General features: G+C 40.4%; 9 protein-coding genes across 14 annotated transcripts in view; 5 read left to right on the top strand and 4 right to left on the bottom strand.

Moving 5' to 3' along the window:
* Positions 1–679: 679 nt before the first annotated feature.
* On the top strand, positions 680–3,743 carry LOC111667679 (protein FAM107B-like). 2 transcript variants are annotated; one of them, XM_023423430.2, is made up of 5 exons: positions 680–739; positions 1,465–1,498; positions 1,648–1,804; positions 3,023–3,167; positions 3,336–3,743. In XM_023423430.2, exons 1-5 carry the CDS (start codon positions 716–718, stop codon positions 3,435–3,437), a joined length of 462 nt encoding a protein of 153 aa, XP_023279198.1. In that variant the 5' UTR covers positions 680–715; the 3' UTR covers positions 3,438–3,743. The 2 variants fall into 2 exon arrangements, with proteins under 2 accessions (XP_023279198.1, XP_087034747.1); XM_087178621.1 differs by having other exon boundaries at positions 1,465–1,495.
* A 110-nt stretch (positions 3,744–3,853) lies between these two features.
* Positions 3,854–7,516, bottom strand: b3galt6 (UDP-Gal:betaGal beta 1,3-galactosyltransferase polypeptide 6). Of its 2 annotated transcripts, none has more exons than XM_023423427.2 (2): positions 7,208–7,516; positions 3,854–6,581 (listed from the first exon to the last, which is right to left on the bottom strand). In XM_023423427.2, exon 2 carries the CDS (start codon positions 6,569–6,571, stop codon positions 5,552–5,554), a length of 1,020 nt encoding a protein of 339 aa, XP_023279195.1. In that variant the 5' UTR covers positions 6,572–6,581; positions 7,208–7,516; the 3' UTR covers positions 3,854–5,551. The 2 variants fall into 2 exon arrangements, with proteins under 2 accessions (XP_023279195.1, XP_023279194.1); XM_023423426.2 differs by having other exon boundaries at positions 7,188–7,515.
* A 1,071-nt stretch (positions 7,517–8,587) lies between these two features.
* Positions 8,588–18,354, top strand: LOC111667672 (dnaJ homolog subfamily C member 16-like). Its single transcript, XM_023423420.2, has 15 exons — positions 8,588–9,026; positions 9,224–9,290; positions 9,470–9,615; positions 10,379–10,554; positions 11,402–11,586; positions 11,863–11,967; positions 12,557–12,715; positions 13,028–13,158; positions 13,399–13,576; positions 13,771–13,953; positions 14,088–14,164; positions 14,452–14,532; positions 14,815–14,904; positions 15,815–15,985; positions 16,290–18,354. The coding sequence occupies exons 1-15, from the start codon at positions 8,839–8,841 to the stop codon at positions 16,780–16,782; spliced, it is 2,430 nt and encodes an 809-aa protein (XP_023279188.1). The 5' UTR covers positions 8,588–8,838; the 3' UTR covers positions 16,783–18,354.
* LOC111667680 (cytidine deaminase) lies at positions 17,689–21,774 on the bottom strand. The gene is made up of 4 exons (XM_023423431.2): positions 21,514–21,774; positions 19,459–19,570; positions 18,906–18,963; positions 17,689–18,728 (listed from the first exon to the last, which is right to left on the bottom strand). Exons 1-4 carry the CDS (start codon positions 21,635–21,637, stop codon positions 18,603–18,605), a joined length of 420 nt encoding a protein of 139 aa, XP_023279199.1. The 5' UTR covers positions 21,638–21,774; the 3' UTR covers positions 17,689–18,602.
* A 323-nt stretch (positions 21,775–22,097) lies between these two features.
* Positions 22,098–28,818, bottom strand: LOC111667676 (trypsin-like). Of its 2 annotated transcripts, none has more exons than XM_023423428.2 (6): positions 28,751–28,818; positions 28,122–28,193; positions 27,759–27,909; positions 27,373–27,514; positions 24,442–24,699; positions 22,098–22,540 (listed from the first exon to the last, which is right to left on the bottom strand). In XM_023423428.2, exons 2-6 carry the CDS (start codon positions 28,180–28,182, stop codon positions 22,391–22,393), a joined length of 762 nt encoding a protein of 253 aa, XP_023279196.1. In that variant the 5' UTR covers positions 28,183–28,193; positions 28,751–28,818; the 3' UTR covers positions 22,098–22,390. The 2 variants fall into 2 exon arrangements, with proteins under 2 accessions (XP_023279196.1, XP_023279197.1); XM_023423429.2 differs by having other exon boundaries at positions 28,122–28,190; positions 28,751–28,816.
* A 2,796-nt stretch (positions 28,819–31,614) lies between these two features.
* LOC111667656 (trypsin) lies at positions 31,615–38,139 on the top strand. Its single transcript, XM_023423396.2, has 5 exons — positions 31,615–31,727; positions 33,327–33,486; positions 34,687–34,828; positions 36,046–36,312; positions 37,672–38,139. Exons 1-5 carry the CDS (start codon positions 31,673–31,675, stop codon positions 37,840–37,842), a joined length of 795 nt encoding a protein of 264 aa, XP_023279164.1. The 5' UTR covers positions 31,615–31,672; the 3' UTR covers positions 37,843–38,139.
* Positions 38,140–41,271: 3,132 nt separating this feature from the next.
* camk2n1a (calcium/calmodulin dependent protein kinase II inhibitor 1a) lies at positions 41,272–44,113 on the top strand. Its single transcript, XM_023423440.1, has 2 exons — positions 41,272–41,975; positions 42,809–44,113. The coding sequence occupies exons 1-2, from the start codon at positions 41,807–41,809 to the stop codon at positions 42,880–42,882; spliced, it is 243 nt and encodes an 80-aa protein (XP_023279208.1). The 5' UTR covers positions 41,272–41,806; the 3' UTR covers positions 42,883–44,113.
* Positions 44,114–56,874: 12,761 nt separating this feature from the next.
* LOC111667741 (ATP-dependent RNA helicase DDX19A) lies at positions 56,875–63,945 on the top strand. The gene is made up of 12 exons (XM_023423511.2): positions 56,875–57,084; positions 57,544–57,583; positions 57,705–57,794; positions 57,957–58,092; positions 58,726–58,818; positions 58,999–59,101; positions 59,324–59,438; positions 59,575–59,752; positions 60,032–60,269; positions 60,445–60,607; positions 61,251–61,442; positions 61,709–63,945. The coding sequence occupies exons 1-12, from the start codon at positions 57,028–57,030 to the stop codon at positions 61,768–61,770; spliced, it is 1,467 nt and encodes a 488-aa protein (XP_023279279.1). The 5' UTR covers positions 56,875–57,027; the 3' UTR covers positions 61,771–63,945.
* A 100-nt stretch (positions 63,946–64,045) lies between these two features.
* Positions 64,046–69,194, bottom strand: part of pusl1 (pseudouridine synthase like 1) — a 14,249-nt gene continuing 9,100 nt past the window's right edge. For all 3 annotated transcript variants that reach the window (XM_023423514.2, XM_023423513.2, XM_023423512.2), the window contains exons 6-9: positions 69,031–69,194; positions 64,708–64,762; positions 64,297–64,459; positions 64,046–64,186 (exon numbers count right to left, since the gene is read on the bottom strand). The exon at positions 69,031–69,194 is cut by the window's right edge and continues 7 nt beyond it. In XM_023423514.2, the coding sequence (XP_023279282.1) occupies positions 64,122–64,186; positions 64,297–64,459; positions 64,708–64,762; positions 69,031–69,194 (447 nt within the window). In that variant the 3' untranslated portion in view covers positions 64,046–64,121. The remainder of the gene's footprint in view (positions 64,187–64,296; positions 64,460–64,707; positions 64,763–69,030) is intronic.

Below are 69,194 nucleotides of genomic sequence, written 5' to 3' on the forward strand. Positions count from 1 at the left end.
GCATTGATATGCATATTTTCAGTTCTGCACATTTTTGGCAACACAATCAAATTCACTGTTGATATTTGAAGCATCCACATTTTCACTTCATTCATATATATCTCTTCATTTCAATTCAATATGTTGCTGCAGGACTGAAATTGTCTGGTCAATGTTTTCATATAATTCAGATTTGTTGTGTTCATTTACATTTGCTTCACTGACCTGACTTCACTTCAGGACCATGAAAATGTTACTTATCCTCTGTTTCTGTCAATTCTTCCTACTGAAATATAATTTGAAGACAGCTGGACAGTAGTATGTAACTGTAACATAGATTTAACACAAAAGTAGAATTTGATGTGAATGTGGACTGTACCTTTCTCCCCTCTGTGACTGTGATAACAACTGGATTCACAAAGCAGAGATACAAAAGCAATATTTGTTTTGTTTTTTTCTTTCTATATTGCATTATCCTAATCTTCACATTACATGATCCTAATCCCTCCATATGTTGTTCCTGCATCTGAGACAACAGAAGTTTCACCTGCTCAAGGGAACAAAGGGTCGTAAGACAGTTAATAAGATTTGATCACAGGACAGAGTGGCACACCTGTTCAGATCAGCCTTGCTATAACTGCAGCTTGCTGTGCACCTGACAGCAGCAGTGAGCTCTTCTTCTCCTCCTGCCCTTGTTTCTGCAAACACCGACTTTAACACATCTCTCTACTCAACAATGCGTCTCTACCACTGCACACAGGTAAGATTGTTTTATTATCACTTTTATGTGTGAATGAATAAAATGATGATTTGTTTAATCACAAATAGGCTACATAAGAAAAAACATTATTCTTACTGACCAGGTTTGAGTTGCCTGTGCCTCTGCTCTGACTCAGATTTCAAAGGATAGAAGATTTCAAAAATTCCTTGCCTATAATCATAATTTTTGATCCTACTAGTAAACGCTAAGTTAAAACAATCTTAAAAAGTTTTTTTCAATTCATACCTTAATACCTATAATTTATATGTGCCCATTACAATCTTACTGACTATTTGAGAAACTAACTAAACTGCAGCAGTTTCTCACTGAGCCAAAAGACACACATCAAAAGACATAATTTGAGGTTTCAAAACCCATGGTCAGTTTAGATTTTTATGGAGAGTTTATTTTGTAATTTCCTTGATGAGGCTAAAAGAAATACAATCAAAAACCTTCTTTTCATCCATGGAAAATAGTAGAGTCCTGTTTTTGAAAAGATTATTTAGTAATTGTATCCTTTAATATAATTTACAACTCTTTATAGGTATTTTGAAAACTGTGACGAGTATTTCAAGATTCAAAATTCCAAGTTGAGATTTTTTAACAAAATGTTTCATTTGATTGTTGGTGGGTCGGCAGAATAGTCTGTGTGGTCTGTCTGTCATTTAAATTTTCAAAACTCATTTTGCAAATGGAGAACACTTACCTGCCTTCTGTTTATTCAGGTGTCACAAAAAATGGCTCTTCGAAAGAGAAGTGGTAAGATAAAATCAAACAGTAGAAGTTAATCTTGCTTTGGTGAATAAAAGCCACTATTATGAACATTTTCCTACCAACAGCAGTTCTACCCACATAACACTGACAGTGATATGTGACTACGTGAGCTGGCCTTTCTTTATGTGTGTCAGACAGACATCACTGCTGGATGGTCCAACCTTGCCAGGTGATTGAGACTCAACAACAGGAGGGTGGTGACCTCATCAAACCCAAGAAGCTGCCAAATCCTGTCCTGGCTTCTCACCAACACAGAGCCCTTCACCAAGAACTGCTCTTCTGCCACAGATGGTGAGAAAACACTGAGCTCTGTACCTGCTGCTATATGATCAGGTCACATAGGCTGCAGCTGCACGGTGATCCATGTACACGTTAATGTAATACCAGTCAAGGGACCTTAATACCTTGACTCTACGTATAAAACTTTGTTTTCTAGTGTGACCGTATTTTAGTAATCTGAGATTTCCAAGTTTTTCCATGTGACATCTTCTCGGACTGGTGTGTAGTTAAAGGCAAGTTGAAACTGCCAGCAGAAAGTTCTCCAGATCAGCGTTTTATTTGTCTCCTGTCTCAGTCAGAGAATCCTCTTGGGCTTCCCCAGTCCTGCTGACCGGGGCTGCGGCCGGAGATAAGCAACATGCTTAGATGGTATTTAACACTGTTTGAGTCAAAGGTGCAACACTTCTCTAGAGATCACTGCTAATCTCTCAACATGGGGAAAGTATTTTCACTCTTGTGTCTGAGAAAGACAAAATAATGCATGTAAGTACAATAAAATCCAGACGGTTTGGTTTGTGGTGCTTGAAGCAGTGAACAAGCCCAAGTTTCTATTAATATACACCTGACTACTGAATACTGACTATATAATATATTTAAATTTACATTTAAGTTTGTGAATTATAATGAGCAACTGTGTCATTTTAAGGTTACCTTCACTGATAGATAAATAATACTCGAGAGGATAGTATTTTTGGTTGCTTATCTTGAACAAAAATATTAGCACAATGCTTCTGTTTTTACTCTCATTTTCCATGAGCTGAAATAAAAGATGTAATATTTTTTCTATACAAACAGAGGGCATATTCCTCCCAAATTTTGTTCATAAAAGTGTTTAAATCCATGGTAATTAGGACTTCTTCTTTGCCAAGATAATCCATTCACCTGACAGGTGCAGCATAACCAAACGCTGATACCACAGCCAAGGGAACAGGCTTGGCAGAACCAGCGGGGAAAGAAGACCCTGTTTAGCTTGACTCTACTCTGGCACTGTGTAATCAACATCTTGATATGCCACGCCTGTCAAGTGGACGGATTATCTTGGCAAAGGAGAGCTGCGCACTAACATGTCATTGTGAAAAACATTTGACAGAAAGAAGCCTTGTGTGTGCTTTGTAAAAGTAAACTAAAAAACTAATGAAGAATGGGAGCAAATACAAAAGTGTTGCAATTTTATTTGTGCTCAGTGTAGATATCCATCCTTCTATTAGTATTTTTGTTATGTGTCCTCAGTGGTCTCCTGCCAAGAATAAAGCCCGAGCTGCAGCGTGTGCTGGAAAACAAACAGAGAGAGAGGCACAAGCAGGCCGAGCTGGCCCTCCATCCTCCCTCAGACTTGGAAGCAAAGCTTCGCACAAGACAGCAGAGGATACAAGTCGTACGTATGAGCAAATGATAGAAAACCACACAAACGGCATTTGTAATGATCTATTTACCATTTGGGTATGTGTGAGCATGCAGAGCTGCAGATATTTGTGAATAAAGAGTCTTGTTAAGGAGGATGTCCAAACTAGAGCTAGATTGACAGATGTTTCCTCTCTTACAGTGTGAGCTGGAGGAAAGAAAAAGGAACGAGTGGCTACAGAACGCGCCGGAGTTCGTCCGAGTGAGAAAAACCTTGAAGCACGTGCAGGCTTTTTCATCATGACAACCAGAGCTACAGGAACACAGGTTCCTGTGCTAATGTTAGTCATCAGGTGAATCATCTTCATTTGGCAACTGCAGCTCTCACAGATACTGATAACAAATTTACCAAATCTGTCAGAAAATGTTTTACAGTATGAGATTTGAATTTCAGGAAGGAAAAATATAAATTAATTAATCCTATTTTGAGAGAACTTTTCAACACCACCAATCAAGCATGATGGATCGTTTGAATTGAGAAAGGAGTGGACTTGAGAGCGTCTCTTGTAAAGTTGTGAAAGGCTTCAAATATTTTCTTGCTGTGGAGATGCGTGCACTTGAAACATTCTTTAATTGTCTTGCCATAGAAGGTTAGGTTGCTGTATTTTGTAATATTGTTAAAATGTAGAATGAGAAAATAAGCACCAGGAATACATTTAAAAAAAAAAATTTAATAAAACATCCAGGGAGGCCGACAATGTACGTAAAAACAAACACTGAAACTTAAGCTGGATCTGCTAGTGACAACAGTGAGAAAACAGTCACATAATGACATGAGAGGCAGTCACAGGAGTGAACATGGATGTCGCTCTTTTTGCAGGATTGCTCAGCCGTTTACACTTCAGTCTGTCGTACCCTTTGATCAAAGCTGCTGTTCGTATTTCACAAGTTTTGGGACTCAGCTAGTGACATCACAGATGGCAAGAGCCTAAGATAAAAAAAGGTAATCATTGAATAATGATTCATGGACTTATGTTTCTTGTTTAAAAAGTGAGCAAGTGCCAGCTGGTAGTTTATATCAGGTTACTCAGTCTGAATATGTGGTGTGCTGTAAACAAACATTCATAAATAACTTTACCTCTGCAAAGTAAATGTACTGACCAAACTTTAAAGTGTGACTGTTGCCTTGGAAGTGTAAATATCGTCACAGACTCCTCACATAGGCTCCAGTAAAAGAAGGCCTGCTGAATAAATCACATTCAACCATTTTCTCTTACGCATTCTGTGCAATTCCAAACACCTTACACCTCGTGTGTCGTCCACCGTAAACAAAAGGTTTTACATTTAAAAGTGAACTTTTCATCTCCATTAATTTTGTGAAATACATGTGATTTCCCCCAACTGTGTTTATAAATACAAATTCTATTCACAAGCAGCAACCACATCCACTGTGCTTTTGTCACAACCCAGCTCCAGTGTGTTGTGTTCGCTATAGAATAAATTAATAATAAATAAAATACAAAAAAAAAAAAAAAAATGCTTTCACAAAAAAATGTAGACATAATGGCAGGGTAAGAAACTCTTGTCTGTGTTTCCTGGTGCTACCTACTACACTTACAACTTCTCATAGTGTTTGAACATATTTAGCAAGACGTACAGTAGAAGAAGCACAGACAGAGAGAAGTAGGCCACCCATGTGGTAAACTGGCGGTAAGGAGGGCACTGACATTATCATGGGTCCAAAAAACAAGGCCAAAAGAGTTTGTGGGTCATAAAGGACATAAGGTGGAAGTTGGCTCCTAATTTGAAATTGAAAGGACAATATTTCTCAACCAATTCTCCGTTGGCGATGGTACATCATTTGAATTTGTAAAATTTGTACTCGACTTCACAATAAAAGCTGTAGCACTGTTTAAAATCCCATTCTACTTGTGAAAACAGAAAAAGGGTGACTTGACTAATTCCGTAACCCACATAAAACCAGGTATAGATAGAAAAAAAAATGTCAAACCTCGACAAGATTAACATGGAGACTCTACAGACTGTTAAAGATTTATAAAACCAAACTGCGCAAAATCTAGCTCAAAAACCACTTCATAATTTACTACTACTAGAATTTGCCGGACCTGGTTGATTTCACATGGACACTATTAAAACCCAGTTTCAAATATGTGGAAATTCCATCTAGATCCTCTGGTCTGGGTGGAAAAAAAACAATCTGTGAAGCTGCCACTTTTTGTTTTTTTTAAATGAGGTTTTTTAACAACATTTAGGCTTTCACAATAATTTCTAGTAGCTGTTACATTGCTTTAAATCATGTAACAATGGAGAATTGGTCAAAACACATTATTCCTTAATTTCCCAGACTCAAACAATAAAAATCAAAAGCCAATTCCAACCATGTAAAAAAGACAAAAATTAAGGAATGCCATCCTTCCTTTGGCAACACTGTGAGGGTGGCACGCTCCAGTCATACACATAGGACAGTCGCAGCTTGACTTCCTCCTTGCAGAGCCTGCCGTCACGCTGCAGAGTCTGGTGTTTTTCCAACATGTCCTCCAAGCTCTGCTTATGTGTAACCAAATATTTGTTGTTGCAACCACGCGATTTATACTCTGTGTCAAAGCGTGGGTCATGCGTCCGCCGAACATCCACAGGTGCCAGCCAGGCACCCAGTGACACATCCTCACTCTGCCATGTCTTGAAGTAACCTGCATTCAGATGTACATAACGTACCAGGTCGGATGAGAGGATGTAGCCCCCACCCAATGCATAGGGCAGGTAGTAGTCACAGAGCTCCCATGAGCTTTCCCTCCACTTGCCGGCTGTTTTCACTCGGCCTCTCCCTGAGAAGAAGCCCCAGTACAACCGGCTGGGCTCTTTCCCCTTCAGCTCCTCTTTAAGGAGGTCCAAACGAGCAAATGTGTCATCATCTGCTTTGAGGACGAACTTGAACTCCACATTCTGGTCCAGCCAGGAGTACATGTGGAGCAGTTTGAGTGTTAAGTTCTCATAAGAATCTCGCAACTCAGGCAGTAAGAGCAGGTCTTTGTGCCGCCCTTGCTCTGTGTTAAGGTTCTGAAGGTCCTCACTGGAAAGCCCCTGAGTTCCTACCACAAACATGGCCAGAACATCTGAGTCCCGCTTGGCAAGCCAGGTGCTGCGGATGATACTCCTCCTCTCTGTGTACTTAGGTCCCGTTGTGATGAGGACCACCAAGAATGCTGACAAGTCTTTAGATGTGGAAGGAAGATTATGCTGCTCTGGACGTGATTGCAAGGCATTGGCTTGGGGGGCTAAGCCTGGAGGATCCGGATGGGCCTGTTTCAAGGTTTCTGAGGTACATCGGGCCAAGAAGACAAGAACTACAGCAAAGCTGCAAACAGTGCCAATGACCAGGGCTGTCTTGTGACGACACACTAGACGCAACAGATTCATGGTGCTGAGCCTGTGGTGAAAAAACACAATAGATTGTTAGTGTTAATGTAATTCATCAAGTTTATCATCACCTAAATTACATTTTGCACCCACACATTTTATGCAAGCATTTTCACAAAACTCGCATCAGGTGGCTGAAAGGGAACAAGTAAAGAGTTTGACTTATAAAAGAAACATTTGCATTTTGAGTGTTTCTCATCTTATGAAAAGTGAATATATTCCTGAATCAAGGTGCAGTTAGCAATCACACAGCACTACATATCTGCTGCAGCTTGTTTCAATGCTGTGTTTACAGACATTACAGATGTAAACAAACATATCTGAGCATCAGAAAGGATTATGTCAGACTAGTACCCCATGGCATTAAATTGGTGGCAGCAGCGACAGTACTTATGTTTCCAGATTTGGCATTAAAGTTATCATTTGAGCATGTGGATCACAGGTTTTGCCTTGGATAACGGTAGCTACCGTGTAAGATAGCAAAGTAACCTCGCATCAGCAACACACCTGTGAGTTTGTAGCACCACCTGCTTGCTAAGCTTAGCCGTTGAACTTTACACTGTCCATTGTAACAATACTGCACGCAGTGGTTAATTCAAGAGGATTTGTTAGGTACCTTAGCTGAGTGAAAAGTACCTGTCCCGTAGATACAGCCAGAACGGGCCACACACAGCAGCTTTGCGGAGCTAACGTTAGCTACCAAGATAAGACCCTCTGCGCACTTAGTGAGCTCACTGCACTGACTGTAAACACACACACACTGCTCATATTGATCCAAACCGGAGATGGAAACCACAAGGTTTAGCGGCGTCGGCCCGGCAGGTTACAATAAGCAGGTTAAATGGTAGGCAGGGTGAGCTGAGCCAGGTATCGCTGTATTCATTTCTTGTCTAGTGGAGCTCACTGTGGCCGTGACGAAAAGGAAACGGAAGTGAAGCCCCTGAAAGAGGGGGGACAAAATAACACATAATAAAGATGTGTGTGGACAATCATTTTGTCCAAATGCGTAATTTGTATAGCCGTTATTATTAGTAGAAAAGTGCATAGAACCTGAACAAGAGGAAATAGATTAACTCCACGCCTAACTTTGGATGTGTTTGCCAGGAAGCGAAACGACAGCATGATTACATGTAACAGCTGTGAAAAGCTCTTTTTTTTTTTTTTGCTATTTTTTGCATGTGCGATCAGGAAAGGACAATAAAACCAAGGGGGGGGGGGGGGGGGGGGGGGGGGCAGTTTGAAGACAGCTGTTGACTGGTGCATGCTTGTTAGTCAATGTGTCTAGTGTTAGCATTTATGGGTTGGGAGATCAAGATCGGATGTTATATCTGTTTGCTTCAAAATAAAAGCACAGGCATAACCTTTGGGAATTCTGTAAATAATGGATCTAAATAGATAATCACAACCCTGCTATGTTGTTGCATGTATGTGGTTGTGTGAGGGTGGATTTCCTAGGGGGCCAAACAATGAAGCTGAAATGATTACTTGAATAAATGATCACTCAACTAACAGAAAATGTATTGCCTACAGTAACTGATTGTTTTTTAAGCAAAGAATCCCAAAAAATAAATTTCCCTTCCAATTTGCTAGGTCTCTATGATAGTAAATTCATCATCTTTGAGTTTTTGAAAGTTAGTCCGACATACAATGCAATTTGAATAATCAATCATAAATCAAGCATATAATGCATCAAGTTGTATTTATTAATGAACAGATCAAATCAACAATTCAAGAAATATTACCGATGTCAGGTTACCAATATCACTATTAATTGTTTTCCCATATGATCATGATTTCCAACTGTAAATTTAGATCTGCATTCACAATCTGTCAAAGACAGTCAATAACCTATACAAATCCACTATTATGTTCCATAATGTGTGTCTTTCAACAGTGTGTATAATGTCTAACATAGGCCGATATATTATGACAATTTAATATGATTAATTGCAAATTGTATTCTTCAAGGGTTAATGGGGAATTTTATCTTGAAATCTGCAACCGGAAGCTTGATGTTTCATTGCGGGAATGACACTGACGGTTTGCAAATGTCCAGCTTTAGCTTGGAAAAAATGGCCTCATCGTAGTGGAATACTAGTATGTCGTCTGTAGGTAAACTTAACGTTCAGGAAGTCAGCAGACCCGATAATGTAAGCGCTTTGCATGATACATTTGTCCGTTACAGAAAAGCTTTGGAGCATTACTTTTCCGAGCAGCTCGGTTGCTAGTTAACTGACGATAACGTTAGACGAGGACAGCGGCGAGCGATGACGGTTAGGAGAACCAGTCGACATCCTGGGACATGCCCGGTCTTACTCGCCATCTTTCTGCTAATTTTGTGTGTGCAGTCGGTTAAAACAGCCTCTGACTATGACCCTTATAAAATCCTGGGGGTCAGCAGGAGTGCCAGTCAAGCAGAAATTAAAAGGGCGTACAAGAACCTTGCCAGAGAATGGTGAGTGATTGACAGCACCATCACATCTTGGCTGTAGCAGATCAGCCCTACGCGCATCTGACACCCGCACTGGCGTCTGTTGTCATTTAACTCGTTATAATCTGGTCCAATTTAAAATGACAAACAGTGAACCGTCGTCTAACTCTGCATGAATCTAGCAGTTATTTATGGTGTCACGTATGGGCTGTTTCTTGTAGGCATCCAGACAAGAATAAGGACCCTAAAGCTGAGGATATGTTCATCAAGATCTCCAAGTCATATGAGGTGGGTGAAAATGCATCACAATTTCTCACATACATAATTTCATACAAACTGCAGCTGACACCTCCAAGTATTCACTCACTCAGTCCGTTTCACTTTCTGTATCAGGGTCGCTCTCTCATTTTAATAACAACAGTAACACTGTCCTCTCACTTCTGCCTTTCATTCTCCATGGCACACAGATTTTGTCTAATGAGGAGCGAAGGTCCAACTTTGACCGCTATGGGCAGATGGATGAAAACCAGCCCTTTGGCCAGTCACAGCATCACGGTTTCCGCAGCTTCCACAACAGCTTCTACTTTGATGAGTCTTTTTTCCATTTCCCCAGGTACACCATTCACAGTTTTGTGTCACTGTAATTTAGTGGGAATCAGAAAAGCACTGCAAGACATATTTTATTCAGATTCCCTTGGTTAAACATGTCCCATGTGAAATGTTTATGAAGACCCCATTGGTAAAGGTGTACATGAGCAGCTGCGGATATATAACTAAATTCTTTCTCCATGTTTCATTAACTGTGTTCATTATATCCTAGTAAGCAGCCAGTGTAGAGAGTGGTGTTGGTTCGGCTCCTCCTTAGGCTTGTGTTTGGTTATTGATAATCATGGTAATAAAAAACTGTTCTAGTCCTGGTGCCAAGATTTTTAGGTGCAGTAGTTATTGTCCCATTCGTAGGTTTTGGAAAGTTTTGTTAACTTATATGATGAAGTCCTGTTGTGCAGACCCATCAAGTTAATCAATCAGTCAGTCAGTTAATGACAAATATGATGATTTGCTGGCTTTAGCTTCTCAGACATGAGGATTTGCTTGTCTTTCTCCATTTTGAACCATCGTAAACTGAATAAATTCTTTATGCTTGTCAGTCTAACAAAATAAGCAATTTAAAGACATCTCATTGAACTATGCTAACCTGATATTTGATTAGTTGTTTTAAAGAAGGATCTCTGACTCTACTCAGCATTTGCACCAAGATTTAGAATGAGTGAACTAATTGGAATTATAGACAGTTTTCTCTGAGGTCATGCGCTGACAGCACCCTGAAGGCTAAGTCTAAAAAAAGACTCACTGTCTTGCTTCGGATACTTCTCCAGGTCCAGGGACTTTGCAGACAGCAAGTACCTGCTTCACCACGCACAGTTTAACAGCGACGTCCTTCCAGACAGCCACAAGAGGCCATACCTAATCAAAGTGACCTCTGAGTGGTGCTTTGCATGCATCCACATTGAGCCTGTGTGGAAGGAGACGGTGCAGGAGCTGGAGCCGCTGGGTAAGTCTGCTGTTACAACACTCCCACCAGTCTTCCCCCTGCCACGCCCTAAAGATTGAGATTGGTTTTCCTAAAAGCGTCATAACACAAGGGTGATGCTTGCTCAGTTGCCGGCCTTTAGGACAAATGTGATTTGGGTGGCCATTTCTTTAATTATTCATTAGAGTGTAAGGGAGAAATTCAGCCCTATGTAAAATTTGTCTGGCCCTGGAGATGAATTTTAAGTTGTTGCGTTAATGCTGCCAATTAGAAGTACAGTGTTCCCAGTGCCCTTTAGATCAAGTCTGATGCTTAGTCTTTAACTGTACAGTGGCCTGCCCTGGGAATACAGTATATCCTGCATGTTAATGTGAGCCGTTGCTCTTTACTGTGCTAAAGACACCAGTTATAAACTGTGCAGTTTGCATTCATTATGGATAAACACGGATGTTACAAGATTTTAACTAGATGTAGACTAAAATTTGGTCAGTACATGAAACCATCTTTAACTTTGTTACATATAAACTGTTGAAATGTGCTCATTGAAATCTTACCTTCTGCTTTAAAGCAGTGGGAGTCCCTTTTTTTTTCCACTCTGGGGCAGAACTCCTCAACAAGCTGTGTATCACACACATTTGACACATAAATTTGTTGGCAATAAAATCAAAAACAGTAAGCTAAAAGATGCGAGAAAGCGCAGAGTAGGGTGATAATTCTTGACCCTTTGTTCATATAACAATACTGTGCAGCTTTAAGTGTAATATCTTGCTTCTCTCATGCAGTGCTGTTTACCAAAATAGCACAGAGAACTAGTGTTTGGCTCGACTGTATTAGGTACAATAACAGTCTGTTTTTGCTTTCACACCAGGTGTGGGCATTGGCGTTGTAGACCTGGGTTATGAGCGTCGACTGGCAAACCAGCTGGGAGCACACCGTGCTCCCTCCATCATTGCGCTGGTGAACGGCAGGGTGACTTTCTTCCATCAGGCTGTGGTACGGGAACACCTGCGACAGTTCATTGAAGACCTGCTGCCCCACAAACTGGTTGAAAAGGTAACTGCAACTGACACAAATGTGCCACTACTGCTACTTTTTATGGAATTTATCGGCCTAATCAGTAGTTACCTATAGAGCTTTCATATATATAAAATGTATATATGAAAATAAAGGCCTGATAGTTAATATATATTTATAGGTACAGCTCATCAGGTGTAGTTTCACCTGTGGTCGTGATAAATAATACTGGTTTTCAGTTATGCTACAGTAGACTGTTATTTAATTTAGCAAGGACATACATTTTTTTAAAACTGATTTCCATTGTTTCTCCAGATCACAGATAACAACTACCTGACTTTTCTGGATAACTGGCATGTGGAGAATAAGCCCACTGTAATCTTGTTTGACCAAGTCCCCGTCGTTCCCCTGCTCTACAAAGTAAGCATTGTATTTACACCCTCTCACACACACACACACACACACACACACACACACACACACACACACACACACACACACACACACATACACATACACACACACAAGTGGGACACTAATTAGACTAAATATTATTGTCGAAAACAGTCTACTTCTTCAAGTTGCTTAATATTCTGAGATTTGGTGCTGAGGAGTTGTTTGCTCTAATACACAAGAGAGCAGATCAACTACAGAGGCATCTGTCTGAGCAGCTGTTTCTGCTTGAGATAATTTTTCTTTGCACTAATGATTTAATAGTTCCTCCATTGTTATAGTCTTTTAAAATCACCATCAAATGCCCACTGGCAATATAGTTTTCATAACTTAATGCAAATGAATGTGTTGGGTCAAGACAGGAGGTGGCAGGCTATAGAACACATGAGAACATAGTTTCAACCAATCAGATATCTCAGTTATAACTATCTAATGTATACAGTTATGAGTTAAAAGCAGATATCAGTTTGCCTTGAACTCTCCTCCTTCAGCTCCTGTTCTCTTTATTTTAATGCGTTTATTTGGGGCTCTGTAACCTTCCCACTCTACTCTCCAGTTAACAGCGTTCGCCTTCAGAGACTATGTGCGTTTCGGCTTTGTGGACCAGGGTGACACGCACTGCACTCGGCTCCTGCGGCAGTTCAACATAAACACATACGCCCCCACCATGCTGCTGTTTAAAGAGGACACAGAAAAGCCTGTTGACATTATCCAGGTAAACCGTGCAAAGCCTGCACCTGAGACCACTACTCCCTTAGTTTAACAGTACTGACACATTGCCTCCTGTTATATCCGAACATTCTGGCCCGATATAAATGTGAATCATGTTTGCTATTTTTTGTCTGGCAATATCAAGGAAAAATAAATAAGAAAAGAAATTGCTGAAGAAATGAATTTTCTTATTTTTCCAGTTGCAAGTTTTAGTCTTTTTTTTTTTTTTTTTTTTTTTTTAATGTTGCACACCTACTCTAGTCAACCCTTTTCTTGCTTTATGGTGCTCAAACCCCTTGAACTTTCTCTCTCCCAGGCCAGAGGGATGAAGCGACAGATCATGGATGAGTTTGTTTCCAACAACAAGTTCCTGCAGGTGCCACGGCTCGTCAACCAGCAGCTTTTTGATGAGCTGTGTCCTGTCAAGCAGTTCCACCGACGGAGGAAGTAAGACAGTTTATAATTCCTCGCTTAAAATCACCCTTGTGCTGAATTAATGTAAAAGGGAAAGGAAAATAAACGAAACCAAACTAACGGGATCGAATTTGACTTTAACATAATACGACAACTGTAAGAAGCTGAGATCCAAATAGAAGAGTTAGACAAGCAGTACTGTGGTTGTCAAATTGTGAAGTGAAATACCATATCTGAGGGCTTTTTGGATTGATGTGAATGAATGGTTTGCAGGTACTGTGTGCTGCTGATCACAGGGGAGGACCAAGCCTTTGTTCCAGGCAATAAGGCTTTCCTGGACTTTGCCACAGCTAACAGAAAAGAGGTGCTGCGCTTTGCATACGTTTATCAGCGTCACCAGCAGCCTCTCTGTCAGGCACTGCTCCACAATCAGGCTTCACTCTCACCTCAGGTTGGTGGCAGAAACACTAACAGCGAGAACATACTATACATTAAAGCAAACCTCATTTTTCAAATCACAATTTTCTGTCTGTAAACAAACATCAAGAACAATGCGCACTTGCTGGAAAACCTTTTTTTTTTTTACCCTGAACACAAAGAAATGCAGGTTGTATAATTTTAAGTGCTTTTTAACCACACTGACAGGTGGTGATACTTGAGAGGCGGAGCCAGGCTGGTAAGGTCCTGTACCGCTCTGTAAGTGGTGGCTGGAACGGCAGCGAAGAAGACAAGTACCGCCTCCACGAACAGCTGGAGCTCCTCCAAAAGGACCCCACCTACCTGACCTCAGACGCCACTCTGCCAGAACTCAACAACGAGATGGCCCCCGTAGGTCACGGCAGACACACACTCGCCGCAGTTGTGAGACCACCAGACTTGCTCTGTGTGCACATGCACAAGTCGATTGGACATTTTTTTGATTATTGTAACTGTTTTCTCTTCTGTTTCTGATCCCTCGTCAGATTTTTATTATTCAATGGATGAATGCTGCCTATGATTACATCGTTCAAATATACGATGACCTTCTCTACTCCAACTGGTAAGACAGCACTCACCCAGGAAGTCTGCAGCATTTAGAGCGAAAAAGAGAAATACACTGTGTGTTGCACTTTTGCTGAAATTGTATCAGTAGCTTAATCATACTTCTGCATCAAGATGTTATGATACCTGCCTGATGGGGGCTCTGTTTGTAGGAATTTACTTTGTCCCACTACATGTAGAGGTGAAACGGGTCAAATGGAGACAGTAATGGCTGTTGCTGGTTGATATGGGGTGCTTTGCATTTTCTCCTACATATTTTAATAATAATGTGTGTCTCTCCTCAAGGCGAGAAATGATGCCCATCCTGTCCTTGATCTTCTCGGCCCTCTTCATTCTTTTTGGCACCGTCATCATCCAGGCCTTCAGGTGAGAGGCACGGTTCAGTCTGAGTGATTTTAATTGTATGCCTCAACATTTGACTAGAAATGACTTGAATTAAAAATGTCTTACACCTAATGATACTCATAAGCTCTGCAATAGAAATCTGTGAATTAGCATTTGTTTGTGTCATTTGTCTTTTAAGTCTACATGATTATTCCTGGTTTTGACTCCAGTTGAGGCCAATACTGGCTGGGTGGTGTTGCCCCAGCAGTAGTCGGAGCTTTCGGTCTCCATACAGATGATTTTCTTTCTCTGGTCTGTTTTCAGTGAGCCAGGGGAGAACAAACCCCGGAAACCAAAGCCGAGGGAACAACCACAAACTGAGAATGATGCATCAAGTAGAGCAAACACCTCGAGGTAATGTAGTGACATTAAACAAACACAAGATGGACACAGAATACTGTCACAGCAGACCCACAACCAAATGTTGGTTTCACATGAACAACGTGCAGTGCTCACACTCTCTGGAAGATGCTTTTGAAAACTTGTTTTGCAGTTGAATGACTGTGTATCCAACTGGCAGGACCTTGGGGCTTTTGTGGTTTGTTCTAATTTAAGCACATTCTGAAGTTGTCAAGTCATTTCTGTAAAACCAAAATACAGTTTTTCATGATGAATGAAATCAAATGAGTATAGTGTTTATGAATTCATATTTTATTCAGACCAATAGTGGGAGTGTGAAAAAAAAAAAAGTAAGTAAAGAGATGAAGGAACTCGTTAAAAGTTTAACAGAAACTATTGAGCAACTGTCCCTGTTAATCTACAACTGGTTGATACCTAATCCATCTGATTTGCTGAGTGATTAAGTTTTGCTCCTCTTGAATTTGGCTCTTTCACCTGCTCTCTAGTTTCGGTTTGAGCCAAGCCCCAAATAAAGTCACTGTATCTGTAACACGTCATCTGTAACACAACATTTTCCGGAACAAGTAAATTTGACAGCCACGTGCAAGGCTTATGCCGGGTATGTTAATTACAACACACAGCATAATTATCATTCTCAGAGACTGACCCAGTCTAATAATAAGTATTCAAAATCTGTCTTGTGTCCTTTGTGGTACTCAAAGGAAAGGTTCTTTTTCTTTGTCTAAGTACAATACTCACATGCGACGTGCACATTGAGAGACATTGGTAGCTTTAATCATCCCTCCTCTCTCTGGCCATGAAGTGATCCCTTCCTGAGTACAAAATCCACAGAAATGTAATTCTCACTTTTCTGCTCTTGCCTGTTAACTTAACATCTCTCTGTCTTTGTCATTGTTCCATGTAGCCGTCCCCCTAAGAAGGACTTTGTGGAAGTGACAGAGCTGACAGACATCACATACACCAGTAACCTGGTTAAACTGATGCCTGGCCATATCAATGTTGTACTGGTGCTCACCAATGCCTCCAAGAATGCTTTACTCAGGAAATTTGCCAAGGAGGTTTTCTCTTTCTCGGGGTAAGTTTCCGCACTCAGTATTGAATTGATACTTTTTTTATTGTTAAATTATTTGTGCATATCAGACAAAAAAGTCTAAAATGGGTTTGTGTCTGGTCTCTGACTGACCTTTTTATAAGTGCATCTTTGCACTCTCTGCATTTTTTGTATAAAAAATAAATATGAAACTAAGGGTATAATCATGATAATAGCATTTATGTTCTTCATTATTTATGTGGTCTATTAAAAATACCCCAGTGGCCCCATTTTTCATCAACCATTGCTCGTTCCACCTCTTTAATCCCAAATCCCTCTGCCACAACAGGACTCAGACCCTCCACTTCTCCTTCCTCAATGTTGATAAGCACCGTCACTGGATGCCGTCACTGCTTCGCTCAGCCTCTGACGCTGCCGAGAACGAGGCCCACTCTGATGAAGATGAGGAGCCTTCAGACTACGCAGGACACGTCCTGGCTCTCAATGGCTACAAGAAGTACTTTTGCCTCTTTAGACCCGTCTTCACGGGGGATGATCCCAGCGACTCCTCATCTGAGACCTCATTCTCCTCTGACAGCAGGAGAAAGTCCCGCTCCAGGTCTAGGTCCAGCTCCCACTCTCGATCCCGGTCCCATTCCAGGGAGGACGGGGCTGGCCCCAAGAGAGGCTCCAGTAGGGCCACCAGCATAGAAGTCCATCATAAGCTTGACAGGCTGGGACTATGGATGGAAAGGCTAATGGAGGGCACCCTGCCCAGATTACAGGTCCCTGCCTGGCCATCTCTTGATGAGACCACTAACACCTCTCCCTCTGACAGCTGAGGTCAAAGTAAGATCGGTACGAATTGTAGCAATTACACTTTATGGTCTTGCCTCCTGATTAAAGTCTTTAGTAAGAAAACTGCAGAGTGTTGCAGATTTCAAATTATGAATTAAGTTCTTTGCAGAGTTAAGTTGCTGCACTGCACTGTTGCAACCAGTTTACACAATGTCTTGTTTCATCTATTATAGTGTGGAGCTTATGGAAACCAATGGCCTAGAGTAGTGTGCAACAGCAAACCTTTAGACTGCACCTGTGTGCATCTTAAAGACATTAGAGTAACGCATGTCGAGGCAAAGGCAAACTCTGGGCTGTATGACACCACTTCAAGTCTTCTGTACAGAGACAGCAGGAGAAAATCTACAACAAAATAGATGAAAAATGTCAAAATGTCTGAAATGAGTCTGAACAGTTGCACAGACATAACAAGTAGCTCTCTCTCTCTCTTTCTCTCTCTCACACACACACACACACACAAGTGGTGTATGTTGTTAGCTACAGTTGTTATTTTCTTCTTCTTTATTCTTGTCTCTTTACATGTATGAGGTGAAGTCACACAGCACGGGATAAGTGCAATTTTTTTGCTTTAGGTACTTTGATCCATCCAGAGCCTTTAAAATGTCCTTCAAGCCTGATCACACCTTTTTACTACAGCCCCCTGTCATGAGTTTGACCTCTGGCATTATGTCCCTCTCATGGAGAATCCTGCTGTATGTGATCACATCTCCACATAGAAGCGGGTTAATCAGAATAAAGGCTTGCAAACTGGGCCTGCTGCGCTAAACTTATAGATAAATCATTTTTTTGGGAACTTTTAGGAGCCTTCAGTTGAACATGATTATTGACCTTTGTTTGCTATTAGAGATCTTAAACAACCTTTTTGATTCCAGATATATATCACAGCTTAGTAAACAGCAATAAACAATTTATTCACATAACATCACTTACATTGTCACACATGTAGGATTCGTCCTGATGTTTTTCTGCTCAGACCAGCTTGCCATGTCTTGCTGCTGTTTTGGTTAAGGATTTAACATTAAATATGTTACATTTGAATTCTAAAGATGTTAAATGTCATTTTTGGCAAGTCATACTGAGAATGTTGAAATCTGCCTTTTTGTCACTACAGTTGCTGTTTGTTTGGGGGCGATTTCACTTATTTTTTTAAGTTGTTGCCAGTTGTCTGAATCAGGGAGAAACGATAAATCATACCATATTATTCCTTCCCTTTTTGAGTCTGTGTGCTCAAACCACTGTAAATGTTAATGCATGGAATAAGTAGACCTAAAATCACTAATAAATGTTAAATGAATTTGCACTGGCAATTTAAATGTTTTCAACCCTCAGTCTCCTGTTTTTGCTCTGTAATTGAATAATTTGCTGCTCAGAAATAATATTTGCTGTACATTGTCACTCAAATAATTTTTTTTTCTTCAACGTCCTTTGTACTTGATTTACGTACCTATCCATCTGTAATAGTTTATTTAAATGTGTGGATGAGTTTGACTTGCTTTGATATTTATGTAATTTCCTTCATGCTTCTTTAACCTAATAAATATTTTTATCTACAACAACACAGCATTCAATATCTTAATGACTAATTAAGGCTGGGTGAATGACCTGGCTGCAGTATACGTAGAGTCAATTTAAAAATGACAAATGTGTGTTTACAATTGGCGGATAAAACAAGAGCAAATATTTACCATGAATATAACCACTGCTAAGCAAGATACATGCCCCGCATGTTCATTAAACACAGTACATGTCATGGCAGCTCAAAGAAACAACATGTATGTGTTTTTTGTACTGGAGAACAAGCTAGTTAGTTATTTATTTTCTTCATGGACAGGTCATCAGGACCAAAGGAGATTGGCAGCAGCTCGTCCACAGTCATCTTCTTGTGCGTGCCGTCAGGCTTTGTCAGGTACACATCCCATTTTGATCCAAACTGTACAGGAAAGAGAAAAGAAAAGTTCTAGTAGTTGCTAGTAAAAGGCAGTGTAGATATTGCCAGTCATTTAGAAACAAAAATTGCTGTCCTGAGAGAGCTTGATGCTGTACAACATCACTGACTGTAAACTAATTGCCTATTAAAAAAATGCATTCAATCAAGCAGAGATGATACCTCTCTCATGACCTGTCTGCAGGCACCACATGGGGAAATGAACTTGTCCTCCATGTCACTGCAAAGAGCATAGAGAAAAAATGTCACTGAGAAATGAAACAATTTCAAAAGGCAAACAAGCACTTGATTATGAAATGTATCAATGTTTTTGTAACTTCTCTTTGATATTTCGGACTGAAGACAGTGAGTCACAGTGTTGATTTAATAATTAATCTCACATTGCAGGTTTTCCCACCCCCTTCTGAATCTCTTTGCTCGATTATACATTTTCTTTTGCTCATTTACATGCAGCATGTTAACCTGCTGCTTGACAGACTCATTCGTCTCGTTCTTGCATACCCAGCTGGTTTTGATTGTCTTACATAAGACAGACTTTAGTTCTGAGAAGTAATGGGGCAAGGCTTACTCAATATGGAGGGTCTAGTGATGTGCAAAAATAACCGAAAACTAAGCTGAGTCATGGTTTGGTAATATCAAAATGTTTATGGTGCAGGGAAAAGGGAAAAGGTGTGGTTACCAGAACAGTTTTTTATTACTAAGATGTGGTAAGTACCTGGCAATTGCAATGGCCTTGAAAGTTTTGTGGCCCTCTGATACTGCTTTTGTGATAGCAGTCCTTTCAGCACACAAACCCAGGTTGGTGCAAGCGTTCTCCACATTGCAACCTGCAGGAAACACAAAGGTTGTCATCAGCTGTTTTTACTGCTGTCACATAAATAGTTAGTTAAAACCTGGAGTTACTAAAAGGGGCCATCAAAGGTGCTGTCTGTTTGCTTCTTCTGCACTAGTTAAATAGTTACTCAGCGGGTCTTTGCTCTCACAGCTGCTGGCCATTCATTTGCACTGAGGGACACGTGAGTTGCTAAGCTTTGCACAGTCCAGCAACTTGGACAGGACAGTGGTGTCTTTGCCTTGCTGTTGACAACCTATCAGCATATACAAGTGTGACTTTATTAAATCAACAGGGATAATAAAATAATTTAATGATGGGCTGTTGTAGATAGACATGTTTAAATTTTATCTTTAGCCTGAGTCCACTCATTTGACCTGACTGTTGTCAGGTAATCATTAACTACTTTTGAAATTTTAATTTGGAAACGAAACAAAACAAATATCAAAATGATAATATAAATGAAATTCTGTCACTTCTCCCTGTTTTAGGGTTAAATCTGCCTTTTTTTCATATTAGTTGCTATTTATTTGGGGCTGATTTAATTTATTTTTGTAAGGTGTTGCCAGTTGTCTGAATCAGGTAGGAACAATAAATCCTACCATATTATTCCTTCGCATTTAAGTCTGTGGCCTCAAACCACTGTAAATGTTAATGCATGAAATAAGTGGACCAAACATTATATTTTTTTTCCTGTCCTTTGAACTTCATTTATGTCCCTCTCCATCTGTAAAAAATGAGGTGTAACTTTTTTAATTAAAAGAAACTCATTTAAAAACAGTTTATTTAAATGTGTGGTTGAGTTTGACCTGCTTTGATATTTATTCATTAATTTCGTTTATGCCTCTTAAAACTAATATAGATTTTTATCTACAAGAACATGGCATTCAATGTCTTAATGTAGGTCAGTTGACTAATTAAATTGTTTGGCAGTGAATTGTTTGGCAACAGGTTTTGAAACTTAAGATCTGCTGATACTGTGGATTCTTTTAAAAGGCAGCTGAAGACACATCTTGGGTAATCTGTTCGTACCAGGTCTGTATTTTATTATTTTGTTAATATTTTTATTCTTTTAAATATTGCACTTACTTAGAGACATGAGGGAAGTGAGAGTGGATCAATGTGCTGACAACGGTCCATTATCAGTGTCAGTCCAGACCTCAAGCATTGGCAAAAAAATTGTTTTTCAGGTGACTCCCTTACTTCTATTGCCAAAATTTTGTCCATATACCAAAATGTTTTGTACTTTGTAGATATCATGCCACCAAAAAGGACACATCAGGAGCTCTTTAACCACAGAGCATCTACTCTGCTATCTACCTAACATCACCAGCCTTACATTATTAGATTATTAATACTGATGCATCACTGGATTAGCAGCATTTTACTGTGGTTTTAAATGTGAAATCAAGGGGGTAGGGGGGAACTGCGACACCAGTAGGTCTAATGAATATAAAAATGTTGATGTTGGATGCAAAAATGCAAAAATATATATATATTTTTTCCGTTAACAAGTAATTTCCTAAAGTTTTATTTCTTTTAATCCTTGATTTGTTACCTGTGTAGTTTTTATTTAAATGTAAATACAGGTAAATACAGATCTTAATGTATATACAGATCATATGTTAATAAACCATTCTGTTGACAGCAGTCCTCTTTGTTTTAGAAGGGTTGCTGTGTCCCTACCAATGTTACCCATGCTCCTTACTTAAACAAAGCCATGTAATACTGCAGCTCTGATCATAAGTAATAAGTAAAGGACTTGACAGATACATTTTAGTAAAACATTTAATAACACAATTTGAGCAATTCAGCATTAATAGTTGACGATGAAACAAAAAGCAGATGTTCAATTCCTATTCATCCTAAACCTAAATTTCAAGCCTCACACCAAATAGTCACTGTGATCCAACAAGGCCAAGTTCACATGTATTTTACCTTTAAAGTAACAGCCGTTGTCTGTCAGGAGAGCAGCCCCCACTCTGAACTTGCTGTAAGGACAGTAGGCTTGACCCTTTGCTTCCTGAGACTGTCTGATCAGCTCCTTGATTTTTTCTTCCATCCTTACTCTTGGGCTTTCTATGACTGTTTTTGAGTCAGTGAATGAGTGTGCTCTTGCTCAGTTTTAAATGTAAATGGGACAGAGGGAAGGCGGAGTGGGTGCAGTCACAGCCAATCACTTGCTAGGATGTCAACACACTGTCATGAGGCAACAGGGTCAGCTTTGTTGCTGCCCTTAGTCAAGTTCATTTTTGAACAGTCATAATAGTAAAGGTGAGGTTTAGGCACGTTGCATGCCTGTCTCAACTAGTCAGTTTAAAATGTAGCTTGATTGCTTTTGTTCTATCTCTGTTGAGCATCAGTGTGCGGTAGGTAACCAAAAATAATTTCGGTTTCTCTTTAAGTCGGCTTCGAAAACCAAAATGTTCCCTGAGGTGAATGAGATCCAAGAACTGTAACATCACTTCAGAAAACACTACAAACACAATAGAATAACTATAAAGTACAAAGTGCATTGAACATATATGTAAGAATAGGTTTATTATTTCATAATAAACTCATAAGTCCTCTCTCTCTCTCTCTCTTTCTCTCTCTCTGTCAGGTGATATTCACTAAGTCGGAAAAAAGTGTGTATTCTTATCTGTGTGTGCTTAAATGAGTTAACACTTATGGAGTGTATGTCACAGATCATTGTGTTGGCATTAAATTCATGTTTACATAAAGTACTGTATAAAAGACAACAAAAAAACCCCACTGGATCCATTAGGATCCATGCAAATCTTCCTCACACAGTAGAGTCTTGTTAAAAATCTCATTAGCTGTTCTGGATGACCCAGTTGATCCATCCGTGGTAGTTTCTGACCTTGGTGTAGACGCCAGGGAAGTAAGCATAGGCACAGCCGATGCCCCAAGAAACAATGCCCTCAAATTTACCATTACAGACAAGAGGTCCTCCTGAGTCACCCTGAGGATGGAAGAGTAAACAGTATAAGTTCTGTCAGAGTACTGCGCCACATTTTAATGTAAAGTAAAAGCTTGACAGTCTGTAAGTCTTTAAAGGTGCATCAATTCATATTTTCATATTCACAGTGGATCAAGGGAAGAATCGAGAGAGTATTCACACCCGACTGCAGGTTGCTACAGGTAACATTGTTTTGATTTGGCTTGGATATCTGTTCTTATGAGCTGTTTCTCATTGTTTCTATTATCATAGAAATCGGTTCCTGCTTGGTTGGTTTCTTTTTTCATTTTACCATCTGACATCTGTAGCTACTAGTTATGCTTTTCTGATTATGATTCAAACATGATGCGGAGTATTTTCCAACAAGCTGATATAAATTAATGGTTGATGGTTGAAGTGTTCTCACTACACTGCAAAATTTTAAAGTCATTTGAATCGGCTACGTCCCGACCATCTACAACAAAATGCTGCTTTACTTTGATACTTTAAAAATATGTAGCTGATAATACATTCCAACATTTACTTGAGTGAGATGATTTGGCTTGGATATCTGTTCTTATGAGCTGTTTCTCGTTGTTTCTCTTATCATAGAAATCGGTTCCTGCTTGGTTGGTTTCTTTTTTCATTTTCTCTTTATGTATACTCCAGGTTAGGACTACTATTGGTGACCACTCAACCCTAGATTTGACTAGTCCATAACAAAACTTTGTGTCCAACAACAGCCGGCAGCTTTTTTCAGTAAAAAAAACTCTAAAACCGCACGATGTGTACACGATGTGTACAGTGGGGTCAAACATAGTGAGCAGCTGGTGACCATAGTGGCTCCACAATGGCACTATTTAGCAGCTTAAGACCCAGATTGTTTTTTCTCAGGAGTCGGTGAAGACAAAATCATAAAAGGAAAATGAATATTGGACTTACATTAGTCAGGTTGCCAGAAACATGACTCCAAAAAAAATATTTATATAATATACATTATGATCTATAATATCATGTAATATATTTATATAAGATTTCTGTCTACTGTTTTCTAACATGTTTGCCAACTTTATATAAGGTGATAGATATCAGTGTTGTGTTTGCAGCTTGTTCCACTGCCCCCAAGTGGCAAAAAAATCTATTGATGCAGCTTTAACAATATTAAAAATATCGATACCTGAAATGAATTGTTCTTGGTGTCAATCAATTTGAGAGCAATTGAGCTGAGCACAACTTTCAGTCCTGTGTTTTGAACCTTGATGGTGGGGCTGGTGATCTATGAAATATATATATATATATATATATATATATATATATATCGTAGTGAATGATACTGAAGCAACCTCCTCCGTAATGTGACATCAAAATTACCTTTAATTTAAACCTTAACGTATAGCCCAATAATGTTACAGTAAACTATTGAGTGATTTTCAGTATTACATTATTACATCATCACTCATCGCATTTTAAGTTTTACCCTATTTTTCCATGTTTACTGTTTACCTGGAAGTATTTAATTATCAGTTGCTATGACAATCAAAAGAAATCACACCCTCTCAAACAACCCCCATGTTGTACCACAGAGCACCACAGGAAATCAGTTTAACTCGTCCCTCTGAGAATCGATCAGTCAATTGATTGATTCCTGGACAGTTTAAGACAAATTTCACTGTTTACTGTAAATGGCAATGTAAATAATAGTAACTATGTATATAATGTTTATTTCTGACAGGGCATATTATTCTTATTATTTTTATTATTTTCTTTTACATTTGAATATGGGGGGTTATATTTTTATAATTTATTTTTATTATATTTATATGTGTGGAATATGTGTGTATGTGTGGAGCACTGCAACACAACAATTTCCCACAGGGCATTAATTAAGTACGATTCTGATTCTGAAACACAACTTTGTGGCTCACCTGACAAGAATCTTTACCACCATAGATTGAGCCAGCACAGATCATGTTCTCTGTGATCCTGAAGTAGTAGTAGTACCAACAGTTAGAGAAGATGTCCACACTCACAGACCTCAGTACAGGTGAAAGTCTGTAGCTGTTCAGCCAGGTCACGCCCCAGCCGCTGACTGTGCACCGGGCAAGGTCAGCCAACGGGGGTGAGTCCGGATCTGGCAAAGGGGCCGGCTCGACCCTGGCATTGATGATAGCTGGCCGCTCCAACTGACCCACAGAGAAGGGAACAGTCATTCAGTCACTCAACATAATATGCTAATACTGAAGGTAGCGCTGTATTTGCTAGTCACATTACAAAAGGAGTTTCTGCAGTGTGAGTAAAGAGGCTTATTGCTCTTCAAAGTGACTTCTGCTTGCTGAAACAGGCTCTAGTTCAACAGCCATGGGAGGGATCACTTTGGGGGTGTTTCAGTTGTTGCAAAACACTGGAACTTCAGCTCAGCAAGTCAGTGTTCTTACTGACATCAAACAGCCCCTTCCCACTGTGTCATGGGAAATGAATCACACGAATAATGGGTCATGGGAAGTATTTTCTAACAAGCTGATATAAATTAATGGTTGATGGTTGAAGTGTTCTCACTACACTGAAAAATAAGGTTTTACTTTAAAGTCATTTGAATCGGCTACACCCCGACCATCTACAACAAAATGCTGCTTTACTTTGATACTTTAAGAATATGTAGCTGATAATACATTCCAACATTTACTGGAGTGAGATTTTGAGATGGAAAAAATGGAGAAGGCCACACCAAAGTCTAGTCAAGACAGAGAAACAAGATCACAAGGTCCTGACAGAGGAAAACACAGAAAAGGAGATAGAACCTCCACAAGCCCACTCTATCCTGAATATTGGAATGGAAGAATTTGCTTATTGACTATTTCACCTGCATGTCACCAAGACCTGAACCATCAGCTACAACAATGGATCCACATCCACAAAGTGAGGAAGCCCAGCAAGAGAAAAACAGTAAGAAGAAACAGAAGTTAAATAAAAAAAATATTAAATGAGCTAATAGTAAGAGATCTACTCAGTGAATTTGGATACAAGCACAAAAATATAGGATTCATTTCTTAAGAGAATGAATTAAGAGGATGAAATGTGTGGATGATTGTTTTGCAAGTATGTTAATCAAAGAAAATATATAAATGATTTTGGAAACTGTTGTTTGATAAAGGGTTGATCTTTTTTCCAATGTAACTATTTGAAATATGGAAGTGAAAGTATTGTGGAAAGTACCAGAAAGGTTGAGCGGAAACAGATGGCAGGAAAGTCAAGCACAATCAAAATAGTTGTTATTGGCGACATTTGGCAAGATCCTGGTTGATGCCTGGAGCACTCGAGAAGTGACCTAACCAAGTCTGCAGAATTTGCAAAAGTCTGTGGTATTTTTGTCACTTAGCCAACTGCTTGTGTCAAAAGCCTGATGATGCTGTTCTTAGCTCCACCGAGTCTATCTGCTGATAGAATAGAATAAAATAGAATAGAATAAAATAGAATAGAATAGAATAGAATAGATCTTCATTGTCATTGTTAACAGAAAAAAGTATGTTAAAGAACAAAAGTCAATTTAGCAGCTCTCTCTATCAAAGCAACTTTTCATCTAATGTGAGATGTCCAGAGGAACAGCACACATTCTTCGATTGCCTGGGGACACTGTGTCACTTCAATCAAGAATCCCAACAAAAAAAAATTAACTGGCGAGGCAGCCACTCAATTCATACAAGACTCACTGAAAGGCGTGGACGAAAGTGTGCAAAAGCACAGATTGTGTGTGACTGGTCAGGTCCATAGACGTAGGCTCCCTTCGGTTGGTCTAGACTGGCTGCAATAGTACTTGCATATTAAATTATATCCAGCAACCATAACAACTGTTACACTTTAGAAGGGATCTGTTCTTAACCAAAGTGTTTTCATTGAGTATTCTTAGGTATTCTCAGTAAGAGTGTGAGTGAACAGGTAGCGGTTTTGGGAAGAAGACAGTTAGTAGCTGGATGAATCTCTTTCGCCTCAGTCTGTGTTTCATGATATATGCACTGTATGGTTCAGACGCTGAGTCAGGCAAGCTAGTCTTTACCACTTTTACATGAGGGCTAAGCAGGACTCCTGTATTGGATTGCCTGAGTAAAGACAACAACAACATTAATTTGACCTTGTTGTATACGTACTTTTACTTAGGTAAAGGATCTCAATACTTTTTCCACAACTAGTTTTCAGAGACCACAAGTTTGTAACTGACAATATGCATTTAAAACTGGGGCTGTGAAGTTCGAAATACATAGTAATTTACCCACAGGGAAGATCCAAAGAAAAAGATACTAGTGAGTTGCATTATGGGAGAAGTAGGATTCAGTATTATTTGGAATTTGATCAATACCAATGACTAAAAGTAAGGATAATATGTTTACCTGGACTACTTTGATTATGACCGTTGTTTTCTCTTGTGTGAGTCCCTCAACTTTATGCTAATGCAATACTACATTACTGGAGTAACTCTTACAGTTAGTTGATCCAAATAGTGAGCATTTAAAGTATAATCCTTAATCATTGGCCTACAGTCTGTTTTCACTTTTATGAATTGTATCCATGGTTACCACGATATGACACATGTACATTGAGGAGCAGAGCAAACGAGGAACACAACAGACCAAACATCATTTATAAATATAAAATAATGCTACATGTATATATTGATTAGCCAAATGACATTTTTCACTAAGGTCTGCCTCACAGTAGTGCTGCAGGTCACTGACATACCTGGAATCACAAATCAGTATATACCTTAATCAGTATCTTAAATTGGTTTCAGCTCATGCTTCGAATCACAGTGTGTATATCAAATCCATATCTGCATCAACACATATTCCTCTGCCAGCTCTTACCTTCAGCAGCATGATATCATTGTCAAACGTCCAGTGTTGGTACTGGTAGTGCCTGATGACTAAGGAGACATTGAAAATCTGCTCAAAGCCCTCCACCTTGGTGATACTGTGTTCACTCAGGACCACTTTGATCAGGTGACTCCTACAAAAACACAGAAGAAGGCAAAGGTCAAGATTTTGAAGGTGCATCGTGTTTAAGCTGCAAGCTCATTGACTTCTGATCAGATAATCCATCCATCAACGTTCTTATGAAGCCACAAAAAGGTAGGTTGTTCCAGGCTATTCTAATATTTTGTCCAACATAGCTTTAAGATTCAATATCATGGGTGCTCGGTAAATCTGGCCCTCAATGTGAGTGCCACAGGTGTAAAACGACAGTGACTTACGGCCTCCAGCAGTGGGCAGCAGACGCCACCCACTGTGGGTGGATGAGCGTGCCTCCACAGAAGTGGTAGTTCATGAACCGGAGAGAGGCTTGATATTTGATGGAGTAGGGCTCTACCTCTGCACCCCCGATGATTCTTTTCCCGTAAACACCTAAAAAGCGAGGAGGGGGTTGGGTACACAGAGACAGAAACGCCTATATCAAAGACCATATTCATCAATGAAACATTACTCAAATGTTTGTCAATGTCAAACGTATTCAAAATTCAGCTAGCTCATAACTTTCAGTTTTTACTTACATATGAAGTTGTAGTCATTTTAACAGACAGTATATAATTGTATGCTCAGATGCCATTGTTTCTTACCTGTTAGGTTAACTACAAGCAGAAGGAGCAGTGAGAGATGACAGGATGGAGCTGACTTCATCTTTGTAGCTACTAAGAAAAAAGGAAAAAAGTGGATTAGAGAAAAACTTGGATCGAATTAGAAAAGAGCTTTGCTTGTCCCACATTCACATTGATTTTTTATTGGACTCTTTTTGTAAGGAAACTGTGTTCTTTTGATTGAAGACTTCCTGCATTATCCACCACTATAAACAAAAGTAGTACGTGCAGAATGCAGATAGTGCAGTGCAAATCCCTGCTTCACTGCACAGCAGATATCTATGTTATTCTTTGCTACTATAAGATTTGCAGCCAGATTTAGAGCCATTCTGAAGAATAGAAAGTCCAGAAACCTGTTTTATTTCATGTAGTATTACAGATGATTTGGTGTGCATTGAGACAAGTCGAGCTGCTACAACTAAGCTCGAGTTTGTTTAGTGGTTTAAAGTTTATAGTTGCAAGTAAAGTGGGGGACACTGCACAGTAATGCCAATGCTATTTTATTTTGAAGTTTCTGCTCTGTATTCTCCACATGGCAGTGCTTAATCCACAGTCCCATCAAAAGTAATACATAATCAAACTAAAATCCATTCTGTACAAAGTTGCCTCACCTTATCAAGAGTCAAGTAAGAAAACAGTCCAATTCCAACATCCACACACTCTCACACACTCCTCTCATACCGGGACATACTACAACTCTAAGGCTTCTTTTATACTGTTACCATGCCTGTCATTGTCATTGTTCCCTGCTATTGTCCAACAAATATCTAAGTTACTCGCTCACACACAGAAATCAGAGTCTGACCTAGTACAGGAAAAAAAAAAAAAACAGCAACCGCAGCCCGATCTTTCATTACGCCTGTCTTTCTAAGGCCTTTGTCCTCACAGATTCAACCTATTGTCCAGTTGTGGAGACAAAGTGAAGCTTAATGGAGATGAAACCCAACAAGCTAGAGAAATGATAGAATATACTCTCCAGACATGTTGGTGCTTTATCCAGTTATGTTACAGAGGGCAGGACAAAAGTTGGTGTGATATCTGAGTATGATAACAACGTGAGACCTAGCAAGACATAACAGCATGTATTCTTGGCTTGAACAAGGAAAAACCTCTTCTCAGAAATATTATTTAATAGAACTGAGAGTAAGCGTGCTTGACCATGTCATGTGTTCATATGTCTATGTACTTCTGCTTTCCCATCAGTCTCTGGGTTAAAACAAATCATTTTTACGGTAAGAGGTGCTAAATCAGTGCTACAGCCTGGCATGATGTGCTCATGTTGATAAGTCTTATCCAGCAGAGATGCACTGTGCTGTAACTCCTGTCTTCAGTGTCCTTCCTCTCGTCTCCCTGCCTTTTCCATATCCCCAGGTGTCACTCTCACTCCCAACAGGTTTTTTTTTTCTACACACGGGAGCATTGGGTTTGTAACTCATAGCCTCCATACAGTCTACACTCCCAAAGGTGTCACTTCATCTGTGGAGGTGAAAGGCGATAGCGTGCTTCCCTCTCACTCAGGTGCAAAGCTGAGGTGACAAACATGATGCCTTTCTCTGTGTGTGTGTGTGTGAGCGAGTGAGACCTTGTAAAAAACTGCATGTGCAGTACACACATATCAGTAGTGAGTCTGGGAGGAGCACGTGTCTCTGAAATGTAATCAGAACCCAGACTTGTTTTGTCCCTTGCATTTTGTGTTGATATAAAAAAGACTGACTGTGTGTCCACTTATTTCATCTGTATCTTCACATTATGTTGACAGTTTTCAGTGGCCAAGCCAGACTAAATTATTGGTGCATATTGTTAATAAAGCAGCCGGGCATAGCAAAATCCTTCTGGTCATAAAATATAGTTTCAACGGTGAATTTAAATGGTCAGTTTACCCAAATTCAAAAAACATAGTTTCTCACACATCTCTAGTCGTCTTGGTTTTTTAGATATCTCTCTATAGGATTTCTGCATCTACTCTGATACAATGGAGGTGAATGGAATTTCAGTCATTTCAGTTTTATTTTATATTTTTATATTGATATATATATATATATATATATATATATATATATATATATACATATACATATACATATATATAATGATAAAGTAAATTTTTTGGGAAATCAGTTGAGAGGCAGTTTATGAAGGGATGTCTGTTTTCAGGTAATGCAGCAAATTAAAGATTGGGGTATTTGATTCTAGAATCATTAAAAGAAAATCCAATATTGCTGTAAAGCAATGGGTTTTTAATTTGTAGCTTTTCCTACATTGGCCAAATAAATTTTGAGATGTTAAAGATATAGATACCTTTGTATGAATCATATGGCATTTCTTTGATGGTTGGTGAATTTATATCATCTCAAGGTATATCATCATGTCATCCAACCCTATAGCTCACAGCATAAGTCAGTAAGTGAGAGAAGTAAGGTAAGTGAGAAAACATTTTTGGTCACTTGGCTTAGCTGACCTTTTAAAAATGCCTTCATATTGTAAAGACCAACTTCAGGTTAAATGCAATATTTCGAAAATATTTGCTTAAGTCATCTTTGCTTTGTCTGAATTTGTGAAATACAAGTCATAACCAATGTTTGTAGGTGAACGTCTGAGAAGTCAGGTTAGTGTTGGTCCAGGAAACACCTGACAGTGGGAGGCCACACAAAGCCGTCTCTCCCATTCTACTGGGTGAAGCATCAATTATTTAGCTCGCTCTAAATGTGGGAGAAGAGGAGGTCAGGCGAGATTCTCCTCCCATGCTGTGGATGATGCTGACTTACCAGACGGCTGATGATGATGATGATGATGATGATGATGACGATGACGATGACGATGACGATGGCGATGATGATAATGATGATGATCAGGCTGAAGATAATGATTTATTAGAATGCCAACGTGGATTCAATGATCACTGATGATTCATATTTATACAGAGAAACAATTGTGTGTCTCTGCTGTGTAGAATGCCTCCGTGGAGACATGAATCTCTCCACTGCTAGAAAACAAAGCCATGCAAACACACACACACACACACACACACACACACACACACACACACACACACACACACGCACACAGTAGGCCATTGAAACATTTCAGCACGGATAAGCCCGGATGATGACACAGACAGAGCATGCTGATACAGTATAGATGAACCCGCTTGGCACAGGACCCTGTGTTGCCATGGCAACAATGTAAAGCCTTTCGACAAGTCAGGAGGGTCAGGAGAAAGAGTTGCGATAGTGCTGGGATGGGAGGGGAGGGGGGAGCGCTGGGCAGCTTTTGAAGGTGAACTTTGGTGTTTCTCTCTCATCGCTTTCCTTTTCAATCAATGCTGCAGTGTTGGACCCTGGTGCCACATGATGAACGATGAAATTAAAAACTTTTTTTTCCTCCCTGGAAAAAAGTGACTCCTACTGTTTTCAGTAAGGAGTAGATGCTTGGGCTGGGCCAGCAGACAGGAGCAGAGGACATAGGTTGTCTGGCTGCAGTGGTTTATCTGGTGGTATGGTAAAGAATAGCATCCCTAAACCTCTACAGCTGTGATGAACCTGCTCATGTGTTTGTGTGTTGTGCTGGTGGACCTTGTGACAGTTCACAGTGAGTACAAGTTTTTTCAGTTTTGTGAACATAATGTGATGCTTTGCTCAGCTTTAAATGTTGCTTAACTTTCCATTCACAAAGAAGTGGCCAGTTTCATGGTTTTGCTTATCAACAGGCAACCGGCGGGCAGCTTTTGATTTAAACTGGTCTACTTCCTTATTTGAAAGGAAAGGAAAGGACATTTTTTAAGGGTTTTAATAGTTCAACATGTGCTTATTGAGACTTATTGAGCTTATTGAGCTTATTGAGAATTTTGATTCCAGTCTCATGTCTGTACGATAAATATGAAGCTAACGCCAGGACCCGGTTTGGTTAGGTTAGCTTAGTGTAAAGGCTGGAAATGGAGGGAACAGCTAGCTATGTACAAAGGTGGCGAAATCCTACCTGCACCTCTAAAGCTCACTAATTAACACATTTTTTTAATCTGTACAAAAAATAACAATTCACTGTTTTACAGGGGTTAGTTGCCAGACTGTTTCTTGGCTGGGAGCAGGAACATCCTGAGTCTCTTCCGGTTGCCTGGCAACTGGTCTGGTCCCAGAAAGTAATAGTCCAGCACATAGCTCCCCACAACACAGCAAACTGTCATTTTAATACTTGAGTGTTTGTACGGATTAAACAAATGAGATACAACTTTGTAGTTAGTGAACTTTACTGCACACTGGCTACCTGTTTCCCCCTCCTAGTCTTTACACTAAGATAAACAGATTCAAGCTGCGGCTTTACTTTATTGTACAATCAAAGAAAATAACCACATTTGTTTAAATTGCTTTCCATTCCTTCACAGAGTCAACAGGTTAGTTTGCGATTATTCCTCATCACTGATCATCAAAAATTCAAATGTATTTCCCTCCATGGTCACAGAAAGCAATTGTAGACATTTCCAGGACATAGCCTCAACTGTTCCCATCATGTCTCCGACTGTATAGCCTGAAGCCAATGTACAGTTGTTGAGCTGTTGCATAAGGCAGGTGGGGAGAGCCCCCACTCTAATGTTTCAGAGCCCAGAGTGAGGTGGTGACACTAGAAGGTCAGGTTATATTGGATTACATTCATTACGCAGTGGCCTCCCAGGTGACAGAAAACCACTAATTGTTAGGCCGTGGGGAAGGGGGGATTTAGAGGGCCTCACTCTTCATGTTTCTCTTTTGTTCACTGAAGACTCTCCATGTTTTCTAAGATGGACTTTTTAAGTGTGACTGAAATGCATACCTGGGGAGCTGTTACTTGCAGGATGTTTTGGATATTTAGCAGTTCAGATGAAAGCATGAATTAACCATTTCAGTTTCTGATATGACAATGATGTATTTGTATCATGTTTCTACATAAGAATCGAAAAGTATGGTATGTTTTTTGGGAAATTGGTTTACTACTAACTTACAACAACTTCATCAACTGTCAATCAGAACTGAAGATGCTTTTGAGATGAGAGATGAAAACAACTAGCAAGTCATTGATATAGTACTTCTGCATATCCTATGATGAGGATGACTGAGAACCTTCACAGACCTATTGGAAATTAATCAAACAATTGTAAATTCATCTGCCACAGCTCTTTTTTCTTCCTTTCCTTGTCAATGTTTTTGTTCCACACAGGCCACGTGCTCATGCAGGGCCGTATAGTAGGTGGTTACACCGCTGCTCCAAACTCCATCAAATACATTGTGTCACTGCAGAGCACGAGGGGCCAACACTTCTGCGGTGGATCACTGGTTCACAGGTACTGGGTGCTCACTGCAGCACACTGTAACATCGGGTAAGAGTGCTCAATAGCTGTCATCAATGAAGGTGAAAACTCACAAAAATATATTTTCATGAGTTCCATGTTGGGAAGGTTACATGCTCCTTTATGTTTTAAAGTCAAAATGATATGATAGGAGGATAGCTCTATGGAAATGCAGGTCAGTATTCATGCTCTCCAGATGATGATTCCTAAAGACTTGGGTGATCCCTTAACCTTCTTTGTAGAACAATAATAAGGTGATAATTTGGATTTTAAAATACCTGCAAAACAAATGACATTCCCATCAGCCTCAACTTTGTGGTTAGTGCTAATTTGCAAATGTTAGCATTATAAAGCTGAAGCAGACTACAGAGTTTGATAATAAATTAAGTAAAACTAGTGGTTAAAGGAAGGATCATTAAACAAGAATCCCGGCTGTCTTTCTGCCTCCTACTTAGATTCATTTTAAATACTGCTTCCCTCATAAATCTAAAATTCGACAGTTATGTTTGAACTTTTCTCAAGGTAAAGATCAAACTGTTTCTGAGATACTTGCACAGGCAATGACATTCTTCTGGCATTCTTTCAATAGACTCCGTAGAAGTCACTGAGTAGAAGCTAACTTGGCATGACTTTATAGTGTGAGCAGATGGTTCCAACAGATGCCTAAAAGCAAACATCCGTTCTGCTACGGGAAGGTAACGTCAAAACGATGCCGCTTGATCAAGATGCAAAGTAAACCCCTATACAGGCCATTGGGAAGTCAAACAGCACACAGATGCGGTCGAGTCAGCTGACCTTGGCACACCATCAGCGTGTGTGTGTGTGTGTGTGACAGAGAGAGTGAGAGAGAGAGTGAAGTGTGATCTTGTCTGGATCCAGGAAATTGGCGGCATTTCTGGTATACTGTCCCAGCCCTGTCCGCACACAGTAAGCCATTGTTCCCTGGCAGACAAACACTTCTGGCTTCACAGTGGTCACAGTTCACCTGTGTGCACACTCTGTGACCTTGTATACTGGTCACAACAAAAGATGAGAAAATGAGAAGCTAAAATGTCATGATCATGATAATGATCTAATTTGTGGTGTTGAAAATAGGCCTGTGCTGATTTTTCCTCCTCCTTCTCCCTCTAGAAGGTGTCAGCAATGATCAGATCTCCCTGCCTTCATCTATTATTTGTGAAATATTTATTGATGAATGTGATGTAAAAACTGAATTGCCTCATCTTTTAGGGCAGAGCACATGATGATAGTGGCGGGCGACTACATAGTAAATACCTTCGAGGGCACTGAGCAGTATGCTAAACCCCACAGGCTGGTCACCCATCCCCTCTACAACAGGAGCACCAACGACGCTGACATCATGCTCATTAAGGTACTGCAGAAGCAGTGCAGGGATTTAGACATACAACAGTGTTATCAGTGTCTATCTCCTGTTTATCTTTTTGTGATTTGCTTGATTCAGCCTGAGAGTGGTCCAGCAGTCAGTGGCTTCCCATTAGTCTCTACAACTCAGCAGGCAAAGCAATACAATAAAATCCATGTTAATTTTGTCTAAATCAATTTTGGACTCTATCTTTGTTTTGACTGCAGCATTAATTGATTTTTTTTTTGGCCTCCTGGGGCAGAACAAGCTGTACACAAAACACTGACATATTATCACCTTTTAAAGTTGACATGGTAAACACATTAGCTAACAGTTGTCTGTTTGCCCATCCAGCAGACTTGGAGAAGCATTAGCATTCATGTTTGTGAGGTGAGAGGATAGGGCTAGCTCCTTTAAGGTTTTAGGAAGGAGGGTGAAGAGATGTAATTCTCATACTCAGTATTGCCATCAGTCTGGAATAACAGTAAATCACCATCAGACACTGTCTTAGCAGAAACAGAATACAGAGTAATTACTCTATTAATTATTATCAAAGAAATGCCCATATTTATATGTATACCAAATACACTACTAATAGCCTTTCTGTTACAAATTATATGAATATGCAGGTCAAGACCCTTAAACATAACATCAATTTAGGATTACACAAAGAGTACAATATACATTTTGAGCCAAACTTACAATATACAAATGAGAACAAATCACAGGCACTTACTTCTTGTCATTAACTCAGTGCTTGGACTATCACACCTGGAGCACACAGAAGAAGATTCTCATCGATTGTCACAGGTAAACTCTAGCCTTAATTGTAACGTGGGCACACTAACTCAACGCCTCTCACTTTTATACACTACCTCAAACCGTTTGGGGGGCATACGTAATTTCCTGCAGCCTAATAACATGCCCCCTAAATGACACACACGCAGGAGGTCAGAGCCTTGTACACAATTCATTTGTGGTTGTATTTCCAATGATCTCACAAATGTAAGATATATTCACGCTGCTTTTAGATCAGTTTTGGTCTCCACTGAGTTTGGTGCTGAGTAGTGCAGAAACAGCTTATTGGAGCTTTTCTGCAGAAAATGGCTGCTTGCTGCAGCAGGGCATGGGGGTGACAGCAGAGTTATGGGGCTAAGTAGAGGTTAAGGCACATAGTCATTTGATCCATTGTCCACATTGAATCTCTCCTCTGATTTTCTGTCCAGCTGCGGGCCCCCATGGTGCTGAACAAATACGTGTCGCTGGCACCTCTTCCCAGGCAGGGGACAGGTGTTGTCGAAGGCCGGGTGTGTCGTGTGTCTGGGTGGGGATACAACAGTCTGGGTGGAGGACAGGCCCGCTTCACCCTGAGGACAGTCACAGTGCCCATTGTGTCAACTGCGAGATGTAACAGCAGTGAGTCCTTTAATGGCAACATCACAGCAAACATGATCTGTGCTGGCTACAGGACTGGAGGAAAAGATGCATGCAAGGTACAGGGAACAAATACTATTACACCTTCTTTCATTAACGTCAAGCAACTATTTTAATCAGTTCCAGCTTCGAGGTAAGTGGGTGCTGCACATTAATAGCTGTCCAATCTGGCCCATTGTGACAAACATAATCATCTGATCTTTGCAAAGCCATTAAATCTGTTTTTGAAATAAAAAAATTCTCCAAGGCACTGGCAGTGGTTCCCAGTGTATATCAAATAGCACAAGGGGCATCCTATTTTCATCTGCTCACATTACTGCAAAACAATAACACAGTTTTGGGAAGCTCATCCCCATGACAGTGCGAGGATACAGTTCATCATGTCAGTGTTGGTTCAGCTACAAGGTTTTATTAAGCAGACGTGGCAGTCCACCCTCAGGAGCTGTATGATGGTTGCAGAAGAGGTAGAAAAGCAACCCTGAAATAGCATCAGGATAGAAAACCTTGCTGTGATTTTGATTTGCAGTGGTTTGTAGGCACAGACAGCTGCATGCTCTGATTTGGTTAGTTGTATCATATAAGTATTTCTGCCCCAGCCTTTGGTGTGAGAAGAAAATTACATGAAATCCAATGTGTGATATACCAGTGGGCTATATTTTGCCTCAGGTAAGGAGCTGAATGACTAATTAAAAAGTGCTATATTTAACGCTACAGTAGGCAACTTTGTGTGTTGGCATTTCCAAGTAGAAGACAGAGATTACCATATGAAATTATAAAGGTTTAAATTGTTTCTTTGTACAGCAAAATATACAGAAAAATGGCATCAATAAATTAGGGCTCTGACGGGAATGTACTTTAGTCACATTTTATCTGTTTAAAATCTTTTAGTCTCTGTTGGCCACTTCAGGTACACGTGAATCTAAGACATATCAAACAGATTTCACATATATGCTAAATTCACATGATGAATGCACATTTTATATATGAAATATAGCATTTCAACAGTAATCGACATGTATTACATGTAAAACATACAATTCAAATAGCCTATTAGTTTTTTATAAGTCTTTCTCTACCAATTAATTAATTGTGGGCAAACAGCATGATTTCCTACAGAAGTTTGGGAATGGGATGTGATTGTGGTTTGAGATAAAATTTAAAATACAGTATCAATGTTTTTCTGAGCTAAAGAGGTTACCTGACATGGCTGAGACATCTACGCCACTGGAGAAGTAAATGCCTCTTGACATGGTTGCCTCCCACTGCTCAGATTCTAGGTAGGATTTAATGTGTCCTGTAGCACCAATCAAGGACATTAAAGCAGCTTTATAGCAGCACTTGAAACTGAAACTGAAAGGTTTTCCACGAGGAACACTGCAACAAGGTAACTGATGGAGGGTGTCGCCTCATCCTTGCAGGGTGACTCTGGCGGGCCACTGGTGTGCGGGGGGCGTGTCAATGGCGTGGTCTCCTGGGGCAACGGCTGCGGGGATGCTAAGTTTCCAGGAGTCTACACGGCGGTGTCCAAATTCCGCCGATGGATAGACCACACCATCTACGGGTCCTACTTACGCTGCACCAGATACTGAAGGAAGTGATAAAAACTAAGATGATGAAAGTAACCATTTGTGCCTGGAAATGTTTGAGCGGGCCTGGAACAAAGGTGGCTCTGTGGAAAGTATGCAGAGCTTATCAACCACTAAGATAGATAGATAGTCTTTGCTGTCCCAGAGGCAGATTTGTTTTCACATTCAGTACTGCTCTGATTATTCTGATAATGTTTTGAATAATGGTGATCCATCTCGTATTCTCAGATTATCTGGCTGTGAACATTGGTCTCTGCCAGCTACAGTAATTGTGGGATCGACTACACTACCAACAGGGCACTTTTTACTGTACATTTAATTCTAGTGAAGTGAAGTTAATAACTTTGCGACAATAAATATTCAAATTTTGAGATGTGTCAAAATTAAATGGTGAATGTCTATTAATTTTGGTTCTAGGTGATTTTGAATCCGTGCATCATTAAGGCCCCAACAACCTTTTTTTTTTTTTCAGTCAATTTATAACTTTCAGTTGAGCAGTGGAGTCATACATGAACACACACACATGAATCCAACATCAATCCAACACACACACAAACACACACAAAAGGTGAGAACAGGTTTTTTTAGGTCACACCAGGAAGATTTCTCAAGCCTATTTGTCTTTTTCTTTTTTCTTTTTTTTGTCTTTGCTCTTCTCACTGATTTGAAGTGGACAGGGCTCGTTTGGAAAAACTGTGTCACAAACTTCCATACACCAATCAGAATTTGGCAGCATTTGAATCAAAATATGAGACGTCAATTTATTTTTCCCAGCTGCTGTCACTCAAACTTGATCAATCACCTGCATGCAAGCGCACATCACTGGTGGACTTTGTAATGTGAATGCTGCTTAGCTGAAGATCATCGCAAAGAAAGATCAAACACTTGCAGCCATGATCCACAGTTGTAAAATCCTGTCTGGGTATTACAAACCACCATGCTGTGTTTTGGCATCTATAAGCTGTGAAACACGTAAATGTGTTCCCCCCATGGATGTATATAGAGAGCTGGATATGGTGCCATCTCACTGCCAATTTGTCCCAGTGGCCACCTACAACTACAATCAAGGCTGGTTATTATTTATGAATATTCAATCCATGGAGGTTTTATATTTACAATAACATTTACCCATATGGAAGATGCTTTTATCCGAAGCAACTTACAAGTGAGGGACAACATTCAAGATTCAGTGCAGTAGGAGAACTTGGAGTAAGCACTATGTACTACATCTATTCAATAAGTGCAAGGTAAAGAAGTGCATAGTAAGTGCTAGTTAAGCATGTCAGGCTGTTAGAGGTGTTGAGAGAGGAGGTGCTCTCGGAAGGGATGATTCTTCAAGAGATTCTTTGGTAGCTTGTTCCACCATCAGGGAACCACAGACGAGAACAGTAAGAACTGTGATTGCTTTGTGTGTAAGGATGGCAGTACCAGACGACATTCCTTGGAGGGATGCAATTGCCGAGAAGGAGCAAAAGGCTGTATGATTGCGTCCAGGTAGATAAGCGTAGACCCAGAAACCACTCTGAAGGCAAGCATTAGTTAGTTGAACTTGATTCAGGTGGCCATGGGTAGCCGGTGGAGGTCAATGGGCAGCCGAGTGACATGTGTCCTTTATAGGTTGATCCAAAACTAGTCGCACCGCCACATTCTGGACCATCTGTAAGGGTTTCACTGTACATGAAGGGTATTGCTGCAGGCGAGGCGAGAGATAACCATGGTCCTTGCCGAGAGTTTGGTGGAGTACTGAGTCAAGTGCGGTCTGATTTTTATGTTTTATAGTGAAAAGCAGAGCGACCAGAAAACAGGAACAGCCAGAAGAGCTCTCCCTGTTGATCTGAAGCTTTGGCCCCTATTGGCTCATAGGGGAGGAGCAATAGCAGTCAGTGATCAGGTAAATCTTAAAATCACTTCTAAAACGGAGTGGTCACCTGTGAAGGGAGGCCAGAACATGGTTAATGTGATCTTGTCTGCTTGAATTTGTTGAGCAGTTGCATTTAAGGCGTGAGATTGATTTTTGGCTTAAGACAGAATTATACTTCTAATAAATAATGGCAAGCAATGTTTTTTTCTCTGAACGTCAACTTTGTTTGTTGCTTTTTCACTCATTAATATTGAATTCTATAAAGACATATTTGAAGCCAAGTTTTCAGGGGCTATAACCAACCATGGCAAGATTCAAGCACATCCATTATCAAGTAATACAGCAGGTAATTTAAAGTTGCTACTCTCCATTTGTGCTACGCTTACAATAGCATTAACATGGTCGCGTAATTATCACTTGTAGCTGCAATGGCCACTGTGCAGAAGTTACATGGTGTTGCTTTAAAAAGGTATGATAGTCTGAAACAAAAAACAACACAGGAATCAGTTCTGATGAGAATATAACCACATACAGTGAAACAATATTTGTGAAACTCAGAGTTGTTGCTGAGATGTTCTGATATGAAAGATGAGTCTCTATCATGGCTTCTAAAAGTCCCCACGGAGTAGGTGTGTCGCGACTGCACCTCCTTTATGAATAGCTGACAGCATATTAAAGTTAGTCCTACGTCAGGCTTGGATATCACCTTTCATTTCATTGTCTGTGTAATGATATTTGATTAAGTCCTCCTGAGAAAGCATAGTCTACATGTCAAGATTTATATCCTTTACTGTATATCTGTTTTGTAATACCATCGCTTTGTGCTGCTGCTCCTATAGAAGACAGATTTGTGTAAACAGTACAGACAGCAGTGGGTGGTAAGCCCAGTGAGAATTTGCTGCAACCTAAAGACGATCCCAGGGGCCTTCGTTTAACAAAGCAAACCAGTTTTCATGCAACCCTCTGATCTTGTAACTTTGCACCTAGTGTGATCACAAAACACCAAAATGTTCTCAAACTGGATCCTACAAGGTCTGAGGAGACAGTAAGGTCATTTAAGGAAAACCAGAATTCATAAAAAAATCAGTTTTTTCTTGGTTTGTGTATTTGTATTCTGCCATATTTAGGAATCTGATTAAGGATCGAACTGTGTTTTCTGTGTCTTTTAAAAAAAAATCTCATCTGGATAATTTACTGAATAAAACCTTGTTATATGAAAAAAACACCTGTTCCAGGTGACAACCCCCATCTAACCCTCCCAAATGGTAGAAATCGTAGCGAAAACAGCGCAGGCCCCCAAGATTGAGCTCGAAATGCGCCATTGGGCCCCAAAGTCACATCCCAGTCTATGAAAATACTGCCATCCACCGGTGAGGTCTGACTCGGTGGATACATGGGCTGTTCAAATCCCTATGACAAAATAAATAACATTTGTGAAATTTGAAAAAAAAAACAAACAAAAAAAAAAAAACGGTTGGAGGATTTGACTTCTCAAACTCGTCGAGTGGTGGCGCGTAAACGACGTTTCCCAAAGATCTGAACTGGCTCACATTTATGTGCCATCTCTGAATATACAATCGCCATTTGTTTGATTGCATCTAGATCCCGGAGAGTGGAGCATTTGTACACCACGACTACAACTGGAAGCTTCTCTGGGCTGCACCAGAAAACCCCCGTACAGCTCCCTCGCCAGGTCTCCCTGGGATCCGTGTTTTGCATCGCTCCTCAATTTGCATTTCTTCCTCAGATTTTCCGTGCGACGGGTTCAGCCGCTCGAAACCAGCGGGCGCTCCACGGCTCTCTTGTACGTGCGCCTCCATTTCCAAGCAATACGCACAGAGAAAAAAAAACCTCTGGAAATTTTGAATAATGTTGCCGAAGCTCCACGAGCGAGGAAACTGAGGACATTTTGATTTACTGTTATTTCTGTTGCGTACCTACGAAGACAGACACGTGTCTTCGGGGTAAACAGAAAGGGCTAGATCGTGTCAGCAGATTGCATTGTGTTTTCCCCTCCTTTTGTTTGTTGTAGACGACCGAGTTCAAGCTTGGCGACGAGCTATACATTTCAGTTTGTGCGCCTTGGTGATAAAGACGCATTTGGAGATGTCGGAAGTGCTGCCTTTCAACGAAGAAAAAATGAGTCATTATGGAAATGAGGGCGACGAGGGACACCTTTCCTTCACCTGTCGTCTTCAAGACACCAACAACTTCTTCAGTGGCTCACAGAATAAACGTCCGCCGAAACTCGGACAAATAGGCAGGAGCAAACGGGGTAATTATATAATTAAGGCGTTTTCGTGTGTATGGTGATGTGTTGAATGCGCACATAGGTTACTAGTGGATCATAATAAAGGATGTCTCCGTGTGAAGCCAGATAGGCAACACCGTTGCCTTGACATGGTCTTCAATAGAGTGTCAGATCTGAGACATGGTCTATTGTTTGCATGCGTGTGGGATGTATGGGTTTTTAAATATTCTATTCGCATTGCAACACAAGTTGGATGCGCAGTGCGTTCTGTTAAATGCCCTCTGAATCCCGCTCAACAGAGTTGTGCTGAATGTCCTCTTCTCAATTAATGTTTGTAATTGAGATTTAAATGCTGTGTAATTGTGATTTTTTTTAAAATTTTTTATGTGTGTGTGTTTGCATGATACATTCAGGCTGTTTTTGCTTTTGTGTGTCCTGCATTCCTGATGAAACCCATGAGAAAATTGACTTGTGGTGGCACATACATGCACAGACAGACACACAGTTGCACGTACAGTAGTGTAGAGACACAACATGGACAGGCATGGCAACGAGGCAGACGTGTGAGAATTGCATCTGTAGGTGCACAGCAAAGAATTCAGACATGCACGTTCACAGATGTGCAGCACACACACACACACACACACACACACACACACACACAGTCAGGCGTATGGTTATCTTTCTCTTTTTGCATGCTCCTACTCTTTAATGCATGCACACACCACTCCTGCTCATACAGTGCAGTTCTTATGGTCCTGGGCTTTAATGCCCTCCTGTCAGTCAGTGGTGAATTTTCAAGACGCCACACCAAGATGAGCCCCCCCCTCATTAACTCTCTCCCCTGTCATCCACAGTTGTGATCGAGGATGAGAATGGCGACGATGAAGCACTGAAAAATGGAACAGAGAAGACCCCGGCAGAGGCTTAGAGCGCTTGGCTCACCCCCTCCCAAAAGACACTCTTGAAATTTTTTATGGCGATATTTACCAGTTTTAATCCAAAGACACTGTATATAAGCACTTTCTTTCATGTGGCAGCAAGCAGCACTTCCACACCCTCCTCTCCCTGTCAGTCATGACCATCCGGGTGACACACTGGCAGGGGCGGGAAATGGCAGCGAAGGAGACCCCCAGGTGGACCCCCCAACACACGCACACACACACACACACACACACACACACACAAGCACACACAAGCACACCCACAAACAAACACACCCTCGATTACAGGGTTTTCGCCATAAATCCAAAAGCGGAGAAGACAACAAGAGGGGGGGACGAGGAAGAGGGAGGAGGCGACGCTGTCGAAATGCAGAAATCAGGGACAGGATACAGAAATAAATCTAATATAAAAACTAAAGCACACACTTCTCCTATATCTTATCAATCAAACCTATGGTACCATTCTTTCTTCTCTTCATTTTAATTGAGGGCAAATGAAGAACAGAGTTTGTAAATATGGAAAGGGTAGCCCATATTTTCTTGCACAAAGTGGGAATCGGTAAACTGGTTTGATCTCTGTGTTGAAGACTTTATTTATTGATCCTTTTGGAATATGTCTTTTGCAGTGACTTAAGGCCCGAGGGAGTGTTTTTTGTATGTCAAGAAAACAGAGCGAATGAGAGTGATATTTTTTTTCACTTAACAATTCTCGATGTTGCCTGAGTGTTTTTTGTTACCATATTTTGCAGCTAATGAGTCATTTATATACAGTGTACCTCCCACCTGTTTGTAAGCTTCCCAGGCTTTCACCTGGATTGGTTGATACTGTAACTTGACTGTACACACCCTATTGATAAACTATTTATATTGCATTGTGCATTATCGTGTGTGCCAAATCTCATGAGGGATATACTGTACGGATAACTTGTTCTTTTTTGTGCTTTATACATTTACTCATACGGTTCAGTTGTTTTGTTGGGTTGCCATTTTTTAGGGCTCTTTCTTAAAACACTGAAATACCAACTCATGCATGGCAAATATGAAATCATGCATGCACGTCAGAAGTTCTGAAACTCTTGTGTATTCTTGAAGCACCTCGTATACAGCTTTGAATGACAAACCTCGAGAAACAGTCTTAATTCTGCGTTGTACTGTACGATTCACACTGATTTGTACAGTGGCCTAATATCTTGTAATAAAGATTATGACGAAGTACTATTTACTGTTTAGTGTTGATTGTGGTTTACAATAAGGAATGATGTACTTGATGTTGCTTTTCTTGTTTTTTAAGCTGTTTTAAAAAAAACTGTAGCAAAACCACAAAATCTAGTTTTGTATCAGAAAGATAAAGACAATAGCAAAATAGCTTGGCTGACTTTTGGATATGTTTCTTGTACAGTTTCCCCTGTTGTTATTGGATTGCCTATCCGGTTGCCAAGGAAGGTCAAGTCAGCATTTTCCACTGTGAGAAAGTAGCATCTCGTTCCTTGGAAAGATCAGATATGGAAGGAGAAAGAAATGGGGAAGAAAGATGAGCAAATAATCTTATTGAGAATTTGAAATCTACACTTTGTCGTGATTTGTTTCAAGGAGAGTTGAGACACTCGGCTCGGACAACTGCACAACAGACTACAATCTCATCAAGTGCTACAGTATTGCATATGATTCTGTGGGGAAAATGTACACCATTGCTTCCCAATGCAATAAATGTCTGTTTGCATCTAAAATCTCAGCTCCTCTCTTTAATCAAGTCCTCCCTTTAACTCCACTGCCAGAGATGTAAATGGTGCAGGGGTACCGAGGCATGAGGAACACTGATGAGACGTGACATTGCCAACTCTGCTGTGGTGACTAAATGATTCATGTTATGTGACGAGCCTCTGTCAGCGTACAGCATCCTAAACCCCCGGACTACCGGGATGTGTACCGGGAACACATATGTGCACGTACACATAGGCGCACACACTTGTCCGTTTCAGCTCCAACTGCAGGCGAGACTAACGTATTGCTAGTCTCTCCCTCCCCAGTCTTGACAGACATGAAAGGGGCTGCCTGGGCCGGGTACCATGGTAACAGATGCACCTTGCACTCGATGGGTGCTGCGGTGGGTTTCGGTGCAGAATAGTCTTCCCTGAGCCTCGGCTTGATACCATCGCTATCTTTAATGGAATGTTCTCCATTCTCTTATCTCTGCCCTCTTCTCTCAAGACCCCCTATTCACTCAGTGGCGTGACCGCATTATCCTGCCAAAATAGTCCCTTCTTCCAAGGCGGCAGTCAACCATGACGATGGCGACTACTGCAGTAACAGCCTATCCCCTCACACAGGATGAGAGGATGTTACATTTAGGAAGAAATGCTTTATGATTGTCTGTGTGATGGATCCCTTCATTCAAAATGTTACAGTGGAAGCCTGATGTGATCGGACCAAGCTCGTCTATGATCAGTCTCAACACAGGGTCACGTACTATACTATACCTATACAGTCAAACCTGTAGGACTTAACCAGTAACGTGCTGCTGTGAAGAGTAAAAAAGAACCACAGTACAATAGTCCTGCTGTAACTACCAGTTTGGTGACGCTCATAACGTCCAGGTTTGCCAGGTGTCATTTTTGAGGCTGTTATCTGTCGTGCATACAGCTGCTCATTAAGTGTCTTTTGAAGATGCACTGTTCTCTGCTTTTTCTGTTTTCCTGTATTTGGCATTGCATCCTCCTGATTTTTGAGACTTTTCCCACATTACATAATTTTGCAGTCATTGCTACAGAAAACAGCAGCAATCCAGGCAGTGAGAACCTATGCTAAATTACAACTACAAATGTAGCCACACATGTGACTCATAGTAACTGGAATACTGACTACCAGCATGTGTTTGCTTTAGCAGAGGCTTGAAAGGAAGAAGCAGCATAAGGCGACCAACAGAGTCACCATCTGAATTGCTGAATTGCAGGTGCATCCGTCACAAACGCTGCAAAATTACACTGCATAATCCTAATAATCATGACAACCAAGTGCCGAATACAGAGAAACTGCATTAGCAAAGAGGAGCAGGTGTCGCATGTGAACACACACAAACTCTGACACTAAATGGAATAGTTTCTGAACAATGCCTCAAACTGACCACCCAGTTCAATCAACGCCTCTGACTGTCAATAAATATCAAAGGTTATGAGCTTCACCAAAGTGCAGATGTAAAATATCAAGATTTGCCTCTGACAGTTTGAGTGATTTGACTGATGCAGTAAATCAGTTTGCTAAGAACGAAATCTTGTCATTTTACAGCACTAAACCAAAAAGAATTGAAAGCGTATCGTTCTGTAAAACACATTATTATAACTGGGAAGTTGCAGTAAGATATATCTGAAGTAGCTTGGACATGAAATAATAAAGCATGCAGATGAACAGTCACTCAGAGTCTTCAAAAGGCAACAGCAGTGATTGTGACCGCCTTTATTTGAGTATTTGGATGGTTTTAGAAATAATTGACTAGATTTTAAAATCAGCAGTAAAGTCACTCCTTGGTGGAGCCACATCTATAAAAAACATACACACTCGGGACATTCTTGCCATTATTTACCACATCTCTTGGGGAGGAGCTCAGACTTAACTCTAAGCCTCACATAATAGAGTGCATGGTGACTGTGCTTCTTTATTACTGGAGGCCTCATCCAGATGTCTGACTGAATCACATCCACTTAAATTTCTCTCCAACATTTGTCCCTTACAAATATTTTTGATACACAGGTAAATCAAAACGCTGAATAAGTAGATTTCATGAAGATCTACCTTCTTACTGTCCATCTCCCTCACAACTGATGAAGATAATAGCTTATTATGTCCATCTTACATAACCAACACATATTCCCAGTTAAGAATACAGACTTGTCTCAAATGCAGGTTATTATTTTATAACACACACCCTTAATGCTACTGTACATCCTCAGACTCAGCCCTAATGCTGTTATCACCAAGATGCAGCAGATGCTGCTCACCTCAGGCTGGCCAGATAAGTTCAAATTCAAGCACACACTTAGGCTGGGTGGCCATCACTGCTGAAGAGGCTCAGAATTACACTTTTCAATGACTAAATACTCCATTATTGTCATTAATGTAATGGGAAGCTTTTTATCAGCCAGTCACTATTTGGATAATATTGTAGCAAATGGGTTTTGTGTTGAGGACTGATGAGAGGCTAATCACTGGTGCTGTGAAAGGGGGCTGGCATAAGTCAAGATCAGTTACATAAGCTCTGGCAGGTGTGGAGGAAGAGGAAGAAAGAAGAAGAGCAATATGAAGGTATGAAGGAGAAAGAAACATTCATGGGATAAAGAGAGGGAGGAGAGCATTCATAAGTCACTGACCGCAGGAGGAAAACCGTACCCTTCAAACTCCTTAAGCTGCCCGCGCACACACACACACACACACACACACACACACACACACACACACACACACACACACACACACACACTGTCCTGACTGATTTTCACAAATATCCCTCAAAAAAACGAGTGCTAGCCTCTCCTCTGGACTCCTGAATCTGACCTTTGCGTAGTTGCAGGGAAATTACCGTGGTGAACTCACTGGGAAAATCACCTCCTCTTTTTCTTGGTGTGAATCAATGGGCTTTATATGATGCAGTCATAGAATATGTGTGGCATGCAAATGGCTGAGGCTACATTTGCATTTTATTCCACTGCATGTGCATATGTTGGTGTATTTATTCAGATCTTTTCTACTTCTGAGTCTGTCTGTGTGTGTGTGTGTGTGTGTGTGTGTATATGTGTGTGTGTGTGTGTGTGTGTGTGTTTGTGTGTGTGTGTGTGTGTGTGTGCATGTGTGTGCGAGTGCGCGTGTGTGTGTGTTGGGTGGCAAACCTCAATTGGCATTGGGATCAGGTATTCTCCCGCTGATTGAGACCCTGCTGGGAATTCACAAGGACGACGGGAAAAGGAAAATGCAGTTGTGGACGGAAAAAATAAATAAATATCCATTTAGACACCACACAAGAATATTCTGTCTGCTCCTGAGTAAGGTTTGATGTCAAGTTTTTTTTTGGTTTTTTTTTTTGGGCAGAGCTGAATCAAAGCATTTGACCAAAAAACAACCCTGCCTATGATATGATGGTAAAACCCACTTTGGTTGCAGCTAAAACGTGATTGCAGATGACGTCAATCTTTCAAGCAAGTTCTCTCTCAGATATCAATCCAGCTTTTTACTCATCTCCAAAAACCCTGAATCTCACCCAAATTCTGGCACTGTGGACACTGTCCTCATGACTTGCTCTTGTCTGAAAAAAAGGCTAAGAGTCCAGGTTTAACAGATGGGAGTGTCAGGACAGAAGGATAAAAATGGACCAAACAGCCAAAGAGACAGAGATGGAAGGACCTCTCTGCATTGACATTAAACACTCTTTCCAAGGAAAGTGAGGAGAGCTGGAAGAGGGAAGAGGAAGGGAGGCGGGTAGGCAGGCAGGCAGGCAGGCAGGCAGGCAGGCAGGCAGGCAGGCAGGCAGATCGGAAGAGAGTGGGAGAGCGGCACGAGAGGGAGATGAAGAGATAAGAGAGATGGAGAGCCAGGAGAGAAGGAGGAAAAGAGGGGGATAAACAAAAGTGAGAGTAGAGGAAGAGAGACGAAGAGAGACAGAGGCTCAATATGACGAAATGAATGCCAGGGAGAAACAGTTCAGACCCACCAGATGGTTACTATAGCAACCACATCCCCAGTCTCTCTCTTCCTCTCCCTCTCCCTTTCTCTCTCTCACTCTCTGTCTCTCGCTCTCTACCTAGTTGCTTTGTTGCTGCTTTAAGTCTGTGGAGGGAAACCAACGGCTGAGAGAGACAGCTTTTTACATTTTGGTGCAGTGGCATCGTAAAGCCTCATCACCAACTTTACATACTTGTGTTCCGACTTGTGTATATTCAGTATGATGTTACTCATTGTTTGCTGCTTGTGTTTTTGACAGCTGATATCCGACGAACATACCGTGCCAACTGGTGCAGTTTTTTTTGTCCCCCTCCCATGCAACAGTTCCTGACAAAAGCTTATGTATGTTTAAGGGTTAAGAATGATTAGCCATGCATCACGGCGCAGTGCACCAGTGCGGGGTCGTGAACAGTTCAAGGTAGAGTCTCTTGTGACCCTAATAAATGCCTTTGACCCCAACACACAGGCATCCAATGCGTCTACAAATGTGTAGGGTTTGTATTGTGAAGTGTGCATTGCTGTAAACACCGCAGACAGATTGAGAGTCTATAAGCATTCTCCTCAAGCTCAGCAGCAGTGCACTACAGTTTCATACACAGAATGGGCATCAGATGTCTCCATCGAGATCATTTTCACCCCTGCAACAAGCAAAACCCCCATTAAACACACAGACATACACACCCACACACACACACACACCCACACACACACACACACACACACAAGCATATGCACGCTCACAAATGCAGCCTGGCACCATACATGCACGCCCTGCGCATACACACACACACACGCACACACACCAGCCGGGAAATATCCAAACTGGGATGCACAACAAAGGGACGAGCTCGTGGGCCCCCCCAGCTAATCTCATGCATGGAGATAATTTTCAAAACAGAACAAAATGGTGGGCCATCTCTTGGTGGCAGAGTGGGTCTCCACAGGGCCCCCGGGGTGGGATGGCATGTAACTGTGTACGCGTGCCTCCTGAATAAAAGATGCTGACCTAGATGGAAATTCGCCATTGGTCACTTAATTTGTCCTACATGTGTGATTGGCTCATCCCCAAACATAGAATATAGCTATCCAATCGACAGAGAGCGGAGGTGTTCATATATGTGAGGAGTATGTTGCTAAAATGTTGCAAACTTTTACTCACAGGTTTGCACAGAAATAGATGGAAAAGTATAAAAGCAACGCATTTAAATGCACATTCGGGAGGTGTTTGAAAATATATCGTAAATATTGTTAATGTATCACACTTGCACCAATTTACCAAGCAAACAATTTGTCCTTGTTCTTCATATCAGTGTCTTTGTAGTGTGTATGTTTTTCTCTCCCAGCCCCCCCACCCCTCACCTCTGGGGGCTTTATCCTGCATACTTCTTCAAAGACAGGATCATAAAAGAAAACATGAGAAGGATTTTTAGTTGCTCCATCATCAACTAACATTACACAGTTCACTGATGCAGATTGGATTCATGCATTGTGCCAGCACCGGACCACGTGGGACTAAACATAGTACATATGTCTGCAGGTCTGTGAGCATGAATGAGCCCGACTGAAAGGGTGTTTTGTATCAACACTGTACTGAGCCCTTCTACATTATTGATATGCAATTTGACTGCCCGCCATCAATAAATTATTAAGGAATTGAAAATTGTTGAGCCGGGGCTTGACAGCCTTGAAGCTCTTTGGCCCCAGTAGATGAATGAACACGACCACATGATTGTCAATGACTGTTGAACTCCAAACTGCATGAGTGAACGAAAAGTCTGCTTAATCTTTTCTTTTTTTCAGGTTTTTCAAAGACTCAGGGCTATTTATCTCCCACCACGTGTTATGTAATAATCCAGCTGTTTACCGAGTGGATTGGTTGGGTTTAGCGATTGCTGGGTCTTCCCTGAAGAAAGGAGGAAGCAGGTTGGATCCAGATGCTTGTGGTTGCCTGGCCAACCTTGGGACTGAGACTGTGTTGGACCCTGGAGACTCAGCCCAACATTCGGATTCTTCCGTCTTTCCTTTCCCACACCTAAGCGCTAAATCCAACCACATAAATTGATCTTTAGCATAAGCCACTTCAAACAGTATGAGGTTCTTCCTGGTAAAACATTCAAATTGATCATGGACATATTTCTTTTAAACTATATTTTTCCAGAACATCACATTAATATATTTGTTTATATTTTTTGGTACTTTTAAGATAATAAAAGGCAGTAGAGATAAAGTAGAAGTAATGGACAAATTTCCTGAACAGAAACTGAGTTTAAGCTTTCATTATTATTAACATCCTGTTTTCCCCTTTTGTTTTCCCTTTAGCCTCAAGGTTTATTAAAATATCTTCTTTCACTCTGTCTGATAGTATGATGCATTGTGTATCACCTTTTTCCAGCTCTTTATTGAAGCTATGTGATGCTTACAGAGTGATATATTTAAACTACATGCTTGTTTTAATGCTGCACCATTCAATTAAGCAGAAATACTTTGCAAGTTTTGTGCATCATTTTAAACACATTTCCCCAAACTTCAGCCTGACATATTCTATTGAAGTAATTTTAGGTCATAACAAAGGCATCCTGTGTCCAGGAAAAGTGCTCTGTTCTCTTATAAAATGTATGAAACAGAAAATTGCTGTTTATGATGAATTAAATATTTATAATACAAATAATTTGCTATAGGAAATAAAAGTAATTTCAGTGAATCTCAAAAAGAAGAACCACAAACAACATTTTCTGTCATTCAAAATCTGAACTTCTGCTTAAATGTCCATGTGCTATAACTATTATTTCTGATCTGAGCAGCTTTAACTTTATTTAACACACAGTAGTTTGTAAAACAGTCAGGCCTGTAATATAAAGGTTAGAGTTCTGACTCTGACAACAGCAAGCCGCTCTATCCACATTGAAATTCCTTGGTGATGTCCACTCTGCACCATCAGCCTCTCTGGCTAAGCCTCAGGAATACCAACCAGCTGTCAGCCCCTTACTCCCTCTCTCTTTCTCTCTCCCTCTTGCCCTCTCTCATACTATCTCACTTTCTCTCTCTTTCTCTGTATGCACTCTCTTGTTGACAGGAAACAAGTGCTGCATCACCATTTTAATTCTGGCGTGGGTGTGCAGGTTCTGTATGTTTTTTTTTTCTTTTTTGTCTTGCTAGAAATGCACAGAGCAAGCAGTGAGGAGTCGGCACAGAGCAAAGGATCAGGGGTATGAATCTTAATGACTCCTACCAGAAGAAAGTAGGGAGAAGAGGTCTTGGGAGAATCCGCCCTTAATCTCCCTCTTTCCCCCTTTCCTTGTCTCTCTCTCTCCTATGGACCCTTGCACACAGCTTGTTCGTGTTTACAGGATTTGTCTCCCTTTGATTCTGATTAATTAGCTGTCGATGGACAACCAAGGACCTGAGTGCTGCCATGTGAAAGACAGGGGGAACAAGACAGAGGAGACAGGCTCCTATTGCTGCATAGTTTTACACACAGGTTTACCATCACTACATAGTATACATTGCCATTGCCAGGTCTCATAGTGGAACCATATTGGTAGCCATTTTGAGAAGGCTGAATGTACTGATTACCTTTCTGACTATTAGACCCCTGAATATGATTATTCAGACTGCTCTTATGGGAATCAGACAAATGGGAATCCAGCCTGCTCAGAGCCCTGGCCTCAACCCCATCCAACATGTTTGGAATGAATTTGTACACCAGCTGGAAGCCAGGCCTTATCGCCCAGCCTCAGAAGACCTTACTAATGTTCCTGTGGCTTAATGGGCAACAAATTCCTGCAGCCAGGTTCCAAAATCTTGTGGAAAGCTCTCTCAGAGGAGTGACGCCTCTAATAGCAACATATTAATGACCATGGTTTTGGAATGTGGTGTTTAGGGCTACTGATTGTTTTTGTTTTTGATTAATCTGCAGGTTATTTTCTCCATTAATCATTTTGTCTATAAATAGTGTTATGTCAGAGTTTTGTCATAAAATAGTGAAAAATGCTGGTTTTAATTTCCAACAGCTGAAGGTGACATCTTCAAATTTCTTCTCACTTGAGGGTCACTCATGCTTTACCAAATAAGCATAAATTCCTTCCATACAAGAAGCTAGAACCAGGAAATCTGTTCTTTTGGTTTAAATAATGAGTAAAATGATTAATCAGTTATCAAAATAGTTGACTATTTGACTAATCGATTCAACAGTCACAAATAGATGTTATGTTCGGGTGTCTAAATGCTTTGTTTGCGTGTCCATTCACTTGTAGTGTATTGTCGATCCTATATAATGGGCTTATGTTTGTTCAGTTCCAGAAACACTGCTCTAAATAAATGCTAATGTTGCTGGATATGTAATTCAGCAACTTAATGCTGCTTTCAAAATGCTGCCATTCTGCACCTCCCCCACGAGTCAACAGAGTCGCCACCACACCTGTCCCACACCCAGCATGAGCTACCACCTTGTCCTCTGTCCGTGTTGTCACCTGTTGCGATCCTCATTTCCGGTGAGTGCACAACTGCAGTGTTTGATTTGGGACAAAGAGTGTATTACATGTGAGTGTACTCACCGAAGTATCCGATTCGAGACGCAGCACTGGAGAACGGAGACAATGAGACACACGTGCAACAAATCAGGGGCGTGGCAGACAATCAGAGAGTCGGGTAACACGAATAAAATAAATTAGATACTTCAAAAGTGAATGGAAAAAAGAAAAGATGCTCTGTCTAGAGGATGCAGTGCCGGACATGACATCTATCTTTTGTTCAGGTCTGCCTGTCTTTTTATGCCTTCATACCAGCCTGTTGTCTACTGTGTGTCTGCCTTGAAGTTTGTATTACTGGCTTCTCACCTTTACTTTCTCCTCATGTTTTGTGCGAGACTGTTAAATTTCACCTTATATTTGATCTGATCTATCTTTTGTTATTGGCCAGTAAGTAATCATTTCTATTTTGTATTTTCCCACTAAACAGTTAGTTGATAATAATATGATGCATTCCAATACAGACACACACCCCAGCCCCCCAGCCCCCCGACTACTAGTGAACTGCTTGTTCACCCTTTCACAGTTAAAAACCGTCTTCAGGCGGTGTATGAGTGACTGAATGAACGACTGAATTAATATTTTATACGTGTGTCGTACCCACACCACTGAAATGGACTGTCCCACATGGGAGTACATGACACATGATAATACCACATAAAAAAAATTACTTCCGGCAGTTGACATTTATGTTCTAATAAAAAATGAGTCATTGCTGCATACCACATATTTTGCATGTGGCGAAAATAAAGTTTGAAAAATAAGATAGAAATAAACAAAAGAAAAGAAAGTAAAGCATTTTACACGAGAAGGAAGAGAGATAAAAAATAAAGGCTTGCTATGAAACACATTTTTTTGTGTTTAAGTATTGATCAGATTATCTGCAAAAATCTTTTTACTGTTTAGAGTCTGTCATCAAAAACAAAAAGCAATTTACAATACCATGATTTCCAGTTTTCAGATTAAATGTTTATAGGCAGGAACAACTAACTATCCTGATACAAAAATGACAAAAACTTACACAAGAGTATTTGGATAGAAATATTTTACCTCCTGTACCTCTTATTCTCTTTACATTCTCATCCATCAATGTTGTTTTTTTTTATCGCATATTTTTATTTTTAACCAGAAACAGATCATCTTTTAAGGACACAGGGTCAAGCTTCAGTGTTATTACCTTCATGAAGTGTTACCCTATAAATGTATGGAGAGTATAGGAGAGTGGCTGTGCTGCCTACATAAACGGTGACATACAGTATATGTATGAGCATGGAGTAGTGTTTGAGCGATCTTACATTATGTATTCGTGGGCTGAGTGTTTATCTTTCTTCGGATTGTTCACACAGAAAACCGCGACCACTCTACTTTGATATCCTTTCTGTCATATTCAGTGTTTGAAATGAGTCCTTATGTGGCAATACAAAGTCCTTCTCTCTGTCTCTTCCAAATTCTCCGGAGACCTCAAACCTTACTTTTACTCTTTCAGTTGCCATGGATACCTCCAGCAAGGCAGCTGATTGGAGGCAACTATAAACTCGGCTCTTTCAAGCCTTTGACAAATTTGTCTCCAAACTGACGATCTAAGAGACTCCCTGTATCTTCTCTCGCATGCTGACACACACCCACTAACGTATGCGCACACATGCATGTAGATAAACTTGGACTGACGCACACGCGCGCGCACACACGCACACACACAGTGGCGTTGACCATTGAATGACAGCGGAACGGAGATCAATGTAATCTCCTTCAGCACAATCCAAAGCCACTGTCATCATCTATCTGTCTATCCCAGTGGAACAGTCAAAATGTGTGAAATCAATTCTGCATTCAATTAAGGAGCAGCCAGTTCACAGCAGTCTGGCTCCAAAGGTGACCCCGAGTGCTCCTGCATGGTCCTTAGTGGTGGCCTGCTCTGGTTAATAGCCCAGTTTCCATTGAAGTGCCAAACTGGGATAGAAGGCTTTTTTGATATGTTGCAGCATTATACCTAACTGTTCGGTACATGTGTCATGACTGAAAAGCTTGGTCTGTTGGACTGTTTCTGATGAAGAGCACCACTCTCAATTCTGTACTTTACACTTAAAGAAATAATTTGACCATTTGGGAAATAACACTATTTCATTTTCTTGCCCAGAGTTCGATGAGAAGATTGATACCACTCTTATGTCTGTGCATGCTGTCCAAAGGTAAAAAAAAAATCTGTGTACCAGCACCTCTGAAGTTCACTAATGAATGTTTTATCTTGTTGATTTAATCCTCACAAAAACCAACACATTTTGGTTTTCAACAGGGTTGTCTTGTGGACAACTTCTTTGCCAGGAGCAATGATTAAAGGAAGAAGAAGTCCCACACATACCTCTAATAAAACCACTAATTTTCATTTTAGGATCACTGGCCCACTTAAGTGTCCAATCCCTAATAAAAACTTCGTAGAAACAATCAGATTTATTGAGTGGCTTTTTACATTAGCATATTTTTGTAGTAACCCTGTTCAGTGAATTTTATCTAGTACACATGATTTATTATGCGTTGATTTGTAGTTTCAGTTCAGTTGGAGTGGTTAAAAACACACATGCAGCTCAAAAAACTGCAGTAATTTACACTGTTAACAGGAGTTTTTTCCCAGACTCCGTACTGGTTGTTATTGTTTAAAAGATGTGATATGCTGGATATTTGGTGGGCTTAGTATTTGGGTTTTTTTTTATTATTTGTAGCCAAAAATGTTTGCAGTGATGTTGGTGAATGCTTAGAAAAGATTTCCTTCCAGAAAGTAATGAATGGTTAACAGAGAGATGGTCTAGTGTGACTTCATGCACAAAATGAAATAATGGGAAATTATGTACTGGCAGGAGTTTGGTGTTAATTTTTTAAACTCCATAAGCTGCTTGACTGAATTGTGTGTTTTTGAAGGGAAAGTCAGTTTTTTCTGATGATTATACTGATATAAATGTATATTTCATGTTCAAAGTAGAAAGCACCTTCATCACTCCTTGTCAAATTATGTCTCAGAAAAATAAAGGAATCCGCAAAATATCAATGGGGCACAGTGTGGCAAACTGAAAAACATGTTTAAACCCAACACAGGTCTAAGACCCCCCCCCCCCCCCCCCCCCCCCAACTCCAAGTTAATATGTGATCATTTAATTTCATTCAAATCTATTAAGGAAATTGCAAGGATAATGCATGTCAACTAAACAGGTTACAGCTTACAGGTATTACAATTATATTTTGACACAGAGCCACATTAAGGCCCTTACTAATCCAGTTTATATTGTGTGTAAGTGGTAGATATTGCCAAACAAAAAATCAAAACACTAATTTATTGCCAAACAGTCAACCTTGGGCCCTGGGGCAGATGCCCGCTTGGCTTGGTGTTTCCTGTTCTTTACTGCCTGCCCCCTTGTTTAGATTATAAATAAAAAGACCCGCAGCATCTTCGTTGAGATTGTGTGTGTGTGTGTGTGTGTGCGCGCGTGTGTGTGTGTGTCTGTGTGTGTGGCCTATGCCAAACATTTTGGCGCCACCTACAGGTTTAGGAGAGTGGTGTTCCCTCAGATTCAGCCTCATTTGCTGAATTTTATCAAAAAATAGTTCGTTAGAAGTTTTTTAATGTATTACTTTCAAACTATTTGTTATAATTTTGATTGAAAGCGCCTGTCGTACTTGCGGAATACTTTTAGTAATCTTGGTCGGAACTTCCATTAAGCTGGGAACTGCTATCGTTTGGCACTTCCTCTTCTGGTCGGACAAGTGAGCAGTTGCACAGGTACCTAGAATCGGTTTCGGCACGCCATTGTGGAAAATAGTTACTTTCAAATTACTGACTCCGCAGTCTGAGTTAGCTTTCCTAATTGAGTTATTCGCAGTGTAATAACTACAGAAGAAACTGTCTCCACGATGGCTACGGACTCCTGGGCCCAGGCAGTGGACGAACAAGAAGCCGCGGCGGAATCGGTAAACCGTAACTTACGCAACACGAGCTAACGTGTTGTTAGCCTGTTTAGGGGATGCTCTGGCCTATTATGCGACAATGTTACTGAAAACCAATCGCTCAGCATTATTCTTGGGATTTGAAATTGTATACCGACAATACTACCATTGAATAGTTTGGCCCATGTGGCAGTTTGTGTCAGTAATATTTTCAATTACGTAAAAACGAAACTACCGGGTTGTCGGAGCTAAAGAAAGTTAGCTAGAGCCGAGATGCTGCGTGCTCAATGAGTTATTAGCTTTAGCACTTAGCTGGCTAACAAATGATGCAAGAGGCTCCAAAATAGATCAACTGAAGGTGTAGTAGTTCCGACTTGGCCCCAGTTTGTACCCCTAATGTAATATCATAAAAACACAGACTGACTGTCATGTGAATGCAAGCATCAATCAACTCTGTAAACTTCCTGATGTTCCTCTTTACAGATCGGTAGTCTTCAAATAAAAGAGAAACCTGAAGAAAATGGTAAGTGGTGACGTTGGTATAAGATTAAACAGTCAGAAAACCAGTAATCCCAACCATGTTTATGGTGTAAATATAAGTGTCTTTTTGGTATTTAAGTTTTTTTTTTTTTTTAACATTGCAGGCACGGCTGCAAACGCAACAGACTCCAGCAGTACAGCGGCAAAGTCAGAAGCTGAAGGAGAAAACAAGTCAACAGATGATGATGACAAAGGTGGGACATCTGTTATTTATATGCCACAAAAACATTCATCCTCTGGAGAATCTGTCTGACATTCTTGATTGTTTTTATTTGAGATGCTTAGTTGTCTCAAGTATGTTGTACCATGTTGTAACAAGTATTGAAACTTTTTTTTCCCTTTTTTTCTTTCTCAAGAGGACAAAGCGGCACAGTCATTGTTAAACAAGCTGATCCGGAATAATCTTGTCAATAATACTAACCAAGTGGAAGTTCTTCAGAAGGATCCCAACTCTCCGCTCTACTCTGTCAAATCCTTTGAGGAGTTGCGACTGTAAGTATATCGTCTGTTTTCCTATTCATCTCTCTTATTGTCCTAAAGTATTTTAAGGTATCAGTTATCATTATTAATCAGTTATCAGTCAAGCTTATGACACAAACATGTTAGCATATAGTTAGAAGGGTTGTTTAGAGCTAAAAACATTTAAAAAAAAAAAAAAATCTTTTTAAGTAGGGCTGCACAATATGGGAAAAAATCATATTGCAATTGTCTTGGTAGATATTGTGATTGTGGTTTCAGTTGGAATGATTATTTTTGCATTTCATTTTCACTGAAAATTTTAATATGATACTGTGAGTTTTGTTAGGATATACCAAACAAACATGTTTACATGTTTTGGTGCATCTGGAGAATATGGTCTGTAGGCGTTTATGGTGCTAACAATGCACAACAATGTTGTGACACATGTTTAACATGTTTAACTAACTAAAAAATCGCAGCTCCTGCGATTTGGATATTGCACTTTGCCATATTGCGATTTCAATTATATTTCGATTAATTGTGCAGCCCTACTTTTAAGGCATGTGTTCACCTGCTCTGAAATGTGTATGCACAAACAAAGCAGTGAAGCACTTTATAAAGATCTGTAAAACACTTTGCTGAACACTTGACTCTTTTCTCCTGCAGCAAACCTCAGCTACTTCAGGGTGTGTACGGCATGGGTTTCAACCGGCCATCTAAAATCCAGGAGACTGCCTTACCTATGATGCTGGCTGAACCGTGAGTATCCTTTACATTGTAAGCAAATGTTGAGATGTCCTGTAGCAAAGTGTTATGTCTCTTAATACTCACTAAAATCTCTCACACTGAATAGATACTATATAAATTAAAAGTTGACATACACCACTTTGCACCAGTATGGTATGCAAGGCTGAAAATCTAATTTCCTGTTTCCTCTAGTCCACAGAATTTGATTGCCCAGTCGCAGTCAGGAACAGGGAAAACAGCTGCCTTTGTCCTGGCCATGCTTAGCCATGTAGACCCCAACAACAGATATCCACAGGTTAGTACTTACTCACCTCGCTGTTGCTTGAAACCTTGAGCTTCTTAATTGATAATGTGACTCGCCATTTGGAGAAAATCTGAGACCCCTTTCATACATGCTCTTCTTGTTTGCTCTTTTCTATCAGTCCAATTCTGTTTCCCACAACAATTATTTAACGCTGATAACCTGAACTAAATGACCATTTTAGCATTTATCTCTCATTTTATTTCTCTCCATCAGTGCCTGTGTGTATCACCCACCTATGAACTGGCACTTCAGACTGGTAAGGTGATCGAGCAGATGGGCAAACACTATCCTGAGGTCAGACTAGTCTACGCCATCAGAGGAAATAAATGTAAGGCTCCACTGCTTTTTACAGTGCTGCATATACACTGTCATAGATTGAACTGTTCCTGTTGATGCAAACAGACGTACATCTGGGAGATTGCTTTGTGTGTTGATAAGCGCTTGTTTTTTTGTGAATGTTCCAGTGCAGCGGGGCTCAAAGCTGCAGGAACAGATAGTTATTGGCACACCTGGTACCATGCTGGACTGGTGCAGTAAGTTCAAGTTTATAGACCCCAAGAAGATCAAGGTGTTTGTGCTGGACGAGGCTGATGTCATGATCGCCACACAGGGTCACCAGGACCAGAGCATCCGCATCCAGAGGTCAGTTGAAAAAATCCTAAATAAAAATACTGGGAAATGTGAAACTTGAAAAACTCTTGAGATAAGTTACAAAATCATGAGTGCTGTATAAGACCATGTATGGTGTTGTGATACAATGATAATGTTGTTAATCTATTCTCATCAGTAATCTTATCATTTATCTTGTAAATAAATTTTTTTGAAGTTGAGTCTCTGTGATGTACAGTGTGAAATTTTGATCACTTTAACCCTTCAATCTGCAGCTGCTGACCTTTCGCTCCTCTCTTCCCCATCACACAGGATGCTGCCTAAAAACTGCCAAATGTTGCTGTTCTCAGCCACGTTTGAAGAAACGGTGTGGAACTTCGCCCAGCGTATCGTGCCTGACCCCAACATCATCAAGCTGAAGAGAGAGGAGGAGACGCTGGATACTATCAAACAGTACTATGTATTGTGTAACAGCAAGGAGGAGAAGTTCCAAGCGCTCTGCAACATCTACGGAGCCATCACCATCGCTCAGGCCATGATCTTTTGCCATGTGAGTTCACATATAAGTTTGACTGTCTTTTTATCCTCTGGCTTCATCGGGTTGTTTTTATGCCCTGAGTCTTCCTGTAGATAAAGCTACTATTTCCTATTTAGCCTTGTGTTACACAAGTACCTAGTTGGCTGTTGAAATAGCTTCAGCACACTCCTCTTTCTTTGTGATCCAGACAAGAAAGACTGCAGGCTGGCTGGCAGGGGAGCTGTCCAGAGAAGGCCACCAGGTGGCGCTGCTCAGTGGAGAGATGCAGGTGGAGCAGAGGGCTGCTGTCATCGAACGCTTCAGGGATGGCAAGGAGAAGGTCCTGGTTACTACAAATGTTTGTGCTCGAGGTAAGCACCGTGTGCTTTTAAAACAGGAAGAATAAACATGATGTGATTATAACTTTTATTTAGCCGTTACTTGTACATTCTCCTTATTTGATGACAGCTTTGCATCTGAGACAGATCTTTTCAAAAATCAAAGGCAGGGCGTGTAGCACAGAGAAAACATGGATTTAGAGATAAAATGTAGAAAAGTGGATGTTAAGGTCTATTTATTCTCTTTGACTTAAAAAAAAAAAGTACTGTGCTACTTGGTACTCATTAAGAATATGCAACTGTAGCACCTGAGCCCGATCAATGAACTCAGCACAATGTCCGTTTCTCTGTGGTGTGGCCACACAGTGTTCCCATTGCAAGCCTGCTCTTTGCCTGAAATGATGAACCAATGGTTCCACAGACAATGTCATGTTTACACATAACATTACCACGCACACTGCTTGCTGTTTTCTTCATCGGTGTACGCTTCACTCACTTCCTCGGCCTGCTGCTGTTATAGACTTAAAGAACAACCAGCAAAGATGAAGAGTGAAGCCGTAGTTCTGTAACTGGAAAACTCAGCACTTTTTGAATATAGGATTGTTGACTGAAGACAACAATGTGACTACAATTATTGCAAATAATAACTCTGTCGCCCTGCTTGTCTTACATTCAGGTATTGATGTCGAGCAGGTTTCCGTGGTGATCAACTTTGACCTACCAGTGGACAAAGACGGTAACCCTGACAATGAGACATACTTGCACAGGATTGGCCGCACAGGTCGATTTGGCAAAAGGGGACTGGCCATCAACATGGTGGACAGCAAGATGAGCATGAACATCCTCAACAGGATCCAGGAGCATTTCAGTAAGATGACAGCAGCTACACACACTTTTCTGTCTTCTACACATAAACAAGATCAAGTTTGAACAGTGAATCTCTCTGTGGCAGACTTTTCATAAGCTTAATCATGATAGAAGTTATGTAATCATATAAATACCATATGTATTATTCTTTGTCTTAAAAACCCTTTATTTATTTTGGGGAGATGGTTCTTTTCAGGCTGCTGATTCGCCGTTATGTCAGACTTTCTAAATGAGCCCCTCCATGTTCTGTGATCTTTCCCTCTTCAGATAAAAAGATTGAAAAACTAGACACGGATGATCTGGACGAAATTGAGAAAATCGCCAGCTAAAGAGAAGGTCGTGATCGCATGAAGGATGCCGACCCGACTTCCCTTCCCCTCTTCGCTCTCCAAGGACTGTACGCTCCTACAGTGTTTTATGCTTTTATTTTTTTTTAGCCGTCAGAGGAGAGAGGGCAAAACCACAAACACAGCATATGTTTACGCGTGGATATGTCTCCTCTCAGACGAGTGTTTTGTAAGTCTCTGGAACATACCCATTTCACTCTTTGTACTTCTTTAAATAAAGTCTATGAGTTTATTGCTGTGTATCGTGATGCTGCAAAAGCAGGCATAGTTGACTCTGTTTCACTGAATACACATGGATTAAAAAACACTTTTTGGTGTTCGCTGTAGTGGTGGCATGATACAAGCTGTTAAAGAGATTCACAACAACCCCAATAGAGAAACAACAATTTCTATGTGCCACTTTTCTTTAATTTTAAAGAACAAAAGTATAACTGAATGTAACCATATCATGTAGACTTACAGCTTTTGTTGTGCTTTTGTTTAATCTACCAAAATCCGTACAAAGGGTGAAGTTGGGTATGCTACTCCGAGTGGTAGTTTAATCATTACGATTATGTTATCGAGATGATGGTGGTTGGGTTTCAAGGGTCTATGCAAACTTATCAACCTGTGATAGCTATTATCAAATACTGTCGACCTGTATTCACATAACACGAATTAATCCCGAATTAACCTCAGCTTTAGCATCAGGGTGTGTAGTCAAATGCCAAAAAAAGGCTGCCTAGAGTGATAATACACTACTAACTCCAAGTCATGGACATTTCGGTGTTTCTGTGTTTAACCAATAAGCAATCATCAGCCAACCACACATCTTACACGTGTGTTATTTATGTCATTTTAAAAACTATTACGGCCATTGTCAGGACACGGCTTGGCGCCACTGCTGAGTATTAATCATTAGTCTTCTTTTTTTCCTTCATCTGTCTCGTAAAACCTCATTCTAATTACAAATGTGACCATTAAGGTCTGATGTGATCAGTATCCCTTTGTGTCTCACTGTCCCACACAATCTTTTCAATCAGGGTCTCCAGTTTGACTTTAGCTCAGCTACATTCTTCACCCAGACTGTGCTGTTACTAAGGATTGTGAGTTTAAAAATATACGCAATGCCTTCCTCAAGTGCATTATATATACATATGATTTTGTTATTGATATTCTAAGACATTGGGCTTAATATTCTGACTAACACTTGAAATTTTGATTATATATTGAATTATGGGCGTCTTTAGGATGTGTGAATTATCTTCTTAAAACCAAATGCTGAATTGACTTGAGGACCAGAGGACCTATGCCAATCAGATTCACTGTGTTGCTCCAACATGGTCGCATGGATAGGAAACATGTACTTGTGTACATATTTAAAATTTTTAGGTTAAAGAAATAGTGTGACTGAATTATTGACACTTCTAAGAAGTGCAAAAACATTCCTCATGAGGTTCAATTTTGACAGACGCAGCACTTCGAATATGGTGAGCCTAAATCAGTTAACCTTGCATCAGTGGGTGACTGGACAAAATTAAAGAAACGGTGTGATGTCTGGTGTATTTGATCAATGCACTGGAACATTAAGGGCAGTGATTGGTCAATCTGAACCTTCTACAAACCTCATCTGGCTGCCACCGGCACCGAGAAGACTGCCGGTGGTAGTCCGGTTTTAATGGACTGTTTACGGACAACTTGCTGAAAATCACTCCACTCAGTGAGCAGATGCAGCCAAATTAGAAGCAAGTGTGTGCTAAAAGTCCACAAGAAAAGTCTGTGAAGACTTTTGGCTAAAGAAGCAGTGTATGCAGTTTTATTTGGACATTTGGATGTATACATTATCAACGAGAGTGTGTGCACTTTGTTGATCCATAATGTAATACCACTGTACGAGAGCCATGGACACAAAGCAGTTTTGGCTATAGAGCTTAACACTCTTCTCCACATGTTGTATACCTTGTTTGATAATTGTGAGAACCTACAAAACCCAGTTCATACATGTATACATAAGAGTAATACTGCCTAACCAGGCTTAAAGCAAGTTGTCTGTTGTAACCTGAAGGTAATGTGTAGACAATGATAGGGTCAAGGTGTGTGGTATTCTGTAGCTGAGCTGCGTTCATGGACACAGTTATGTATTCTTAATATGTTGAATTAAAAGAACATATAGATGTCCATCTGTATGTAGTCTGATGCATATTTGTGGAAGTGTGGAAATGTACTAGAGGCCACTGACTTGACCTGTTTTGTTATCAGTAAAGAAAAAATATACATATAAAGACAAAAACTTTATTACAATCATTACATACAGTAGTATAGAAATACATGATGAATTAATTGTTCAAGTAAAATTACTCCTCTGACTTTCCAGTGGAGAGAAGTTGCTCCTCTGACATCTGTTGAGAAAGCTGCAGGTCTAAGGAGGCAGAGAAGAAGAGATAATAAATCTGAATGTCCTGACACAATCACATTTTATCAGCTTAGGGGAGCTGCTGTACGCAACAGTTTGTTTTCAAGCCTCCTCACCTGAGTCTTTGTAGTCCACCCTGGTGAGGAAGAGGCCATGGGCTGGAGCAGCCATGTTGTTTGGGTAGGCAAGAGAGTCCTGAGCCTCCAATATGCCCATAAGCTGGGGCAGTGAGAGCTTCCCCTGGCCTACTGCCACCAGGGCCCCTGTCATTCTCCGCACCTGGAGCATAGTGTAAAAGCAACACATTTTAACATACACTGATAATACCACAGTATCAGTGGGAAATAGATTTGACACTTTTAACATTTTAGGCTGAATGATCCTTATTTATGATCCATATTTTTCAGTCATCACCAGCAGATGGCAATACGTACTCACAGTGAACTGCAGCACAAACACACATAGGGACATTAACAGAAATATATCAGGTATTTTTAAGAAATTGAGGAGATTTAAAGGAAACACACCTGTCTGTAGAGGAAAGACCTGCTCCTAAAAGTCAGTTCCCAAATCGGGATGTCCCTGAAAAAGAAGAACTACTGTTAAATTTTCTTAAACGGTAAGTGCATAGTAAATAAGTACTAATATACAGTCATTTAAAATCACCGCAGTTTATTTTTTTGTGGTGTCTGCATAATGGACGAAAGGTGCCCAAAGGCTTTAAGGCATATCCTCAACACTTCTCATGAAACGTTACATTAATAACATCAGTTGTTGAAGGCATGAAGTCTACTTGGCATCACTGACTGAATGTGCCATAATACAGAAAGGTTAAATATTGCCAAAGGGTTTAAGTGTCACTTCACAAGCAAAAACTATCATCAATGCCTGTCAGATGCGATACAAAAATTTTCGGTTGCTATATGGGAGGAGAAAAAACTAAATTAAATGTTTCTTTAAAAATGTATTTCCCTGGACCTGACAAAAATCTAAAATTACTCTTTTCAACTGAAAAAGGCTCCTGCCTCGTGTCTGTTATGTGTCTCTACTTTATCTCTCTTTTGTTACACATTTCAATGCTTCCCTCCACTGTGTAAACAGAGTTGGAGACTGATGTGACATTCATTCTTATGCCAGACATCAGATGAGTCCGCGACTCTCCTCGTGCAAAGATTTGTTAAAATGTCACATGCTGAATACACCACTGCAGCCGAGGCCCAACAGGATTATGTGTAATACCATTGAAAACATGAATCTGTTTTTTTTTTTGTTTTTGTTTTTTTTTTTTGTAATTTGACATTCAATTTTACTTTTTACTGATGCTTGTGGCTTCAGTGTTTAAGTCGGAGCAGCCTGTTTCCCCAAATCTGACAGACTTGATATTTTGGGGAGAAAAGAGTGAACTGAGCAAACAGGCACGCAGGAAGAATTGGGTCAAATGCAAATTTGACTCAGCGCTTGCTGTCTGATTACATATGACATGTAAGGAGTGCAGAGACAGATTTATACAGCAGGGCTGTTAGCTTATGGACTCTGGTGAGGGACAATATCTTTTAGATGAAGCTGGAACAAGGCAAATGTTGCAGTCACACATCTGTATCTGTGCATGAGTGTCTTCTCTGACTGATTTCTTGACATGATAATGACAGTAATGACAAAATATAGGCAGGAATATGTGTCACTAGAAACTGAATTTGAATCACACAGATTTTAATCTGAATTCTTCAACTTGAACAGTTGCATTGAAAAACAATCTGAATAGCATAATTTGAAATTGTTCAGAGCTGAATTCCAATGAACTTGAAGCTGAATGTAATATTATGAAATTGAATTGATTTGCTCTGACACTAAATTTGATCCTCACTGAAAATTCAGCGCTGTATACTTCCACATTCAGGTCTCATAATTAAAAACAGTAAGACCAGGACCCCCCTAGTGGCAGTAGTAGGTAGTGGCACCTCAGTGGCAGCCTGTGGGCAGAGTGGACACTACAGTGACTCGCTATCGGAAAGTGACAAGACGGTCCGGTTGAACTGGGGCTAGCTGGTAAGCATGCTAACTTCAGTAGAAGAAAAGAAGTGATGGAAACAGGAGTCAACACTGGTGTTGCTTTCCACCACTGGAGCCAGCTCTTGGCAAGTAAAGGAATGAAGCTTGATGCTAAACTCACAACCTTTCTTCTAGACTGGTAAGTAAACAGCTGTTAATGCTAACGTTGGCTATGTAGCAACAACAAAAACTTACATCTAGCACCTTTAAGGGATCACCAAAGCTGTTACAGTTAATTCTGAGAGGAACATGAATACCTGTACCAAAATCCAGGGTAACCCATCCAATAGTTGTTGAGTCATTTCGCTGAAAATTGGAGATTTCAAATTAATTTATCGTGAAAATAATTGCAGGTTGTAACCATAGCATTTAAAGGAGAAGGATGTTTAATATTTGGAGCCTATAATAAAGTGCAAGGCAAGTATGTATTGCACAAGGTAGAAGAATGTGAAAACTTAATTCCTACAATACCGTACACGTATATAATAAAATTTAGAATACAGCCAAAGAATTCTGCGATATCCTACCTGTACTTATTACTCAGCCTAAATTATTGATGCTAATTAAATTTACAGTAAGTCCCACCCAGAAGTGAACACAGTCCTACAGTGAATGTACAGTACGGCCACCACAAAGCTCTGAAATGGAAAGCTGTTTACTTATGTATGACAATGAGATCAACAATTTCTGGGGAGGAAAGAAATATCCCATTTTTTCCATGTTGAATGGAGAACAAAGAACTCAGCCTCATATATCACACAGCTGCCTGTTTTAGGATCAAAAATGTAGTTCAACCTTTGGCTTTTCAATAATTCACCACTCAGTTTCTTCTAGTTTTATCACTGTTACTTAGAATAGTGACCCTCATGAAAAAGTAAACATACAACTCAAGTCGCTGGCTTTCCCTAAGGCCAAAACCTGGCTGAGACTAAAGTTAGCCCACATCTGGCCATTCATGAGAATAAAAGAGGGAAACGGTTTTCATTTGGTAAAAAATGCAACAATGGACACTTTAGTGCAAATACACTTTACAATGCATTACAGATCTGTAAGCCTGATCCTCACAGCTTAATGCACCACTTGTGTTGGGGTTAAGGGACTATGTGACATTTAGTCTGAGAGCTGCTGCCCATGTCCATCTTGTGCACCATATTTTCAGGGCAAATAATTAATGCCCATGAAAGTGGTATTTGGCATTCACATCAACCCCCATGGAGGTGTAATCTCACAAAACCCACATGGCCACCCCTCTCTCCCCACACCCACCCCCATCTCTGCTATGGATTATATTGGCTCTTGTCTGAAGTGTATAAACCTGCAATAACACACAGCACATTAATTAACAAAAACAAAAGAGTTTCTACCTGTATGATCTAATGTGTGTCATGAATTCACTTGTCAGATTGCATGAATCAGTTGTCCTATAATGATAGTAAGTAAGTACTTGCTATGATGCACCTTTTGTTGCTTTAATGATAAAAAAACATATTTTGCAGTGATGTGTATAATTTTAGTCAGTTAAGGACGAGCTGCTCTGAACTGGATATGATTCAGTTCTCACACACACTTCAGTTTGTCAACAGTTCATTTGGAAAAGATGAGATTTGAGTGTGTTTGACCTGTGATTCACATCAAACACTCCACTGACTGACTGAAGCTTGAAAGGAAGATTTTCTAGGCTGTACATGTAGAGCTGGCTGATTGGAGTGACTGTAAATGATTCAAAACTTTTGGCCAACTTCTTCAGCAGCAGTTGACGCAAGATGCAGAAACAAGATCGAAGAAGTGGAAAAACACATGTATAATTGCTTTCTTTCCCATTTTTTCCCTCTGATTTGGAATAATCAGTTCCCCTGTCACCGTATTATTGCTAACTCCACTGTTGGCTGCAGACAGCCATGTGTTACCTCTGCTGCTTCTTTTCACCTGCCAGCAATAAACCTCACTGGGATGGCGCAATGGGCTCAGAGTTTCAAGCTCTGCCCCTAAATTTCACCCTGTCCTTGCGGGGGCACCCTCCCACCCAGAATGAGTCACTAAAGATGCTTTGAAACACACAAATAATGTTCCATGTACCTCTGCATAGATTCTTTTAAATAGATAGTTTGACATTTCAGGAAATGCAGTATGTTTATTCACTTTCTTGCTAAGGGTTAGATGAGAAGACTGATACCATTCTCATATCTGACCAATGAATATGAAGTTACTGCCAACACTGGAGAGAGATTTAAAAGGTGTTATGCAGAGTTTGTTTGGGCTGCACAGAACCCGGCTAGCTCGTTTCTCCAGGTTTCAGTCATAATGCTAATGTAATCTGCTGCTGGCTGTAGCTTCATATTTCAAGTACAGACATGATAAGGGTATTGATTTTTCCTTGATTTTTCCCAGAATGTCAAATGTGACAAAGATGAAACTTTGAATCTGTAAATCTTTCTATAATACTCCCATTGTTTCATCCAAAAGCTGCACTAATATATATACAATATAATAACAATGGATATGATGGATAGAGAAATATCAGCTAACTCAGTAGTTCCCCTCAACTAACAAGACGTAGCATTTTAGTGTCTCTCTTTCAGTTCACTGTTTTGGGTTTATGGCCTGCAACTTCACTTCTTCGGTTCACCCTCGCCGCTCTCATCGGCGTCCTTTCTAGCCACAGGAGGCAGCTGCTTTAAGTGAAAAAGCTCTAAACCCACTGGCCAAAACCTGTCTATGTTATACGCTACTAGACAGTTGCAAAAAATATTGATGCACCTTCATCAAAAAAATTAGAGCATGTGCAGATTTCTATAGCTCACCTGTGGAAGTGTGAGTGTGCAAAAGAACCTCCTGGCTGTATGTCGGCCACATCCAGCGTCTTGACTGGGTTTTTAAAAGGCATGTCCGAGCTGACTGCCCTGAAGCTGCTGAAGTTGTGAGTCCCAACCAGCAGGGCAGCGGCCTCACGCATGGCTCCCACATC

This window comes from Seriola lalandi, unplaced genomic scaffold (genome assembly GCF_002814215.2).
Source record: "Seriola lalandi dorsalis isolate HSWRI2012SDOR001 ecotype SW California unplaced genomic scaffold, Sedor1 jcf7180002054692, whole genome shotgun sequence".
Classification (NCBI taxonomy): domain Eukaryota; kingdom Metazoa; phylum Chordata; class Actinopteri; order Carangiformes; family Carangidae; genus Seriola; species Seriola lalandi.

Bases quoted from the DNA above. Each gene is read 5' to 3' on its own strand.
- LOC111667679 (XM_023423430.2), top strand. From the start codon at position 716: ATGCGTCTCTACCACTGCACACAG. The intron at 1,499-1,647 runs GTAAGATAAAAT...TATGTGTGTCAG, and splicing joins GGCTCTTCGAAAGAGAAGTG to ACAGACATCACTGCTGGATG. The intron at 3,168-3,335 runs GTACGTATGAGC...CCTCTCTTACAG, and splicing joins GACAGCAGAGGATACAAGTC to TGTGAGCTGGAGGAAAGAAA.
- b3galt6 (XM_023423427.2), bottom strand. From the start codon at position 6,571: ATGAATCTGTTGCGTCTAGTGTGTCGTCACAAGACAGCCCTGGTCATT.
- LOC111667672 (XM_023423420.2), top strand. From the start codon at position 8,839: ATGACGGTTAGGAGAACCAGTCGACATCCTGGGACATGCCCGGTCTTA. The intron at 9,291-9,469 runs GTGGGTGAAAAT...CATGGCACACAG, and splicing joins AGATCTCCAAGTCATATGAG to ATTTTGTCTAATGAGGAGCG. The intron at 15,986-16,289 runs GTAAGTTTCCGC...CTGCCACAACAG, and splicing joins GAGGTTTTCTCTTTCTCGGG to GACTCAGACCCTCCACTTCT.
- LOC111667680 (XM_023423431.2), bottom strand. From the start codon at position 21,637: ATGGAAGAAAAAATCAAGGAGCTGATCAGACAGTCTCAGGAAGCAAAG. The intron at 19,571-21,513 runs GTAAAATACATG...TGTTTCCTGCAG, and splicing joins CAACGGCTGTTACTTTAAAG to GTTGCAATGTGGAGAACGCT. The intron at 18,729-18,905 runs GTATCATCTCTG...TTTCCTGTACAG, and splicing joins GCAGACAGGTCATGAGAGAG to TTTGGATCAAAATGGGATGT.
- LOC111667676 (XM_023423428.2), bottom strand. From the start codon at position 28,182: ATGAAGTCAGCTCCATCCTGTCATCTCTCACTGCTCCTTCTGCTTGTA. The intron at 27,910-28,121 runs GTAAGAAACAAT...CTCGCTTTTTAG, and splicing joins GCTTGTAGTTAACCTAACAG to GTGTTTACGGGAAAAGAATC. The intron at 27,515-27,758 runs GTAAGTCACTGT...GTGTTTTTGTAG, and splicing joins GCTGCCCACTGCTGGAGGCC to GAGTCACCTGATCAAAGTGG.
- LOC111667656 (XM_023423396.2), top strand. From the start codon at position 31,673: ATGAACCTGCTCATGTGTTTGTGTGTTGTGCTGGTGGACCTTGTGACA. The intron at 31,728-33,326 runs GTGAGTACAAGT...TGTTCCACACAG, and splicing joins GGACCTTGTGACAGTTCACA to GCCACGTGCTCATGCAGGGC. The intron at 34,829-36,045 runs GTACTGCAGAAG...TTTTCTGTCCAG, and splicing joins CTGACATCATGCTCATTAAG to CTGCGGGCCCCCATGGTGCT.
- camk2n1a (XM_023423440.1), top strand. From the start codon at position 41,807: ATGTCGGAAGTGCTGCCTTTCAACGAAGAAAAAATGAGTCATTATGGA. The intron at 41,976-42,808 runs GTAATTATATAA...TGTCATCCACAG, and splicing joins AATAGGCAGGAGCAAACGGG to TTGTGATCGAGGATGAGAAT.
- LOC111667741 (XM_023423511.2), top strand. From the start codon at position 57,028: ATGGCTACGGACTCCTGGGCCCAGGCAGTGGACGAACAAGAAGCCGCG. The intron at 57,085-57,543 runs GTAAACCGTAAC...TCCTCTTTACAG, and splicing joins AAGAAGCCGCGGCGGAATCG to ATCGGTAGTCTTCAAATAAA. The intron at 58,819-58,998 runs GTGAGTATCCTT...TGTTTCCTCTAG, and splicing joins CCTATGATGCTGGCTGAACC to TCCACAGAATTTGATTGCCC.